At 39.1% G+C, this 72,089-nt stretch overlaps 4 protein-coding genes across 8 annotated transcripts in view; 1 reads left to right on the top strand and 3 right to left on the bottom strand.

The window, feature by feature from the left end:
* LOC111874359 (28S ribosomal protein S31, mitochondrial) overlaps positions 1–11,776 on the top strand; it is a 16,878-nt gene extending 5,102 nt beyond the window's left edge. Inside the window, exons 4-7 of the mRNA XM_023869803.2 lie at positions 1,675–1,828; positions 4,491–4,661; positions 5,931–6,160; positions 11,394–11,776. Coding sequence (XP_023725571.1) covers positions 1,675–1,828; positions 4,491–4,661; positions 5,931–6,160; positions 11,394–11,671 — 833 coding nt within the window. The 3' untranslated portion in view covers positions 11,672–11,776. The remainder of the gene's footprint in view (positions 1–1,674; positions 1,829–4,490; positions 4,662–5,930; positions 6,161–11,393) is intronic.
* A 2,017-nt stretch (positions 11,777–13,793) lies between these two features.
* On the bottom strand, positions 13,794–30,172 carry LOC111874352 (tRNA (cytosine(72)-C(5))-methyltransferase NSUN6). The gene is made up of 7 exons (XM_023869792.2): positions 28,700–30,172; positions 22,396–22,533; positions 22,002–22,203; positions 20,238–20,397; positions 19,348–19,555; positions 18,940–19,257; positions 13,794–15,002 (listed from the first exon to the last, which is right to left on the bottom strand). The coding sequence occupies exons 1-7, from the start codon at positions 28,784–28,786 to the stop codon at positions 14,709–14,711; spliced, it is 1,407 nt and encodes a 468-aa protein (XP_023725560.1). The 5' UTR covers positions 28,787–30,172; the 3' UTR covers positions 13,794–14,708.
* A 101-nt stretch (positions 30,173–30,273) lies between these two features.
* Positions 30,274–55,267, bottom strand: LOC111874358 (rab5 GDP/GTP exchange factor). 2 transcript variants are annotated; one of them, XM_023869801.2, is made up of 11 exons: positions 54,770–55,267; positions 54,374–54,568; positions 49,535–49,662; positions 47,976–48,230; positions 45,640–45,769; positions 45,433–45,530; positions 43,560–43,816; positions 40,814–40,945; positions 35,548–35,790; positions 30,682–31,215; positions 30,274–30,531 (listed from the first exon to the last, which is right to left on the bottom strand). In XM_023869801.2, the coding sequence occupies exons 2-11, from the start codon at positions 54,553–54,555 to the stop codon at positions 30,520–30,522; spliced, it is 1,971 nt and encodes a 656-aa protein (XP_023725569.1). In that variant the 5' UTR covers positions 54,556–54,568; positions 54,770–55,267; the 3' UTR covers positions 30,274–30,519. The 2 variants fall into 2 exon arrangements, with proteins under 2 accessions (XP_023725569.1, XP_023725570.1); XM_023869802.2 differs by having other exon boundaries at positions 54,374–54,563.
* Positions 55,268–60,565: 5,298 nt separating this feature from the next.
* Positions 60,566–70,141, bottom strand: LOC111874356 (DNA oxidative demethylase ALKBH2). 4 transcript variants are annotated; one of them, XM_033755424.1, is made up of 5 exons: positions 69,770–70,141; positions 63,482–63,695; positions 63,107–63,249; positions 62,846–63,009; positions 60,566–61,454 (listed from the first exon to the last, which is right to left on the bottom strand). In XM_033755424.1, the coding sequence occupies exons 1-5, from the start codon at positions 69,820–69,822 to the stop codon at positions 61,270–61,272; spliced, it is 759 nt and encodes a 252-aa protein (XP_033611315.1). In that variant the 5' UTR covers positions 69,823–70,141; the 3' UTR covers positions 60,566–61,269. The 4 variants fall into 4 exon arrangements, with proteins under 4 accessions (XP_033611315.1, XP_023725564.1, XP_033611316.1 ...); XM_023869796.2 differs by having other exon boundaries at positions 60,566–61,418; positions 69,770–70,137; XM_033755425.1 differs by having other exon boundaries at positions 69,686–69,772.
* Between the last annotated feature and the right edge of the window lie 1,948 nt (positions 70,142–72,089).

Below are 72,089 nucleotides of genomic sequence, written 5' to 3'. Positions count from 1 at the left end.
TCAGCATAGTGTTTTAGTATAATAAAATTGTTCTTGTTTGAAATCGCCTAGAAACTAGAATTCTGTCTGTTACATGCAATTTTGGTAGGCATGTCACTTGTATATTTAAAAGAAAGAAAGAAATTATGAATAACCATGACAGTTGTGTAATGCAAATAGAAGCAGCATTTGGATGTTAGGTGGGATGAATTAAACAAACAAACAAACAAACAAACAAACAGTCTCTGTGGTTTTATCCCGCAAGCAAACACTACCAACCGAGTGACTGCTGCTTGTCAGCGAAGCTAGTACTAACTTTGCTGATAAAGGGTGTCGCGTGATCAGTGCAATGAATCCCCACAGCCGTTAATTTCAGTTTTCTAGACCGGAGCTGCTATTTCCTTGATATAGCTCCTCAATTATCCTAACAAGACTGAGTGGACCCCATTCCAGACCCACTTCTTCTCAGAAAATCTAGTAGTATCGGGAATCAAACCCGGGACCTCTGGATCTGTAGCCAGGAACTCTGACCACTAGACCACAGAGGTGGTCATTGAAAATGAATCATATTATTAAAATTGTTTAAAACTTTAGAATTCAAAGTGGAACTTTCCTTATATATGTAAGTACAAAAATTTATCATATTGATACTGAATTTAATGTCACTTGACATCCCAGTATTGTTATAAGTTTTGCTTCATACCTGTCATTTATAGTGATTCAGGGGCCTTGTCTGAAGATGACTTCAAGTACATGTATGCACATTCAACGGTAAAGTCGGTGATTTCAGATGCATTCCGGCAACACAGTTTTTTCTTTAAATGTAATATTCATTAATATACAAAACATTGTAAATTATGTTTGTATATGGAAGTGTTGATTTGAGGTGCCTGAATTGGTTAGGTGACTTACTAGAATTACTCATTCCTTTCTTCATGCACTCACCATAATCTGGTGGTTGCAGAGGTTACAGAGAGGTTGTTCATGAGCAGACAAGCAATACAAAATGTATATGGATAGATTTTGTGTCATGAAGCTAAACAGGCTGGAAGTTAAAGGAAAGTATCAGGTTATAATATAAAACAGCTTTGCAGCTTTCAAAAGTTTGGAAGCTAATGTGGACATCAGTAGAGCTTGGAAATTATAGAGAATATCACAACTTTATCCAAAGAGATTATAAGTAATTACATGTTACACCAGTGTAAACCATGATTAGACAAAGATTGTTCATAATTATCAGATCAGAAGAAACAATCTACATTGATGGTTGCAGATGCCAAAATAATATGATTGATCTGTGGGCAGCAGAGGACAAGTGAGCCTATCAGTCCTGTCCCAAACTGGGTGTATCAAAATTATTTTAGTGCTAAGAGGAGTTAAGGTGGTAAGTCACAGGGAGCACAGTCCTTTATTTAAAATTTTCTTGTAAAAATAAAATTACATCGAAGTTGCAAAAAATGGTTACTATGAAACGAAATATGAACGTTTAAATAAGAACAGAGATCCCCCCCCCTTCTTTTTAATAAGGGAAATGTGGGAGAGGGATTAAATTTTATTCCATCCAGGCCCCACCTGCTTAAATGATCACAAACCACCAGTGCAGTTAGGTAATTAATATTTTGTGTTCATAGGTGATGTGCTTCATACAGTGTGACCACAGTTCGAAGTTTACTGTTTTTTTTTCTTTCTTTGCAGAAAAGTCCCTTACTGAAGCAACAAAGGAAGTTGCTGAAGCCCTAGGAGGAGACGTTAAACAGACAGAGTCAGAACTGTTAAACAAACTTTTGGCCCCCTCACAAGCTCTAAAAGAAAATGACACTGAAGCACAGAAACCGTTTGTAAGCTTGAGGTAACGACATCCATATGTATTTACAGGAAATACTGTGACGTGTCTAAATCAAGTGCTCATGTGTTGGATGGCCACTGAAGACAGCTTTGAAACTGTTTTTTTTTTTGTCAATGGGTTCCACAAAATATAAAGCAAATAAAAAAATAAATGCACAAATGTGTGTTATTAACATGGTAAGCTGTTAACATCATTCTTATATGGCACTATTGGTAATGTGAATAACAGAAAATTTATTGTGAGGTAACTGAGCAAAGACCATAAACATTTAGTACCAAATGAAAAAAAAAAAAACATTAAATTAAGAACAGTTGGTTGGTAATACCAACTTAGTTTGACTACGGTTGTGAGAGTGTCCAGCTTCTGTAAGATGATGTGTGGACTAAGTTTTTTTATAAACTAACTAAACTTCATGGAGCTGAGCCCTTCTTGAGAATCTGCCAATCAAGTAGCTACTCTAGAACTTCCCAACATTTTATGGCACCTGAAGGTTCATTGCCATGTTCACAGGAACCCTCCTCTGGTCCATATCCTGAGCCAGATTAATCCATCCCATACCACTCCATCCTATCTCTTGAAGATCCGTTTTAATATTATCCGCTTACCTACATCTTGGTCTTCCTAGTGGCCTCTTTCCTTTCCCACCAATATTCTATATGCATTCCTCTTTCCCCCCATTCATGCTACATACCCCTGTCCATCTCATCCTCCTTGATCACTCTAATTATATATGGCAAAGAGTACAAGTCATGAAGCTCGTCATTATGCAGATTTCTTCAACCTCCTGTCACTTCATCCCTGTTTGGACCAAATATTCTGCTCAGCACCCTGTTCTCAAACATCCCTAGTTTGTGTTTCTCCTTTAATGTTACAGACCAAGTTTCACACCCATACAGAACCACTGGCAAAATTGTAGTTTTGTATATTATAATTTTTACGTTTTTAGACAAAAGACTAGAAGACGTGGTTCTTGACTGAATGGTAGCAGGCATTACCTGAATTCTCTCTGCTCTTGATTTCCTCCTGAATCAAATTTTGACTTGTTAATGTTGTTTGCAGTTATTTGAACTGTTCCACATTTTCAAAGAATCTCTTAGTTCTCTACATGTCATGATTTTCATCAGCATAGAGAGCTAAGGATCTTGTAGCAGTGCTTGTTCATAGTCGCTCCTTCTGGTATGAATTTCATATGAACAATTCCAGATGAGTCAAAAAACAGTTCAGGCATTACCTTTCCTTTTTTCTGATGTGGTTTCTTCTTTCTTGGTGATCATGGTAATTTCCAGGTGGCTGATTGTCGCTTCAGTTGCAGATCTGATAAGAAACACCATATTTCATCTCCTGTTATGATCCAATTGAGAAATGTCCCATTTTTATTAGCACTGTCGATCAGGTCACCACAAATGCTCATGTGATCGTCAGTGTTCAGGTCATCAGACAGAATTCTGTGGCAAGTACCATGGCTAATCCCTGGTGCTGCTACTTAATTTTCATTTATTGTTTGGGAGCAGTTGGCATGCACCAACGTTGCTTGTATCTTTAGTTCAGTTCTGACTCTTCTTGGCTGACCAGTATGCTCATCATCTTTCAAACTGTCTCACCCCTGTGCAAACCTTTGTGCCACTTAAACACAGCACTATGGGCTAAGGCTTCTTCACTGCAAGCTTACTTGATCATCTGAAACGTTTTGCTAGTAGATTTGCCTAATTTTTGGCAGAACTTTATGTTCTTTAGCCCATATCTCATTTAATTTTTTGAGATTGAACCTCTCCATGTAAAATTTGTGCATTGTCAGTTTACTCACTGCCAGTCTGTCCCTAATGTTTGCCACCACCAGATAATGGTCAGTTTAATTGTGAATCTTTCCATCAGATGTCCAAGTATATTTATGACTGTTACAATGAGGGAATGCTGTAGTTTTACAATCAGATTTTCAGAGGTGGCACAGTTTACTACTCTGACTCCATTATCAATACTAATTTCACGTGAACTGTCATTCCCAGTTGTTAGTTTGAAAAAGTGGCATTGATATGTCTTTATAATTTAATAATTATCTGTGTTATGACACCATCCAGGGTCCAAGAGAGATATATGTGCATGATATATCTCTGTAAGTGAGGTAAAGTTGTGCTTAACTAAGCACTATGCCATGAAGATGTATGGGGGAGTGGATATATAGATCCACATTTTCTTGACCTTGGCACAAGCTGGAGGTAAGTGGTGAGCTTCACACCCCAGCCACTTTACCCCCAGGGAAAGAGCCCCCAGTACCCATTGAATAGGAGGTTGGGTGAACCCCAGTGCTGGTCTGGACAATATAGAGAAGAGAAAATTTGTGACCCCTTGGTCATTCATCATTGGAGTCACTATGAAACATTGTATGGAGAGAAATTACAAACAACTGTATTCCAAGTATTTCAGCAGCCTATAGGGTGTGAGGTTCCATCAACACAATTTCTGTATAAATAGAACAAGTTTATACTTTTGTTCTTTACAGCAGTGAGGTGAGGTAAGGTGAGTGAGTGAGCGGGAGGGAGGGAATTGGAAGGTTTCCCAAGAGGATTCAGTGTAGTAGAACAAGAAACATACACCACTCTGTTTTTGTATGACTGTTTTACATTATGTTTTGTTGTTAAGTTATTGCTGTTGATTCATTATATTTCAGAGATCTTATATCGGGAATGAAAATTGATCGGAATAAGGGGACTGGATATTTGAGTGAGGAGGGGCGAGCACAACGAGTTCATAGGATCCTTGAGGGCCGTAAGATAGCCACTGCAAAAGAAAGGGAACTCTCTATTAGAGAAGTTGTTAGGGAGCAACAACGAACTAAAATGTAAGTATCATATAGAATGAAGCAGCACTGCCATACGTACATAGTGTTCATATACGTAATTTTCAAGAACATTTCTAAATCTTCCTTCACAAAAGTAAAACGGATCTTGCCCCACAGGAGAGCTTGTTTTGTATTATGGGTGGACACCCTCCATTTTTACTTTCAAGCAAATGTAATTGTATGTGAGTGATATTTTCCTTTTTATTTGGAGTATTCTTAATTGTTGAGGTTCATCATATTGATAGGAATCATTTGACTAATATTTTGGATGCTATCCACCCCATTTACCCTCAACTATGGTGTTTAAGAAACAGCCTTCCCCCCCTCCCCGCCTTCATCAAGTGAAAAGGGATTCACTGGAGTAAGATTTCATACTTTATCCTGTTACCTAATGAAGGAAATAGAACTAATCGATAGTGTTGTATTTTTAAAAAACAGATGATGGGCATTGTCCAAAATATCAGTAAAGAAGATTGTTATACACCATTATCAGAAACTTCAGACATACTTGGGGAACTTTGTCATTATTACTCTAGCAAAGTACTTAGACAGCATTTTTGTATGAGGCCATGACTTGGCTTCCCTCTGAATTTGTTGTGCCCTCTCTCTCATTTTATTCATGACAGAATATGGAATACTACAGCAGACACTGTTTGCTATCAGCTGCTGAAGGATGGGTGTGTACATTGGCTGGCTACAGTTGATACTCAGCCAGCCAGCTGTGCATTGCACACTTCATATAAAATCTCCTCTGTGTCATCAGTACTTGCCAAGTTGGAAGGGCAGTTAGAAACATATATGATAAAAGCTCTGAATTATGGGTCCCTTTAGGACTTACCTAGGCTATGATAAAGGCATGATTATAATGAATTACCTCCCCATCTTGGTGAACTTATTTTTTCATGGATGGAAGTTTGAAGTTTTTTTGTTTTGTAGTGTTTATTAACAAACTGAGATGTGACTGAATAATTAAAGGTCTGAAAATAAGCTCATACTAACTCATATAAAGCATAAGAGATAACTTGGTCGATTTTTTGGACATTATTCACAATCTCAATTTTAAATGATACAATGTTTCAGAGACTGGATGCTGTCTTCATTCTTAAGATAAGAACATACTCTTTTGGGCCTAATCAGCGGAGTTAATTTCTGTCTCTAGAAAAACTTTTAGATCTAATAAGTGATACCTTTTCAAATTCTTTTACTTAAATCGATTGAAAGATCTTTCTCGCATGTAACATGCTCATTTGACATGCTTTGTCATTTCAGATATGATGACAAAATAGATATATTTGGTGGTGAACCTCTTGGTATCTTCAAAGTACCAGAATCACAAGCAGACACGTCTGATGTTCCACCAGAGCTCACCACGTGGCATCGCCTTGAAGCTCGTGAACTTCGTTTAGCTGTGACACATCCCCCATCCAATATATTTGAGGAAATGATTCAGTGGACTGAACAAGGGAAGTTGTGGCACTTTCCAGTTAACAATGAACAAGGTTTGTAAATAGTTGACTTACCTCAGCCTGATTTATCTGTTTGCTCTCCCCTCCCCCACGTTATTTTCTTAGAGAACTGTTTCAATCAGGATACCAGGCTGAGTTTTGACATAAGGACAATACTCAAAACGTGTAAACAGAAAAAAAAATTGTTGGATACAATAAAAATATTTGCATAACAAAGAGGCTGGTGAGAACACCTTGTTTCCTAACTATAATACTATGTTCATTTCATTGCTTATACAAAAAATTCAGAGTTGTAATTTTACATATTAGAAATTGCATCTTTTCTTGGGTCATAAGTTTTAATACATCGTATTTGATGTAATGATTTTAATGGCCTTAATTTTCTGATCACTAGTTAGAAGGAACTCCCTTATCACATATATCTTTTTATATTAAATTTTGTATTACAATTTGCCTCTTTAGACACAAGAAGCTGAAGAAGGTAAAAATGGAGGTGTTTCATTCTAGATGGTTCCAGAAAAAAAGAACGAGTGCTATCTTCTGAAACTCTGTAAGATAGTGGATGAGTATTGCATATTCATTCATTCATTCATTCATTCCCTTAATTTTCCATATATCCATACAGGTAACAAACCTAGGATGCAGAAATAGTCCCTTTAAGAATAATGTGTCCACATACATATACTCAGTTACGTGAGTTACATAATTAAAATCATTTACATTAATCAATTAACATAAATAATAACATAAAATAAAAAACATTAATCAATTAACATAAATAATAACATAAAATAAAAAACTTAAGATTTTAATTAATAAACATAATTTAAAAAGAACATTACTAAAACAAAAACAAACTCCGTGATTTCAGTCCGCAAGCAAACTATACCGACCGAGCGACTGCCGCTTCTTGGCGAAGTTTAGTGCCAACTTTTGTGGATATAGGGTGTTGTGTGGTCAGCGCAACGAATCCCCATGACCGTTAATTTCGGTTTTCTAGACCAGAGCCGCTATTTCCTTGAAATAGCTCCTCAGTTATCACGAGGAAGCTGAGTGGACCCCATTCCAGAACCACTACTTCTCTGAAAAAATCTTGTAGTGCCAGGAATGCTGACCACTAGACCACAACATTAGTATAAAACTTAAATTAATACAGTTTTGTTTAAATTACCTAAATTAAATGAATTAAATGCATTACAAAACTACACACTTATGACCAATTATATTGATAATATTCATTCATGGAATAAAAAGAATGATGATATAAAAACCTCTTCAGTGCAGATTTAAAACTTCTCTCATCAGTAGCCAACATTTTTATTGTTTGAGGAAGATGATTAAAAACTTTAATACCTCATATGTACACACCTTTATTGTGTTTTGTTAGGTTAACTGCATACCATAAGACTCCAGCCACTGTCATAAGTACTACGGTATTCCCAGTGTTGAATGAATGAATGTATGAGGAGCGTTCCATATATAATGCCTCCTATTTTTTTAATGAAAACTACAATAGATAACAGAAAGCATAAGAACGCAATTAAATAGAACAAGATTTCAGCTACTTACAGTTGTTTTTCCACATAATCACCACCATTCATTATGCACTTTTGCTGCGCCTGTAAAAGTCTGCGCTAGCAGAGGCTAGCCACTTCCTTACAGCTGCAATGACAGCATCGTTGTCTTGAAAATGTTGCCCACGTAGTCCATCTTTCATAGGCCCAAAGAGATGGAAGTCTGAAGGTGCTAAATACGGGCTATAAGGTGGATGTGGTAGGACAGTCCAGCCAAACTGGTATGGGGTCTAGTGTTATTGTGTTGCAAGCGAAAGGTTGTCTGCTTCTCTGGCCTGACTCGGGAAATGTGGGCTTTCAGCTTAGTCAGCGTAGTCTTGTAGCGTTCAGAATTGACAGTCTCACCAGGCTCCAGGAAATCCAAGAAAATCACACCCCGCCTATCCCAAAAGACCGTGCACATCACTTTCCCTGGTGATGGCTGCGTCTTGAACTTCTTTTTTCTTGGGGAATCCGCATGTCGCCACTCCATGGATTGTCTTTTGGATTCCAGCTCGTAGTGGTGACACCACATCTCATCTCCGGTGATGATGCTGTCCAGAAACTTGTCACCTTCAGCCTCAAATTGGTGCAGCAGGTCCTGACAGACTTCCATTCAATGAGTTTTGTGGTCCTCTGTAAGCATCCGCGGGACCCACCTGGAACAAACTTTGCGATAATCCAGCTTCCCCAACATCGTTTCCAAAGCATTACAGCTGATATTAAGCTGTGCACACAGTTCCCTGGTCATTATCTGCCAATCTGTACGGATGAGTTGATTGAGGCGCTGTTCATTGTGAGGAGTGGCAGCTGAGCAGACACGCCCAGGGCGTGGCTTGTTGTGCACTTCACTTTCGCCACTGTTGAAACACACTGCCCACCACCTCACTGTGCTGACATCCACTGTATCATCTCTGTACACCACTAGCAAGTGTCGATGGATGTCAGTGGGTGCAATTTGTTCAGCAGTGAGAAATTCAATAACACATCCCTGTTTCGTGCACACTTCTATGTCAGACGCCATTTTGGTAGACTGCTCTGCTGTTGCTATCTGTCGCATGACAACCAAACTAACAGTATAGTGGCGGGAAGGTTCAACCTTTACTACACCACCACCAACATCTAGCTCAGACGTTACATATTAACACAAAAAAATAGGAGGTATTATATACGGAACACCCTTCGCATAAGGGGTGGGCCTTCTTGGGCCTTGCACTGCGACCAGTGATCTATTGGGCCTCCCCTTCTGATTATCCTCTCAGCAATCCTGCGCTTCATTCGAAGTGCAGGATTTTGTACATGGGGACGTCGAAATAGTCACTTGGTTCCATAAAATATTGAACCAAGTGACGTAATCTTAAATAAGCTAAGACCTCACATTCACACAGGATATGTGGGCAGTTTCATTTTCTTCTTGACACCTCTCACAAGTTGGACTATTACTTAGTCCCAGTTTGAAGAGGTGTCCTTTAAGGTGACAGTGTCCTGTAAGTAGTCCTACCAGCCATTGTAGCTGGTTACTGTTTAACTTCAACAGTTCCTTGGCTCTTTTAGTAGAGGGTCCTCATATGAGTCCCTTTGCTTGCCTGAGTCCAGTCAAGGATCCCCAGTATTTCTTGTGATTCATATTTATCCAGTCCCTGATTGCTTTTCTGGCAACTCCTATAGAGATGTCACAGGCTGGTTCAGGTCCTATGAACGGATGTTCAGCTCCAATCTTGGCCAATTGGTCTGCTGTTTTGTTTCCAGCAATACCCTCCTGTCCCAGCCCCCATATCACTTGTACCCTGTTATGTTTGGCCAGTTCCATGAGTGTCTGGTGGCAATCGCAGACTAATTTTGAGTTGATCTGGTGTTTGTCAAGCGCTTTAAATGCAGCTTGGCTGTCAGATAGAATGTAGATGTTCGTATTTCTGTAGTTCCTATCTAGATTCTCCATAATACATGCCTTAATGGCATATACTTCTGCCTGGAATACTGTCGTGTACTGCCCAAGGCTGAAACTAAGTTTCCGCCTCATGCCATAGCAGTACAAACCAGCTCCAGTGCCCTTATTTATCTTGGAACCATCTGTATACCAGATCAGTCCCCCTTTTCTATCGGGCCAAAACCCGTTTTCCCAGTCACTCCTGTCAGGAAATCTGACTGTGAAGGGATTTTTGTATACATGTCTCGGTATCCCCATTTGTAATATGGGTTCTTTCCTCATGTCCTGAGTTATGTATGCATGTCCGAAACTATCGGATTTAGGTTTCCATTGATCGCTGCACTGGAGACAGTAGATTCCTGCCCTGGCCTCTGCCTCCAACTGTTTATGCAGTGGAGGGAGTCCAAGGAGTGTCTCCAGTGCAGCTGTTGGAGATGTTCGAATTGCTCCTGTGATACCCAAGCAAGCCAACCTTTGCAATTTGCTAAGTTCTGCCTTTTTTGTCTCGAGTTTAACTCTGGACCACCATACTGCAGTGCCGTATGTAATTATGGGTCTTACAACCGCAGTGTATATCCAATGCACTTGTGGCTACAGTCCCCAAGTTTTACCAAACATGCTTCTGCATGTCCAAAAAGTCTTATAGGCTTTATTGATGACCTTGTCCAGCTGCTTTTTCCATGTCAGTCCCTTGTCTAATACTAGTCCAAGGTCTAGGTCATCTTATTGAAGACGGTTCCTTAAGGCCCTTTATATTTCTCTTCCTGGTAAACGATATAATTACCGTCTTATTAGGATTGATGGAAAGGCTTGTTCTTTCACACCATCGTTGGACCGTGTACAGAGCTGTTTGAAGACGCTCTAATACTGTCGAAAAGAATTTTCTGTTTATGAGGATTGCTATGTCATCAGCATATCCTACTGTATAGTACCCATCATCAAGTCCCCATAGGAGATCGTCAATGACCACACTCCCCTGCGGACCCCCTAGACGCGGACACCCCCAGGATCTCTCCTGATAGTGTGGCAGCTATGGTTCTGCTTTCCAGCATAGCACTGATCCACCTGCACACTGCAGGCTCTATGCCATGCTTTCCAGCAGCGTGTTTGATTATATTAAATGAGGTTCTATCGAAAGCTCCCTCTATGTCAAGGAATGCTCCTAAGGCAATATCCTTGTGTTCAATCGCACTTTCTATGCGTTACCACATTATGTAGTGCGCTTTCAGTAGATTTACCTGTTTGGTAGGCATGCTGGTTTCGGTGTAGAGGATATGTCCTCAACGCTTCGTCCCTGAATATGCCTATCCACTATTTTCTCCATCATTTTCAAAAGGAAAGATGACAGGCTGATAGGACAATAAGCCTTAGGGATAAATGTCACCTTAACTTGCTTCCAGGCAATGCAGGCTCTATATATGCAGCATATTCCAAGTGTTTATTTTGCAATAAAAAAGCAGACACATTTGCCTCAATATTTGTAGTTCAGTACAGAAAACCCAATAATTTAATTTTCCCTTTATGTACCATAAAAAAGGTATACAGTTTCAAGTATCTTTTATCCAAGGCGTTTAGTTTTGGTATAAGATTCCATTCATATACTCTGGGCCAGGAATTTTCTTCAGACAAAAGGGTCTGGGAAAAAAACGCTGGTTTCTGAAGGTTGTATGAAGTACATAGTGAACGGTCATTCTGTACTGAATTTCAAAATAATGGAAAATTATTACAGTATTTTATGTTAAACCATTGGATTTCCTGATACAAAGAAGTTGTAACTGTGTTGCAGGTCAGGTCGAGGAGTCAAAAGTATATTTCACAGAACATGTTTTCTTGGAGCATCATTTGGAACCATGGTGCCCAAAGAAAGGGCCTGTCCGTCATTTTATGGAGTTGGTGTGTGTTGGACTTTCTAAGAACCCTTACATTACTGTGCAGATGAAGCTTGAGCACATTAACTGGTTTCATAATTATTTTGAAGAGAAAAAGCAAATTTTGCAGGATACAGGAGCAATCCCTGCCCTTTCAGACAAGAAGGAAACTATTCCTGGGGACATAACACCATAGTCATGCTTGCTGTATATTCCTGTTAGCAGTTTTAATGCAATGCAATAAGATATAAAATACACTATAAATGAAATGTCCAGAAAATTAAAATAATTTTGAAAGTACTCTGCTGTGTTGTCATGATTAACTCTTTCAGAAGATGGACCTTATTCCTTTGTCTAGCACAAGTACTTGAGTCTGTAACAGACCTAAAGTATATTTATCTATCTCTAGCCTCCTGTCTGTTTATAATGAAAGGTGATGTTTGTGGTATTACCTAATAAGGTTTCAACTGACTGATGAATTTTCATTAATATTGGTATGAACATGAAGCTACTAATTTTTGTTTATAAAAAAGGTAAAGTTGTCCCTGTGCTTAACCTTTAAGAGCCGAGCGACGCCATATGGTGTCATCAAAATAAAGTCAAGGGGACGAATGACGCCATATGTCGTTGCGCAGTCCACGCGTGCGGCCGGCTATTAAAATCTAATTTTAAGTTATAAATTCTTTTTCTACTTACATGATTTTTGGTCACCAGCTTTATAAGTTGTCTCTCTTCCCACCTGCGTCTTCTAACGGACTGTTGGCTTCGTGTGGAAATCTTGGAAACATCCGGAAATCCAGTGTCCGACGTTGCACTTCACGCACTTTGTCCGGACGGTTCTTCGTTTCCCACGTGAAAAGCACACACGACACCTCAATTTCGAAGTCGGCCAGTGATGTGGTTTGGCCCCTATAATTGAGATATCTCTGATAAAATGGCAGGGGTTCGACCTCTGGGCCGTTGATGGCGAGGTGGACCCCTTCCAGCATGTTCCGCACAAGAGCGAGACGAAATTCTCTTTGTGACAACAGGATCTAACTGTTCAGATCCAGGAGACGGAAAAATAGTTTATTTGTCCATTTCCAGGTTCGACGACAGATGCTATAACTGTTTGCCACAGTTTGCCCACAGCTCCACCTGAATAATTATTCACACTTCTCTTGCCATGCTGGTGTGGCGGTCCCCAGGTTGCCGACCAAGATGATGGTTCTTCGTCGAAATCAACCGCCAGTGATGTGATTTGAGCTCCTCTAATCGAGGTATCTCCAATGAAACGGCAGGGGTTCGACCCCTGGGCCGTTGAGGGCGAAGTGGACCCCTTCCAGCATGTTCCGCACAAGAGCGAGACGAAATTCTCTGTGTGACAACAGGATGTAACTGTTCAGATCCAGGAGATGGAAAAATAGTTTATTTGTCCATTTCCAGGTTCGACGACAGATGCTATAACTGTTTGCCACAGTTTGCCCACAGCTCCACCTGAATAATTATTCACAATCCTCTTGCCACGCTGGTGTGGTGGTCCCCAGGTTGCCGACGAAGATGATGGTTCTTCATCAACTTCAATTTCTGATTCACTTTCTTCCTCGCAACTCTCAGAGTCATCGGTACAAGCAGTCTGAATCGGTGTCATTTATAAGTTGATTTTCAATTTCAGCGTCTTCCACATACGAGGCCATGGTGGACAGCTAAACACAACGCTAGCCTTGAACGTTCTGACACTGCTCGGCTATATTTCAAAACAGACTACTTCTTGTTTGGCTATACGAGATAAAACAGTCGGTGTTTCTGCGAACGAGTAGACATCGCCCACACACGTTCATACCGTAAGGAACCTACGAACTGGAGCATGATGAACGAAGCGTAAACATCTGACTTTGTAGGAACACAAGCCATAGTTAGAGCATGATGTCACCAGCAGGCATTCAGACTGCAGAAATGTTTTGTGCAGGAACTGTATGCATTTTTGTGCACAGACGTTCGAAATTGAGGGGAAAAATTTTTGTTGGCATCAGTGTAAAAATTTTTTAGAGATTTTAAAATCGGTAAATTACAATCACTGATTCTATATTCTTTCTAGATAAAAGCAGTGTTTATTTCGTTTGTTTATCACAAAAATTGTAGAAATCACAGCATTTTGAGTAACATGATTACAATTTTTATTACTCTACAGTGGCGGACATTTAAATTAACTCCGTCCCGCTACCACTACCGGAATTTAAATGGCCGTCTCTTAAAGGTTAACTAAGCACTATGCCATGAAGATGTATGGGTGAGTGGATGTATAGATCCACAATTTCTTGACCTTGGCACTAGCTGGAGATAAGTGGTGAGCTTCACACCCCAGCCGCTTTACCCATAGGGAAAGAGCCCGTGGTACCCATTGGATTGGGTACGCACTGGTTGGGTGCCCCCAGAGCTTGTCTGGACAATGCGGAGAAAAGAAAATTTGTGAACCTACCTTGACTCAAACTCCGACCCCTTGGTCATCCATCATTGGAATCATTATGAAACATTGTATGGAGAGAAATTACAAACAATTGTATTCCAAGTATTTCAGCATCCTATAGGGTGGGAGGTTCCACCAACACAATTCCTGTATAAATAGAACAAGTTTATACTTTTGTTCTTTACATCAGTGAGGTGAGTGAGTAAGTAAGTAAAGTCCCTGTGCTTAACTAATTAAGCACTACGCCATGAATGCATATGGGGGAGTCAATGTATAAATCACACTATATATTAAACACAGAGAAATTTAAACATACAAAAATTGGCTCAAAATTATTAATTTAGAAACATAACACCTAAAAAAATTCATAGAAAAATAAAATGTATGTCTTACTCTGCAAAAGCCTTCCCAAATTCACCTGAATATTTATCAGACTTGTGAACCTGTTCCAGAAATACTTTTTCTTTCAATACTTTGGAAAATAACTCTGAACAAGAGATATATTTAAAGTCGGTCTTCACATTGGTTAAGGCGTTCACTGTTTCCATTTTAAGTCTTTCATTTTCATCTGACCATAATGCATTTATTATTGAGAAAAAACACTCAATCACTGCATTAGATCCTGGCAATGCCAAACAAAAACTAATTAGACATTTAATGTTAACAGCATTTATTACTAGTTAATAGTTGAAGTGCATATGACAAGTGTGTTTATGATTATTAAAAGTAAATACCATGTATTATGGAACACTATGGTACACCAATATACAAATACAAACAGATTAAATCATGTTACATCAACTGTAGATTTCTTGCGAAAACATGCAATAAAGAAGCCAATTGTATCAATGTCACAGTCACTACCCACTAGTGGAGGCCCAAACTTCTGCACACATTGCCTCTGTTCTTCTGTGAGGCCTGATCCTTTCAGCCCTGGTCCACCCAATACTGGTACTGCAGGCACCAAGTCTAAATTTGGAAAATGTTTCAGAGCCCAAAGCACCAGCCCCTCATTCTCTTCGTGTGTCACCGTACAAGTGCTGTATATGAGAGTACCTCCACACTTCAGTAGTGACACTGCCTGAAGGAGTAATAACACATGAGCTTCAGAGAACAGTTCTCTCAAGAGAGGCTAAATAGGTGGGGAACGGAAACTTCACAGTTGATACACCCCACCTAGTATTATTAATATAATATCTAGATGGTTACAAACAGTTGCATATGTATATCTTTATTTTTATTTATGGTTTATTCAGTGACATTGTCAGTAACTGAAGACTGTAAGGCAGCGAACGATGGAATGATAACAAATTGGAAGGGAACTGGAAAGAAGGGGTCATAACCTAATTTGAGATACTACCACAGAATTTGTCAGGGTATGCGGTAGCATAGTTGGTTGAAGCACTATGCTACAAGCTGGAAGGTCGCGGGTTTGAGTCCAGATGAGGTGTTTTTTTTTCAATTCACCTAATCCTTCCAGCCACACTATGGCCCTGGGGATGACTCAGCCTCTAACAGAAATGAGTACCAGGAATCTTCCTGGTGGGTAAAAGGCTGCTGGCATGTAAGACTGACAGCCTTACGATCATCTGTGAGCTGATTGTCTAGAAGATGTGGGAGCCTCAACGTCTCACAACTCTACTGGCCTTCTCGGCCTGTTACAAGGATAACTTTTATCTTTACGACAGAATTTGTCAGAATGGAATGAGGAAAACCATGAAAACCCTAACTGAGGTAATCTGTATCACAAATGAGATTGGAACCAGGCACACCCAAAGAAGTTGGAAGAATTACTGTTGAAACCAATTTCAACAGTCTGCATATGTACCTTGGAGGTAGGGACATGAAAAATACAGAGACTTCTGGGAAAGCAGTCATCTGGTAGACTGAGGAGACTGATTATATAGTCATGGATCTCAAGGAGATAGGTTATATGTGAATGGGAGTAAACTGTTTCAAGATCATGTCCAATGATATATATATTTTTTTGCCCTAGTGAAATTTAATCTTTGTGTTACACTACAAGAGTAGCTTAAAAAAAAAAAGGTATTTGAAAAGAAAATGTAACATGAGGTAAAAAGACCCATCTGGTCTCATGTATAATGGCAAGAGGTTTCTTTCTCTCACGATAAAGCAATGAGTGTGCAAAACTATCCATTTACTCCCATCTAGTCTTATTTATCAGCATTTATAGGACCTGTTTCCATATCTGTATCTTCAGTATGATAACTGTGCATATGGCCAACATATTTTCAGAGTCCACAACAAGAAGTTTTGGGAAGAACTAATTGTCTACTTTCATTTCACTACAAACTGAGCGCTGGCCTCGGCATGGAACACAAAGAAAACACTGTGTTCATTCAAAAGTTGTTGGGGGCAAAGTATACACATACATACAGACACACAGACAGCAAGGTGATCTCATAAGCCTACTTTCATTTCTCAAAATAAGGAAAGTAGGCTGAAAAAACTCATAGAACTGATACAATGAAGGATAATTTATCACCTGAAACAACCTTTACATAAGCACAGATATGCTTTGAGCTTATGCAAAGCACAGAGGTACAAGCAAAGTACCCATTCTTCGCTTGGGATATTATTACTTTCCTTGTCGGCATCACAATATACAGCAGCTTAAGATAATTAGATATGCAAATTCAAATTGCATCCATAAACTCTACCTCAGTATTCAAATGCCACTTAAATAGCCATGGCTGCAACACATACTAGCAAGAGTACAAAGTAAAAGGTACGGTTACCCCTGGGCTTAATTAATTAAGCACTATGCCAAGTAGATGTATGGAGGAGTGAAGGCATAACTTCACCTTGGCAGTAGATAGAAGTGGGTGGTCATTTCACACCTCTGCTGCTTTACCCTTGGGAAAACCACCCATGGTACCCACTGTATATAAGACAGGGTGGGCCCTAGAGCCAGTTGTGATATTATGAGAAGAGAAAAGTTATTTGTCTCAGCCAAGAATCAAACCCTGATTTCTCGGCTGTTCAGATTGTAGCCTAGACACAGTGCTGACTGAGTTATCCCAAATTTTCATAGTATATATTTGGATGCTCTCTACTAGGATCGTGGTAACACACACAAATCACTTATTGACAAATAGTTTAGATTGTAGATGTGGGTATGATTCAAGCTTATACGAGAGTTGTACTGAAAGTCATGAGCAACAACTTTTTGTAAAGTAACATGCTTTATTATTGACAAACCAAATACACCATCACAATTTACAGACCTTTCTTTATTTTTCCACATAATCGCCACTTCTTTGTACACATTTCTCCCACCATTCTGGGAGTTTGAAAATTCCGTTCCAGCCATCCGAAGATACTGACGCACTGCTTTCTGAATTGCCTCCTTTGTCCCAAAACATTTTCCACGCAGCTGATCCTTCACAAATCCGAAAAGATGGTAGTTGGAGGGTGCCAGATCAGGGCTATAGGAGGGGTGTGGAAGAACTTCCCACCCCATCTTTGCAATTGCGTCCAATGTGAGGCGAGCAGAGTGGGGGCAAGTATTGTCATGCAGGATGATGATGTTTCATCCTGGACGTTTATCGCGCAATGCACGATGGGGCTTGTGCAGTGTCTGGACATAACGAGCAGCATTGATGGTTTGCTCAGGTTCCAGGAATTTGGCCAGAATAAACCCCTCTGCATCCCAGAAGACTCTGCCCATCACCTTCGAAGCTGATGGCACTGTCTTTGCCTTCTTTTTTGATGGAGAATGCAAATGGTGCCATTCCATACTCCGCCGTTTCGTTTCAGGCTTGAAATGGTGAAACCAGCTCTCGTCACCTGTCACAATACAGAGCAAAAAATCATCGCCTTCGTGTCGATATCTCTGCAGCAGTTCTGAGGTGATGGCTTTTCGCTGACCTTTGTGGTCTTGGGTCAATAACCGCGGGACCCAACGAGCACAAACTTTCCTATAGCCCAAGCTTTCAATCATCTCCTGTACTGCACTGTGCCCTATTCCAAGTTTTCGGGCTATTGTGTCCACAGTCACACACCTGTCATCTTGAATGATCTCAGGTCCATGATTTATTTCACCGTCTTCTAGTGCATACAATGAAGTAGATAAGTGTATGCACTAGAAGACGGTGAAATAAATCATGGACTTGAATCAGTGCAACAGGACGCTAAAATATAACATTATTGAATGATCTCATCCAATCTTTCCTTGTTGCGTTCAGTTGAGGCTGTTCGAGGACGACCGCTCCAAGGCTCATCTTCGAACACTGCTCACACCCATGCACACACTTCCATAAGCACGCTGAAGTCTCTGGTGAATTTCTGCAGCAGGGATTTCCTCTTTCACAAGAAATTTGATGACAGCACACTGCCGAAACAACATATCACTGTCGGCCATTTTGTTAGGAGTGATACTGGTCACATGATGCAAGCTATTGACGTCACAAGACACTCAAGGTTAACACAACAGCTGGTTCCACCTACCACCATACTCTCTTTCGTCTGCTGTTCCTTCCCAGGGTGCATGCAAAAAAAGTTGCTCATGACTTTCGGTACGACCTACGTATAATGTGAGTAGCCTCCGTAGTCTAGGGGTAATGTTCCCACCTCATGACTCAAGGTACGTGGGTTCAAACCCGGCGGAGGTCGTGGAATTTTTAAGGGCAGAAAAATTCAGGGAACAAGTCCTCCGGGAGGGACTTTAAACTGTATGTCCCGTGTCGTAGATTTACGGCACGTAAAAGATCCTCATGTCTCTAGGAGACCTCTGAGCAAAATTAGGCAAAAAGTTTCCCGCCCAAGTAGTTTCCAATTCCTCCGGTAGATGGGGAAGTATCGGGGACCACTGCCAGAGAGGGCCGACCTCGCTGGCAGAACGGGGCTGATAGCAAGCACCAGTACTGGAAGAGCATGGCGACTAGTAGAATAATTAAAGGGGGATGCACAGTAGATCAACAAATGGTCGCAGTGCATGGGGAAACCCACCCCCTCCAAAATAATAATAATAATACGTATAATGTGAAGTCACTTACCGAATGAAACAACTTGCGTTGCAGAAGAGGGTATGATTTAAGCTGATTAACTGTGATTCTGTTTGCTAGTTGGGGTCTTTGTCCTAATGCACTGCATGGTGCATCAAGCAGAATTCTATCAAATGATTCCTGTATAAATGGCGGTCCTTGAAGTACCAATTTTTGTTGTTCTTCAGAATCACATGGCTGTGAGATTTTCTTAACACTTCTGGTGGAATCACATACAAAAGTGTGCACACTGTGGAGTGAGAATTGTTGACAACGTTTTACAATGTTCTTCACCTTGGATTCTGTCTTGTCTAGTGCTATGATGACACCCTACAACATATTAATTTAAAGAATATATATAGACAAATTACAACTCAAAAATATGTTAATGCCTATAGCAGCACATGTACAAACACTTACCTGATCCCCCATAAGCATTGCTAGATGTGAAGTTTTGTTCCCTGGGGCAGCACACATGTCAAGGATGATCTCATTCTGCAGAGGATTCAGCACATGGCCACAGAGAATAGAGGGCAGATTCTGCAGCAAGGCTAAGTTAGAAGACAAACAATCTGGCCCTATCACTGGGCAGCCAGATACTGTTGCTGTCATTTCAATTGCAACTCCACTGTAATAACAAAAATTAGTTTCAATGTTTCACTGTTTTATACACATAACATGTCACTAATTCCATATAAGGTCTTCCTTGAGCAGATGATAATATCCAACCAGTTGAGATACATGCTATTATGAAACCACATCACTGTCATCAGAAAACTCTACCACTGGATCCTATGCAAAGACAAAACCAATTTACATATCCACCACAAATTTCTGTTTTAATATTAACCTCTCCTCTATGCACCGAAGTCCCAAGTAATTCATTTAAGTTTTTACAATCAATATTTTGTTTCTCCATGCATGCCAAATGTCCATCTTTCTCACAGTTCTCGATTTAATCATTTGAACAATATAAAGTGAAAAGTACAAGCAAAGAAGCTCCTGTGTTACTTAATTTTTGTTAGGTTCGAACATTCTCCTCAGTAGCTTGCTCTCCAATGCCTCTACCTTGCATCAGGGGACAGACCATATCTCATATCCAAGAAAACTATGCTGAAAAACTAAAACCCTTTTTATTACACTCCATGCTGTGCCATTTAAATTCATTGTATGTTAATGTGCCCAAATAGTGAATTTAAATATCCTTTTTATGCCACATTTTAAAGCTGCAGGAATATTTAATATTACTATGTTCTATTGCACTGGGTGTGGAAAAGGATTAAGTCCAATGATGATGAACATTAACTCACACTGGTTTTAAGTTTTTGGCATATAAATGCTTGCGCTCCATACGCACAATGCCATTCCCAAGGAAGATCTTACAACCTTGTACATAGGGTTTCTGATAGCCCTTCTTGCACTGCCCTACAGTGTCTGCAAAAACACTTACAATATCTCCACAGTGAACACCTGAAATTATGATTGAATCATTACAGTACATTACCACACATGTAACAGATGAGTGTCCGATAATGATGAACTATATGAATTGGATACTATACTATGTTCACTGTTAAACATTTTCTTAAGTAGAGGAATCATGCCTAATACAAATCGTTTTAATTTGTCAGGGTCTGACAAATACCTGGAGTGGCCAATTATTAGTGACTATGGTCATTTTAAAAGTACTTGCTTTCTGACTTCATATTCACACTCCCGTGCCTCTGCGTTATCTAAAAACACAGTGAAAAATTAATTTCTTCAAAGTCTTTTCTGTATTGTCACACTGTCTGATTCCAGACGAAACTCATTCAAAATTTCTACTTTTGTGAATACATAAGTATGACCAAGTACGGCGTGTACAGTAGATGTTTCAACATTGGTACACTTTTTGGCCAAAAATCATTGCTGTGTGAGAAGGCACATTGTGACGATATAAAATCCACTTGTCTGGCAATACTCTTCGTTTCTTCAATGAATGCACTGCAACAAGAGTTCCAGTATTTGAAGGCTGAATGCCTGGATGATTGATTGGTATCAAATTTGTAATTGGCAATTCCTGTATTGTTGGGGGAGGGGGGAGGAGCAGGTTGATTTTTATCTTCTATTCGGATATTCAATCTTTCTTCAGTCTCAGACACTCTGGTGTTTTGATTCTGCATCATACTGGAAGGCCCAATTCTCACTCTGTGCAATAAAATTACTTTTAATGAAATGTGGACTCCATTATTTTTTGAACTGGGCTCTTCATTTGTACTGAAGGTGCCAGAGGAGAACCTCATACAGATAGAACAAGTGAAGGTCATATGTTTTGAGGCCATGAGGAATATTCCATGTTAGTTTAGATAAGATCTAAAAGTTTGTGACGATATTACATCAATAAAAGTACTGTTTTTGGACATTATCCATCATCCTGTTTTTTCTTTAACATACAGTTTCAGAGACTATATTCTGTCTCTGTCTACCTGCATACGGAGACAGTATCCAGTCTCCAAAATGTTGTGTTTAGAATAAATGAACAGGACATTGGATAGTGTCCAAAAACACAGTAATTTCATGTTGGTTTGTATTTAAGTTACAAAATGTTGCATCAACTAGAAACATTATTTAACACCAAATAATATCAGATAACTGGGTTTTATGGTGAAGCAAAATGGAATTCCTCTTTTCATTTCTTGGTTCATTTAATATATTATGAGGCACATAGGGAGAAAAAGCATTAATACAGGATTCACATGGAGGGGCAATTAAATATGAAATCTATTCAAAGTATCCCATTCATACAACATGTTCTTTATGAGCATAGACTTAGGTGATGAGTCTGAGATTCCCATTAAATTGGGCTGTCCCATTATGTTATTTTATTTCATAGTTGCAATGTCTACAAAACTAACTACAAATGTGCACGTGGGTGCGTGCATGCATGCACGAGCACACACAGATGTTTTTCAGCAAGTATGCACATAGGCAACCAACTGATGTAAGTGGTAAACTTGTCAAAAGTTGCATATCTGTCAGTGCATTGCAACTTTTTACAATTCAACAGTAGAGAAAAACAGAAAAGTAGATAGCACCTGTTGGCATGCCCATGATCCCTGGAGCAAACACATGTGCACCTCTTAATACAGCAGCACCACAGGTAGCATCAACGATAACTTCTCTTTCTTGTATTCTTAAATCAGCCTCATTGAAACTCGATATTACAACAGTATCTGGTAACTTCGGATGAACTGCCACATTATATACTGCCAGAGAGTTTCCATGAGTAGCTGCTTGCTGTCAATACATGCAAATTGCATTCATGAAGAGATATTAAATATCAATATAAACAACATAAATGTAATTCATTAAAATTTGTACATCTGACTGCTTAAAAAGTAGATGAAATTGAGGAAGACACAAATTTAAATGTGACAAAGATATAAAAGCAATTCAGTACTATGAGTTCTGTAAATAAACATATCGAACCTTATGAAGATCACGTGCAATTACTTCACAAACTTCATTTGCTGCGGACACAAGAGTGTTCACCCGGAAAGTTGTGAACTTTGGTGCTGTACCTAACCATGATAGAAGATTCTCTATTCCAGACTCATTGCACTCTCCCTAAGAAAAGTATATTTACATAAGGTTACTTTTAAAATGTGTAATCTGTGCCTAAAAGAGAACATTCTGCTTTCACGTATAAATATCTCCATTTATATACACATACTGATTACCCTGAAGCCTGCCATAAATCATTGAGCAAGTCCAACATGAGGCACATCCTACTGGCATCATCTCCCATGGCCTGTGTTCACACCTGTGGCACAGTCAATAGGCCAATGGCCTATATACATTACAATTTCTATTAAATACTTGCCAATTAAATCTTATAACTGCTAGTACAATGTGAGTTTATGTGTTACATACCTGCCAACCATATTCCCAAAACACTGCTATGGTATGCGGTGTTCAAGACCATTACTTTTGTGTCAAAATACCAAGCGAAAGTTACACATTAAAAGAACTATTAATGTAGGATCATCATCATCACTGGCATGACAGACCTTTGTGAGCCCTGGCCTTCCTCAGGATTGCTCGCCATTCTTCTCCATTCGATGCTACATTCCTCCAGTTCTTTACACCCAAAATTCTTATGTCCTGCCATACACACATTCATCCCATCTTAATCTTGGTCTTCCCACTCACCCTTCCTTCTGGTTTAGTATTAAGTATTTTCTTAATCGTTCTATTCTCGCTGGCACGTATTATGTGTCCAGCCCATTCAAGCCTTTTCACCTTTATAAATCCAATATTGTCTGGTTCATTAAATAGTTTGTATAGCTCATGGTTATACCTCTTCCTCCATATTCCATTTTCTTCCACTGGTCCAAAGATATATCTCAAGATCCTCCTTTCAAATATACTTAACAGTCTTTCATCCGATCTTGACAGTGGCCAGGTCTCAAAGGCATAAGATAGCACTGATCTTATAAGTACTTTATACATCACACTTTTGGTTTTCCTGGGTATTAATTGGGATTTCAGGTGTTTCCTAAGGCCATGGAGACATTTATTTGCCGCAAGTACATGCTTTTTTATTCCATCGCTGATATTATTTTTACAGTTAACTTCAGATCCAAGGTATATGAAACTACATATAGCCTCAAATTTAAAAGAGCCAATTTCAATATATGCAGGTCCATTTACAGTCTTTCTTGGTTACCGGCATGTACTTTGTTTTATTTTGGTTAATTTGTAGATTCATCTTCTTTGCTGCTCTTTCCAAATTAAGAAAAGCTTCTTTCGTAGATTTTTGTGTTCTACCAATTATATCAATATCTGCAAATGCCAAAATTTGAACTGACTTATAGAATATAGTTCCCCTTGTGTTGATGCCTGCATCTCTACCTTCTCTAATGCTATACTGAACAAAAGACAAGCTATGGAATCCCCCATTTCTAGTTATTATAGGGCTGGACAACATATTCTGAATCTTAATTTGGCATTGGGTCTTTCTCATAGTGGCTCTGACTAAGGCGATTAACTTCCGTGGAATGGGCATGTCTTCCATTGTCAGAAAAAGACTACGAGGGGGGACCCAAAAATAACCAGAAATGACCTGTTGCGCGCGCATGCTTTGTAGTTACGAGTTGTGCTGCTAGGTGGTGTTAGCTGGGGGTCTCCTGCGACTGTTAGTGAGCTGGCGTCAGTCTGTCAGTCAGGGAAAACTGCAGCCGAGACTGTTGGGATGCTTCGGCAAGCCTTTAATGATGATGCTTTGGGGAAATCACAGGTCTACGAGTGGTTTTCCCGTTTCAAATCTGGCAACATGTCAACAGAAGACATGCCACGCCCCGGGCGTCCTTCGACAGGAAGAAATGACGAAAACATTGCCAAAATCAAACGTGCAATTGATGAAGATCGTCGAAAGACCACTGACCAACTTTCTGAGGAAACGAACATCTCATGGAGCACGGTCCAGCGAATTTTAACCGAAGGTTTGCACATGAGACGGGTGTCTGCAAAATTTGTCCCTTGCTTGCTCGGAGATGACCAAAGAGAAAACCGCGTGAATGTTTGCCGCGACTTGAAGAGTGAAGTGCAGTTTTCCCTAACAGAAAGCAAAATTTCACGCACACTCTTTGTTCCTTCTGGTCGGCCATCTCACTAATCGCCAAAGGGTTGAAACAGGAACGCACACAACANATGAAAATCTGATCGTCAGTTGATCTTCCTTGACGAAACCCACATTGGTAATCCCCAATTATGCCTTCCACAAAGGGAGAGAGGCTGTTAAATACAATGTTGGAAAATATTTTATATGCTATGCACAACAGACTAATTCCTCTATAGTTAGAGCATAACATGACATCGTCTTTCTTATTCTGGGATTATTTCAGTTATCCATATCTTAGCTATTAGCTGATGTAAGTGTTTAGCATATTTTGAGCCTGCAAATTTAACTAATTCTGCCGTGATGAGATCCATTCCTGGAGCTTTATTATTTTTCAATTTCTTGATAGCTTGTTCTACTTCTTTTATGGTCAGCGCTGGCTCTTCAGCCTCAAAAATTCCTTGATTCTGGTCTATGGTCATACCTTCCACTTGTTCAGAGGTGTTACCATTTAATAATTCCTCAAAATATTGCACCAATCTTTCCAATACTGCTTCATCGCTACTCAATATCGTGCCTTCTTTATCTCTACATAAGGTTGTTCTAGGCTGAAAGTCCTTTCGACTCTTGTTTAGTTTTTGATAAAACGCTCTAATTTCGTTTGAACTTCTTAAATGCTCCAGTTCAATCAGTTCTTGTTTATCATATTCCCTTTTCTTCTTTTTATGCAATCTTTTTTCTTTTTTCTCGCTTCACGGTATTCTTCCACGGCCCCTTGAGTATGGTTCCTTGCTGCATTCTCTTATATGCCTGGTTTTTTTTTTATTTGTCACTTGCTTACACTCTCCATCAAACCAATTCTTATACTGTATCCTTTCCATTCTTCCTAAGACTGCACCAGCAGCATTTATAATGTGATGTGGAGTCGACCCCCTCCGAAACAGAAAAGAAAACAACAGATAGAGGAGGAACCGGTAATGTAGAAACACCGGCCTCCCCGGCATGAATGAGGGCAGACTGAATGTGAGGAGTGTATGTGATACAACTGGATCTTCAGGCTCGTTAGCAGGAAACCGCTCAAGATGAGCCGGTCTTAGAGAAGGAGCAGATGTAATGGTTGGAGAGCACAGCAACGGTAAGAAAAAGAACGGGATTGTACCGTTAGGCTGTTCGGGACAAACAACCTTTAGAAGGGAGCAGTGTGATGTGGATGATGCAACACTCATTAAACACCCCCTCCCCCATGGTGATGTAACAGGGGAAACTGTAGTTGCTATGCGGTAATAAACAATTCTCGCCAGCGTTGCCCAACAACGCCTTTGTTAACACAGCATCACGCAACAGGGGAGCCCGTGAAGCGACTGTTGCTAAGCAATCGGTAAACATGATGTCACACAACAGTGAAAGCTATCATGTAACTGTTTTCTGTGTTGTCTGTGCCGAGGCTAAATAAGGAGCAGCGAACACTATTCAGTAGTGAGTACTGAGCCAGTTACGAGTTACGAGCAGTTGAAATATAGCAGCCGCCTAAGACAGTTGAATTGTAACAGTCGCCGAGTTCAGTTGTAGCGAGCGAATCGTGAACACGGATAGAAGAATGTGAGAACATGTGATTAGAAGTGATAGTGTGAGAAGGTATTGGGAGTGTGAAATACAGTGACCCTGGTACAGCTCTGTATTGTACTGTGAATGAGTGAAGACTAGTGAAGATAGAGTGAACAGATTATTGTGTAGGGTTTATAAATTGCGTAAACCCACAACTGTGTTATAATTGACTGTAGTTACGATTTGTAGGTTGTTAAATAAACCAATTAACCCATTAACGGCGTCTTTAGAGGTAAAAAAACGTTACAATAATAACATCTCTAAGGCCCCTCCAAGCTTCACTGACATCCTCACTATCAGAGAGACCTGCCAGGCATTCATTAATTAATCCAGTACATCTGGTTGCAACTCCTTGTTCCACCAATTTTCCACCATTCAATTTCTTAGCCTGGGATCCATGTATCTTCCTTGCATTAGATATTCGACTTCTAATCTTTGATATTATTAAGTAATGATCAGAGTCAATGTTGGCCCCCCTGTAGCTCCTGACATCCATCAAATCTGAACAATGTCTTACATTAGGATGTGATCAATTTGATTAAACACATTTCCATCAGGGGATTTCCAGGTTCGTTTATTTATGTCCTTGTGATTAAACTTTGTACTACCTATTACCATGTTTCTTGAGGAAGCAAAATTTATTTATCTCATTCCATTATTGTTTGGCTCGTTATGTAGGCTATGTTTTCCAATAACCGATCTATATACATCCTCATTCCCCACTTTAGCATTCATGTCCCCTATGATTATTTTACAATTCCTTTTTGGACATTCGCCATACATTTCATCCATTTCATCATAAAAGGAGTCTTTCTCCTCATCATTTTTATCTTCAGTTGGGACATGTGCACAAATAAGGCTGTAGTTAAAAAACTTTCCCTTAATTCATAGCCTACATGTTCTGTTCGATTTTGCCTGGAAGTCTAAAATAAGATGCTTCCTTTTTTCATTAACAATAAAACCTGTTCCAAACATGTGACTCTTCTTCTGACAACTATAGAATACAACATGATCCCTCTTTTCCATGACTCCTTTACCCAACCACCTCAGTTCTTGTATAGCAGTGATATCTAGTTTATAGCTATTTAGTTGTTCAAGTAGCATTTTTAGTACTCCTGCTCTGTAAAGAGATAATACATTCCAAGATCCAGTTCTCAAATCCTTTAAACATTTTCTAGGTCGTCTTGAATAGGTCCGTCCAGCTACTCTTTCCTCGGATTTCTGAACAATTTAGTTTTTACAGTGCAAGGTTCTTAGCCTCACACCCAACCGCCAACCTGGAGGACCTGGGTATCCCTCTCTGTCTGGCTCCTACCCCTTGACCTGTCCAGCATGGGTGGCTCTACCAGTAGCTACACTACCGCCGGCACAGCTCTCAGGGTCTCAGGAGCTCTCAAACCCCACCACCATGATAAGGTGGAGATACCACTGGTGGGGATTAATGTAGGATACCCATACAAAAAGTTGGAAGATTCTGTCAGTTTCCAGGTGCTATGGTTCAAAACACACAAACAAAACTATTCATACAACTATAAATAAAACGTCTATGTATTCACAGTTCATCAATAATGCAACAATTGCTTATTCACCATGTAACACTTACCACAACATGTTTTGGTCACAGATGGCCATCTTCAGGTATTTTAATATGTCCAACTGTTGCAATGTTCTGAAGTGCACTAAAATCGCGCGTTGCAGTTCACTTAAAATAACATAAATAATTACTTAAAATCCATTAAAATTTATCGTAAAATCCTATTCCATCTCATAAGGGGTGTTTAGAGTTGTGTTTATTTCAGCACGTAAACACATAACTCTTAAACAAGCGGACAACACCCCTTATGAGGTGGAATAGGATTTCACGAAAAATTTTAATGGATTTTTAAGTAATTGTTTATATTATTTTAAATGAACTGCAACACACAATTTTAGTGCACCTCAGAACAGTGTAACAGTTGGACGCATTAAACCACCTGAAGATGACCATCTATGGTCGAAACATGTGTTAAGTGTTAAATGGTGAATAAACCATTCTTGTATTATTGACGNAGAGACATACTCTAATTAAAACTACAATACAGAATACAAGTACACAAATTTTGGATTATTTTAAATATAAATAAGTTAATTTCAAGTTTATTTGCCTTTATGCTTAATCGACCAACTTTAAAAATACTACTTTAAAATCAAGTTACTAAAGTAACCATCACAACCATACTCATCAAGGATAAAAACACATCATCATAAACACATTCATTGACACAAGGCGTAAAGATTCAGGTCTCATGTTGATGTATTTCCATAAAGGAACTCAAAATTCGTAAATGTGAATACTTTATAGTGCGTGTGTGAAGGAACAGCTACAATTTCCTAGACCTTTTGTAATCTTGGTGGATTTATTTACGGTGTAAACCAATAGGCTTCTATATTGTGCTATAGGTCAAACAGACATGGACAGACTTACAGTAAAGTGCTTCTATCTCTTCAGCAGGACTGGCAAACGATTTGCGGCAGGCTCTCAATAACTGCATTGTATACATCTATACTTAACCTATATGGTATTCATACCGTACTTCCAGGTATTTCGCTTTTTAAATATAATTCAACTTCCAACTTATTCGCAAAGGGTGTCACTGATGTTTGTTTTTCAAACATAATTTTCACATCTTACGTATTCATATACTTATGCAGACTACCACCCCTTAACTCTTTTTACCGTCAAACTGAACACAATAACTTAAACCCATTCAACGATAAAAACTCTTCTTATTCTTCATTCCCCGACACTATTTATCACGGATCATACTACGGTAGCGTCATGTAAGAATTTACGTGAGTAGTTTTGTGCACTCATGAAAATAATCAAGAAGTTTTAGGATTTTTTTATTCAAACAGAGGTGATTATGACGTATGCGATTCAACACCGGGAAACGGAAAAGGAAAGCGAAAGCGTGTTCGGAGGAGCATCAAAGAGAAGAAAAGGTTTCACAGGCAAAAAGACTGAACACAGAATGTTAAATATATCATGAAAAAAATTATGAGAAATAATGTGTTCAGTTCAATGTAATAAAATTAGTGATTTTTTCATCACTGTTTATGATTTTTTATTGTAAACCCCTATTATTTTCCAAAAAACCGTACGTGATAGGGGGAAATTGAGGTCATTTTTGGATTCAGCATTCTAGAAAACAGTTTACCAAAAATATTCCACGCATCTGAAAAAAAAAATATCTTTGTAGACCTGTGTTATGACAACAAGAACTACTGCAAAAGGGTGGCTTACTCACCTTAACACAGCTCTGAAGTCAAACACAATTCCAAAACCAAACGACAAAATAAAAATTGGAACCCAGAAAAGAAGCAAATCCGTCTACTGGTGGGATGTGATTGTCCTGGATGAGAGCAGCAAGTGGCCTGATAAAGAGAGGATGGGAAGGAACATGGGGTGGGCAGAGGGAGAAACAGCAAAGAGAGGAAGGTAGTACAGAGTAGGAAATACATTACATTGGCACCCATCAGATCTCTATTGTGCCTTCCCCTTACTCTTCTGATCACTAACAATACAGTTGCCACCATGCAAGTGGTATGTTTCTCCGGTGGCTTCGATTTGTGCTGCACTATTTTCTGATCCAGATTCTTGGCTTCAGACACCTCTCTCATGCTGTTATGCCCATAATATATCTGGTCATCCTTATAGTTGAGGTGCACAACAATCATCCTTTGCTCCTGAATACTTGTCCTTTCTTCCTAAGTTCGATTATCACACCAGGTAGGAACCCGCTGTTGTATTCTCTTCTGCAGGACTCTCCCCTGGTCATCTGCCATCCAGATGATGCATTCCTCTCTACCAAAGTCCAAGTACCAGCACCACAGGAAAAGGTTGGCATCACGCCCCTTCTTGCAAAGTTCATCAATCGGTTCCAAAACAGCCAGTCTCTAAACTCTCTCAGGGGTTTATAAGCATGTTTCCTTATGTCACAGTCTCCATGGTAACTGCCTTCCTGGCCTTTTTCTGTTGTTTAGAGAGTTCCACAAAAACTGACATGGAATTCTGGATAAATTTTAAAAGAAAAATATATGATATAAAATGCTAAAATTATAAGATCAATAAATGATATCCAGACAAAAATGAGATCAAGAAATCACTGAATTAGGTATTATATATTACATATGGTTAACTTTAATTACATCATCACTTCGTACATTTGACAATACGTCATGACAGGCTGGTGAGTAACAGATAATGACAATGAGGAGACCTATTACAGCCTGTGTATTTAACAATTCTTTTACTTAAAGCGACATCATATATTATAGGATGGTCTTCATCAAAGGTACTTTCCCACAGTACAGGTGGAGCTCTTGATCTGTTTGTATTCAGCAGCAATTCATGTCTGAAACTATAAAGAATTAAGTACATGAACAATGCTGCTTTAGAATATTGTATCAAATGTCATAAGTCCACTTAAAACCCTGACTAATGTTTCTCCCATTTTATTTACACTATGATCACTCGCTGCTGTATCTACAGTCTTCCCAGCAACACTCACCTGACTGGAAGCTGAATCAACATTCCCACAAGCGTCAGAGTTTAAGGACGGTGTGTCCCCTGTCTCACAGGGGATGCTATGAATCTGCCAACCCTGTGCTGCAAAACCTTGGTATTCTCCTGTACAAAGAGGTTTGATGGGTGAAGGAAGTAGATCTCCTGTTGGTGATTCGGTGTTATCTAGCAATGATGGTGTGAGCTCCTCTGCAGGCTTCACTTCCAGTGAAAGCATAGCACTGCTCTTATGTCCATCTGCTGCAGGAACATCTTCAGCATAGCTATTGTCTGCACTCAAGTCAGAGAGGTCAATGTCATAGTTAATTGATGTAAGTCCCTGAACAAAACTTAAAGCCTGAGCCCCAAATATGTCATCAGGAGTGGTAAGCTCATCGAGACTATGGCTAAAAACTAATGGTGAAGACAGTGACAAGTAGTCATGTGGAAGAGCAGCAGCTGTGATGTTTGGTTGTGAATCCTCTGCAGATTCAGTTTTCTTTACACTGTCGGGCTCCAAACCAATCTGTGGTGCCACAATCTGAAATACAGAATATATACTGTAAATACAGTGATGAGAATATGTTTGAAGGTCAACTGGGTACAAAATGCAATAAACGCCATTTCAGATCTTTCAATATCATCTGTTTTGAGGTGGTACACTACAGTACTGCACACTTCTATCAAAGTGATGACTCCAGATCTGGGAACAATACCAGATAGAAGTGCTGGACTTTGACAGAAAGTGTCTGATATACAAATACTATGAATAATGTAAAGTAAAAAATGGCCTGTAACAGGCCATGAAGGCCCATAAGGTTGTAAGAAGTCTAGGGTCCCACATTATCTAGACAATCGGCTCAAAAATGGTGGTAGGGTTGTCAGCCTTACGCGCCGGCCGCGCTTTACTTCCCAGGAAAATTATTTAATTAATTCCTGGTACTCATTTCTGTTAGAGGCTTGAGTCAACCCCAGAGCAATAGTGCGGCTGGAATGATTAGGTCAATTGAAAAAAATCCAATGACCTCATCGGGACTTGAACCCACGACCTTCCAGCTTGTAGCACAGTGCCTCAACCAACTATGCTACCGCGTGCCCACTATGAATAATGCTGCATCACAAAACAGAATTAGCAGTGAAACTGCAGTATAATGATTATTGCTTATAACAAGGACCTAATTATAATAACAAAACTACTGGAGCAGTCACTTTCTTAGTGCTTAAAGTTACTCATATAAAAAACCGTCACATAAAATGAGGGCTTTTTTAGTGCACTTTCATCATAATCAGAAATTTGTAACTAGCTACCACCATTTACCCTCAGTTTCTTGCACTAAATGAACTTGCAGTTTGCTTCTTAATTTTCTTATGGCTAGCAGCTGTAAAGGTGTTCTTAAACCACCCTCTGCCCTGCTCTTGATTAGGAGTAGTTCACATTCCAGATTATGGTAGCAGCTCACCCCTTCCAAGTTTCAACCAGTGAGAAATATATATAACATTACAGCTCTGAACTTCCTCATCAGTCCAGTAGCTTGTATCACTGTGTGCTGTGTCACTTGGCTTGCTTACAGAGGCACCATGCAATATCCTCCCTTCTTGCCACCCAAGATTCCTCTTCTCCTGCGCTTCCACTGACTTCAGATGAAGTCATAGAATACAACTGAACAAGTGCAGGTGCAATATTTCACCCCTTATCAAACTCAGTTTGATTTCTGGTGTCACCTGTCATGGCTTTCCCATTCACAAAACATTACACATTATTGTAACTTCAAATGTCACAATTATAAATACAATGTGAAAACTTACCTCAACAGTATTCCTTTGTTTCATGAGTACACATTGGTGAAATTACTTTCATATTCTTTGTTTGTGACTGTGTGATGGACATAATGAGATAAATCATGTGCTAGTACCATAATGTCATGTGCGCAGGAACTACCCTATCCACGTAATTTACAGAGTAATTTTCAATGTTAGTGTGATAACTTACTTAAAATTAATTTAATTAGCTTACAAAACTAAAGAGTAGTGGGCTCATGTACAGTTTACATGCCACTATCATAACATGCATTTTATGGGCCCCACACACAGTCCGTCTTAGCGTCTGTTTTGCCTGTGGAGTTCTGAGATGTCAGGTAAGACAGTCCGTGTGTGGTAGAATTTTCGTCCCTGTACCGTCTTAGGCTTGGCTTCAAGTAAATCTGTCAGTGACTGATTTTTCTGTGCATGTATAAGCATGTTTGCGAGCAAGTTGGAGCATGTGTGGGGCCTACAGTTTTAGCATAATTTTTTTAAACTAATCGTTCCAACTGTGCATTTCGATATGTCAGACTTGAGAATCGTATCCCAAGCATTTTTTAGCGAATTCATTCAGCTGTATTGTAGTAATCCGTCATTGTGGAACAGCAAAAGTAAAGAGTACTCTGATAAAAAAAAATGTTGCCTATGAACAGTTATGAGTCAAGTTATCGGAAATTGATGCCAAAGCAACAAAGGAAGCAGTGGTAAAGAAATAAATTCACTATGCAGTTGTTTTTGGAAAGAACTCAATAAAGTCAAGGATTCTCAGAAGTCTGGCAATTTTGTGCCAAGAACATCCCAGACAGAGTGTTAGCAATTTGGATTGCATTGCATTATCATTCTTTCTGATATGTGGCACTACCAAATGAAGGTGTAAATAAATCTCATTGTCCATCCTTAAATAACTGTACCAATCACCCAGTTCTAGAGTTAAATCTTTCAGTAAATTTATATGCAAGAGGTTATTTTGTTTAAGTAACCAAACCTTTGCCCATTTTAACCTAGTCCTTTTCTTTTTAGTTTCTGATCTCAAAGCTCATGTTAGAGCGGTGTAAATTAAATGTTCCTCCAACATGTTGCTCTGTGCACAATCCATGAAAACTGAGAGCAAAGACATAACAAAATGGAATGTCTGTGCCCTCTTCAGCGTTCTGTCTTACCTGACAGCTTAGAACTGCACAGGCAAAATGGACGCTAAGATGGACCATCTGTGGGGCCCATTACATTTATGCAGTCAGGTATAATGTCTGTTTCACAATCATTTCTTACATATGTAACATATAAAAGTTGTGTGTATTCCAATTGTGGCATTAAAAACAACCCCTAATGTAACGCATAGTTATACCACCATAAAACAACTCAACAAGTTTGTCTTCTGATCACTGATTCCGTCCATGACGTGAAGAAGTTGCAAGTATTGCAACTGTAGCAGTTAGGGCAACCCACAGCATAATGCATGTATGTCAAGTTTTAATGAGATTTTAAACTGCATCCTGTGTAGGCCTGTTACTCCAGTTTGAAACAAATCAACTAGTTTATTCTTACACACAGTGACTTGCGAGTGTGCAGCAAAGACTTTCACTTGTAAAGCATGGCATCTAATTAGCAGTCGGTTGCCGGTACAGGAGGTTATGTATGTTTATGAAAATCTTTAACTGTTTGGTTCAGATAGTACTAATGAGAGTGAAAATGTTGCGTTATTATTATCGTTATCATACCTCCATAATAACGATGCCATAGAAGAAGAAATACTGCTGCACAACCACATTTTCATTCAAATCTTAGTACCATACCATATTACACATAATAGCACATTATGGGACAGGCTTGCCCTAAAGTGTTTCAACCATTTCTGGATATTATTGGTAGTCATATTTTTTTACGTTCCATATGTCCTGCATTTACCTGCATACAAATATAAGCTGCACTGACAAATTTGTATGGTCTTAAAATAGGGGGAAATGAACTTACAGCATTATGTACAATATTAAAAACACTAAGGGTATGTAAGTTTTATGCCACTCTGTGTAGTTACAGACATTACGTAGAACATGCCCATTTAATTTCTTTGGATTATAAAAAGACTCCAGTGACATAAAAAAAATCAGGTATGACAGTTCCAGCATGACTCCATTGGCTGGTAACAATGGTCTGAAAAATATGGTGATAAAATAATTTAATTACTTACAGTTAATACTGCAGGAAGTAGGGTGCAGCCACCCAGGATAGAAATTTGGAGACAACAGAATAAAACTGTTATTTAACCTCAAATCTGGATCCCCAACCATACATTCCACAAAGAAATACAACTAAAATTAAGCACTATTTCCAAAATAGTGTTAACTTCAGGTGGTATGCATCTAACTAAAAATATATGAAAAGCTGAAATTCATGTTCAAACCTTTAATGCCAGATTCTTAGGCAACTGTCATCTATTCAGATATATGTATGACACTGCCTAAAGCAGTCCAATAAAAACAAACACACTCTGTTGTTGAATTTAACTGATCAACAAATGCACATACTCATAGCTTGAAGGGCCAGCAGCACAATGGATTCATAGTTCGTAAATATGAAAATCTAGGGTCTACAGACTATGGACACACCAGCAATAAGACTGTTCTTCACTAATAACATTCACTGTGTGGTGTTTAGTTCAGATGTCTGTGATGACCCCTTTAAGTGCAGTATCAATACAACATTTCTCCATTTTTAATATTGTAAGGTGCAACGCTGAACACAGTAAATTCTAAAAGCAGGAAATCATATGCTACAGAGAAGTAACAAGTAAGTACTGCATTCTGTCTGACCATATTTTATAGACTAACTAAAAACAAACAAAAAAAAAACTCCATGATTTTAGTCTGCTTGCGAACTACACCGACCAAGCGACCACTGCTTGTCGGCAAAGTTTAGTGCCAGATTTACTAAAACTGCCATAGAAAATTATTTCCAGGCCCTCTTTCTGTCTGTTTCCATAAAAACTGAAGAAACCCATTAATCTGGAGCATTACAGTTCCTGACCTATAACCCTATACCACAAAATCTGTGGAGAACATGAGCAGTGCTATACCTGTGGAACAATTGGGGGAGGCAGTGACTCACAGGTTGGATTTTCTGAATCAATATCTGTTGGTGTTTTCCTTGGCTGGATGGTCAGAGGTGTACGTGCCAGCACTGCAGCAACTTCATCTGCAATGTCAATCTTAAACTTCTGCATTTCTTCCTTCAATGCTAAAGCACCCTCCCCAAAGCGTGTGTATCGATTATGCAAATCATCCAGTGTTGCTAACTGCTCATACATGAGATGCATCCCCTGTAACATAAAGGTTAGTATGGACACCAATGAAGTAGAACTCAGCCACTGCTTCAAAACTTGCATACCCCAGGTGCGATTCAAGTAGTATTTATGTCAAAATGATGGATACTCTTTTCAAATATATGATTATATTACACAAAGGTAAAAACAACAGGTCAAATAAAGAACTTTCAAATCATGGCTGATATCTTGAATCGCTCCCCCTTATCTCCCTCTCGCAGTACACTGACCACTAATCGTACTAGCCTCTACTAGCACATCAGAAGATAGAATTCGGGAGGAGCAGCCATTGTCTCTGGCTCTGTTGTTGCGTTCACAAGCTCCCCAGGGTGTTCATGGGGTATCCAAGCATTTATGGAGGAGATAATATATATGCATGCTTTCAAAACAAGCAATAACAATACTTAATAGCCAACACAACAAGGAAATNCAGATTTTCCAAGTTTTGTGAGGAATTTGATGTTAGCACGTTGTTCTGCATTAGCACTCAGCATTATTCCGACGGAGCTCAGAAACACGATCCGCTTCTAACAATGGTCGCGGCCAGACTAACCGATGCACGTGAATGAAACTTTGTGTGACGGTAGAGGGAAGTCCAAGGGTCAATGCCCTACCCTCCTCTTCGTCAATGACGTGGCCGGAAATGAGTCATAAAAGTAATCCGGGTTCTTTATTGCCACACCTTGTATATGCATGCTTTCAAAACAAGCAATAACAATACTTAATAGCCAACACAACAAGGAAATTGACACCCAATATACAGAAATAAATAAAACAAGGCATAAACGCAAAAGGGCGAGGCACCACAACCAAAAGTAGCGATTGCCCAAGTAACCACGTTTTATGGACAGTCATAGCAAGCAGAAACCCAAAACTGCCTCACTTGCCCCAGCCTCATTAGGCCATCGAACAGGTTACACCAACATTTGGCAAAAACAAAAACAACAACAACAACAACAATAATAATAATAATAATACAAAAAAACAGTCGCAACTGCACTGTAATCAAGCATATTCCATTGCGACCTTGGGCAGCCTTACCCTTACCAGCCAGACTGAAGACTCCCTAGGTGGTTCAAATATGACCGGGACTGATTTTTCTGTAAACAAGCCGCACTGCGCAGCAGCTGTGCGACCTTGAGAGAGTGAAGCCACAACCTCCACCCTCCCTCCTGTTAGGGTTAGAACCTGTTCAGTCCTGTCTGGAAGTTGCTAGAATGATGAGTGAACAGAAGGTACCGCGGAGTGTGGAATAACGCATTGTGATGATCAAATTCCTCATTGGAGAAAACGTCCCGTCCGCTGAAATTCACCACAGGCTCCAACAACAGTATGGGAAAGAGTGTCTCTCACGGACCTGCATGTTTGAGTAGTGTAAGTGCTTCAGAGAGGGCAGAGAGTGCATGGAGAATGAACTGCATGATCGTCGCCGCAAACATCCGTCACCAAGCCAAACATTGATCGTGCAGACGCACTTATTCGTGAGAATAGGCGCATCACTATCAAGGAACCTGGAGCAATGCTGTCCATCAGTGTTGGTAGTGTAGATGACATCATGAAATACCACCTGCACTATCACAAGGTGAATGCATGGTGGGTACCACGCACTTTGACGGACGTGAACAAAATGGTGCGCATGCAAGTTGCCAGTCGTCTCCTACAGCAGTTTCAAGATGAAGGTGATGCATTTTTGAAGTCTATAGTGACCACCGATGAAACGTGGGTGCACTACTTCATTCCTGAGTCCCAGCAATCATCACACTAGTGGCGGCATACCAGTTCTCCCAAACCCAAGAGAGCGCGGAGGAGCCGTTCAGCAGGAAAAGTGATGGCAACATTCTTCTGGGACTGGCAGGGGGTTATCCATGTAGACTTTCTGACAGATGCCAGAACAGTCAATGCAGCTTATTACTCAGACCTCCTGGCAACAGATGTGAAGGAAAAGATCCGATCCAAGCGGAATAGAGGTGGAAAGTGGGTAGCCTTCCTTCAAGACAATGCACGCCCACATACGGCCAAAACAATGAAAACCCTCCGGAAATTGAAATGGAACCTTCTGACACATCCACTGTACAGTCCCGATTTTGCACCAAGTGATTTCTACCTGTTCGGAAGGCTCAAATCAGACTTGCAAGGCATGCAGTTTGTGGACGAAGCCGTCATCCAGAATGTTCGGGAATGGATACGCCACCAACCACAAAACTTTTTTGAAAAGGGCATCAGGATGCTTCCAGAACGTTGGAAAAAATGTGTTGACTCCGGAGGGGAGTACGTTGAAGACTGACATGTACAAGTAAGTGTTTGGCAATTTTGGTTTAAAAAAAATCAGTCCCGGTCATATTTGAACCACCTTGTAATTTAGAATTACAAAGTCCGAAACAGAATTTCCATTCAAAGTCCTCCGGCTGCCAGTAAGCAACCATTCGCGAGTAGGTCTACCTTCAGACTGCTTACACACCTACTCCCTTCTGAAACAATCGTGGAGAGGGAAGGAAGGTCACATGGTCAAGATAGAAATAACGGTAAAGACGTCAGCAAAATGACGGTGGGGATGGGGGTTATGGAATGGCAGGATGCCAGGATGCAACAAGTCAGCTGAGTACAGCACGGATCAAGATGTTTGCATTATCTCCTGTACAATTATGTCAAAAATGCAAAAATGCATGATTTGTTTCTGAAATACATGTATACGTAATATTAGGCATTTGCAAGAATGACTATCATATCCAATAAGAATTCTGAAGAATTTCAAGAAATCAAATAAGTACAAGAATTTCCTCTAGCAGACCAATTTTTTTTTTCAGTTTACTCATTTATACATAACATTAGCCACTTTTCAAGTTTACTACTGTATGTACCCAAATGGAAGATGATTTTAGCGTAAGATGACGTTGCACAAGGACAGAAGTCTGAACTAATTCCATACTCTTACTATTAACAAACTTCATGGAGCTCAGCCCTTCTTGAGATGCAGCTACTCAAGAACCTGGCAACATTTTATGGAACCCAGAGTTTCAGTACCATGTTCACAAGAGCCCTCCACTGGTCCTGAGCCAGATCAGTCCAGTCTATACTACCTCGTCCTGTCTCTCTAAGATCACTTTCAATATTATTCACTCACCTACGTCTTAGTCTTCCTAGTAGTCTCTTTCCTTCTGGATTTCCCACCAATCTCCTATATGCATTCCTCTTAAACCCCATTCATGCTACATTCCCTGCCCATCTCATCCTCCTTGGTGGAATCATTCTAATTAAACTTGGCAAAATGCATAAGTTATGAAGCTGCTCCTCTTACTATTAACATGTGAAAGAAAATAGATGTTAGAAAACATATACATGAAATTTACTGAATTAGTTGCCTTCTTGAAGTCACCAGTTTTTATTCAACTTCACCAGTCAGTCTTGCTGTTCTCGCCATTCCTATGATCTGTCTCACCTTCAGTATCTTCACAATTCCTGTGTTGTGTCTCACATTCACTGCTCACTGCAAACATTCTCAACGTCCCACTAAGCTTACATTTTACGAATTTCATCAGACATACAGTATTTCTGGAGAGATCTCTTCCCACTGTCTCAACCCACTGGCACAGAAGTTACACACCGGACATTTATACTGTTCCAGTGGTGTCAAAAAATGGTCCCATGCCAAGAGCCATTCAGAATACAATAGATTTAAAGGCTTATTCACTAGAATATTTAGTTATGAATCCATTCCACCAGGTATGACCACAAGGTCAGGAATTATAGTATGGATCACAGATGTGACATACAGTGTCAAATGACCTCTAAAAGCAACCAGCATAAGCATTTCTTGTTTTTTTCAACAATATTCTTGGTCCCAGTTCCAGACAACTTGCAACCAGTCCCCATCAATTCATCTAGTCATCCACCTCTTATGGTAGTCAGATCCCTGATCATCAGTCCCATAAGCACCTATGCGTTACAAACACTTTTTCACTTCAATATTACATATGGTTGTGATCATATGCTGTCTCCCAACAATGCAAAATATTAGTCACTTGCCTCTTCTCTTTTCCTGGTTTAGTGCGCCCACTTGGTCTACTACTGAGGTTACCAGACAAAGTGGTCTAGCAGTAGTGCTGTAGTCTTGTGTTCAGGATGTGCTTGGTTCAAATCCTGGCCAGAATCCAAGATATCCAGAGTGAAGTTTCTTGTTATTTCTCCCTGTCTCACCAGCCAAATGCTGGGATAGTATCCTGATTAGATCATGATTGCTTCCATCCAAATCCTTTCCAACTAATCACTTATTATTCATGTTATCATCTAATGGAGGGTGGACAATATTAAAATGGATCTTAGAGAGATAGGATGGGATTGTATGGATTGGGCTGATCTGGTTCAAGATAGGGACCAGTGGAGGGCTCTTGTGAACACAGTAATTCAACCTTTGGGTTCCATAAAATGCTGGGAAATTCTTGAGTAGCTCCAGATTTGACTTCTCCTCTAGAAGGGCTCAGCTCCATAAGTAAGTAAGTAATGTAGATTGGATTGAGCTAACCCAGGATCAGGCATAATAATCGGCTTTTATGTAGCCTGTGCTGAACTTTCACTTTCATCATCTAATGGTATACAATCTCATTAGTGACAACATCGTTAAACACGTAAAGTTGTCCCTGTGCTTAACTAATTAAGCACCATGCCATGAATGCATATGTATAGGTATATTTATTCTTGACCACAGCACTAGTTGGAGGTTAGTGGTCAGCTTCATGCCCTGGTCAATTTACCCTAGATGAAGAAGCCTCCAGTGTCTACTGAATAAGAAATTGCGTGAGCCCCAGAACCAGTCTGGACAATATGGAGAGGAGAAAAATCTTGCCCCTACTGGTACTTGCACTCCAACCCCTCGGCTGTCTAGCCCATAGCCAATTGCTATACCGACTGCTATCCTGGCTCACAACATTAACTAAACTACTACACAATAATTTAAAAAAAAATGCTTATATTATATAGTCTAGATACTCACAGCATCAAAAAATACATACATTGTATAACATACCTCACACATCATTAAAGCTGATTCCCAAGTACTGGTGGGAATCACTTCCCCTGACATGTACTGTTCAAACTCTTCAACCGGCATGTTGAGTGATTCTGCTGTCAAGTTTTCTATGAATGAAACTGCACAACACTGCACACAACAGAATAAGAACATGTGAGACTTTACCCGAAACTGACTATGTGAAGTCCCTTTGGGCAAACAAGAGGACAGGAAAGGGCCACTTCAAGGAATTACATACAGTTCCCAAATGTATGATTTGCTATTCTGTATACCCCACTTATCTTCATATGCAGATGCATTAACAATGTTAACATAGTTAACGTACAGGGTGAAAAATGATTACATCTCATAAACTAATCTAAACTCCGTGGCTTTTAGTCCGCAAGCGAACTATACTGACTGAGTAACCGCCGCATGTCAGCGAACTTAGTGCCAACTTTTGTGGATAGAGGGTGTTGCATGGTCAGCATAATGGATTCTTAAGGCCATTAATCTCCGTTTTCTAGACCGGAGCCGCTATTTTTCCATTCAAGTACCTCCTCAATTATCCTCACAAGGCTGAGTGGACCCCATCCCAGACCCACTACTTCTCAGAAAATCTGGTAGCGCCGGTAATCGAACCCGGGACCTCTGGATCTGTAGCCAGGGACTCTGTTGACTAGACCACAGAGGTGGCCATTTCTTCTCATATTTCATTAGATATTCCCATCAAAAGTGGTTACAAACAGAAGTCATAGCTCTTAATGAGACCTGTCTTCTGGAATAGTAGTCTGGTAGACGTTCAATGACATTCCTCCTAGACATCAGCAACAATCTACCAGACTACACAGTAAGACAGTATTCTTCATAGTTACTGCCATGACAACCTCAAATCTGATACATTTTACATAATTTTGTATTCAAAGAAATTTATGCAGCTCAATTTGGATCTGACATAAAGTGGAAGCTGCAATTGATCAGTGGATATAAAAATCAAATTTCCCTGCTGAAAAGATTTAGTGTAGAATCCAAATACAAAATTTCATCAGAGTTTAAAAACAGAAATTTGGGATGGGCAGAAAAACATAACCTCCCAACTATATACTCATTTTATGCAATTTATACAGAGACTCCAAAACAAGTTACCACAGCAGCAAAGTAGGTTCCTTTATTTAAAGTAAGTGTTCTGTGTACTTGTGTGACCAGCAGGAGGAAACCTGGCATGATGAAAGACAATGTGGATATCCATTATTACAAATTCTTCAATGCACAGTGAAATTTTAACATGGTCTTACCACTTAAGTGTGATGGTCTTCAGGAATGTGACATCATGCAGTCTAGTACGCAGATACCATTTCAAAGGAATATACTCGAGGCACACTACCAGACTGCATGGCATTACATCTCAGAGAAGAGACCTACAATCTTAACATTCATTGCCATGAGAGCCTAAAATCTTACTTACAACGCTACTTATGCCCCGCCAAAGGAAAAAAAAAAAAGAAAAAAAACCTGATCTTAACAGAAGTGCATATTTCTTTAAAATTCCCACATAAAATTGCAATGGGTTATGTGGTAGCTTAGCTGGTTGAGGCAATATGCTACAATCTAGGTCGTGGCTTCGATTCCCAATGAGGTCACTGGATTATTTATTCAATTGACCTAATCACTACAGCCCTGGGGTTGACTCAGCCCATAACTCGAAGGAGTACCAGAAATTTTCTTGGGGATAAAGGACAGCCAGTGCATAAGGCTCACAACCTCACTGCCACATGTCAGTCGATTGTCTAGAAAATGAGTGAGCCTCAACGTCTCACAACCCTGTTGACCTCCATGGCCTGTTACAGGAATAGCTTTACACAAAATTTCAACACCTGCCATTAAAAACATTCATGAATATTACCACAGCCTCCACAGTAATATAAGAGAGAGTAGAGAACTGATATTTATAAAGGTAAAGCAAGTGTCTCCAACAACATGATGTGCATATAGTGTATCATAAAAATCCCCCGTTTTAAAGTTATTAAGTGAGCACAAACACGATACCATAAGCTGCAATAAGGAAAATAATTCAATAAGGTAAGTTACTCCTGTCTTTAAGCAACACATCACACACATACTGGGGGTATGGAGGAAAGTTACACACCCAACAGCAAATGGAGATGAGTTCAGCTTCATGATCCAGCCAATTTTTACCCCAGATAAAAAGACCACTGGACTCAGCTGACAGGAAACAAAGAGGTACCTTTATCCATTTTAAATGCAGTAATAAAGAGGTGATTTCTAAAGCCATTGGCTGGAACTGAACCCTAACCAACCAGTCTACAACCATATTGTCACTTCTTCACAGATAACTGTAAAGGTATACTAGGATAATAAGAGGTTAAGTGTGTGCGTGTATTTATTTATTTATTTATGTGACACATACCCAGAACAACAAAAATGCGGTTTAGTTTGCTTCTATTTTTATTTGTGGGGTGGGGTGAGACTGAGTCTACTTGGTACATACACTATTATGCCAGTGGGCTTACAGTACGAGCCCTGGATGATGTCAATGATTTTGAGTGTGGAGCAACTGACAGAATGAACTGCATGGAAAACTTAAGAAATCAGAATTCCTGCCCCGGTACCATGTTATCCACCACAAATCCCCACAGTCTGCCCTGGGACCGCATTCAGGCTGCTGGCAACTAACTACCATGTTATGGCATGGCCTAGTTAGCTTACTAAACCAGTCTCTTAATACAAGTATATATGATCTCACCAGATTAGTGAAATAGTAGCCTCCCTCGCCTGACATAAGACGGCTTGCATTGCAGAAACGAGTAATATAGTTGATATTACTTTTAAGTCTAGCTGGGTTAGCTTTCAATACAATGAAGATAAGAGCTGGCAGAAATTCATCAGCAGAAGCCGGTCCGCCCACAGACTGTTGCAGTAGCAGGAAAATGTTTCTACAGCACCGCACAATACAGCTCAACTTATCCTGTGGAGCCTTCGCTGAGTCCATACCTATTATATCTGGAAGAAAATTATGCAACAGTACCACCCACATGCTATGTACGTGACCTGACAATAAAGTTCATGAACTCAACACGGTAAAACTGCTACACACTTCATTGCTGAATATCACTATGGTTGCCTTCAAAGTACCCCCCTTGGGAAGCTATGCACCGATGCCAATGCCTAGTCCACCCTTCAAAACAATTTTGGAACTGGTTTTATGGAATGGCCTTCAGAGCTGCTGTGTATTACTCCTGATGTCATCAATCTCATCAAAATACCTTCCTCTCAATACCTCCTTTATCTTAGGGAAAAGAAAAAAGTTATTGAAGGCTAGATCTGGTGAATAGGGTGGGTATTCCAGCACAGCTATTTGTTTCCTACCTAAAAACTCTCTCACACAGTGCTCTTTGGTGAGCTCCTTTGGGACCATTTTTGCACACACCTTCCTCATGTCAAGATCTTAGTTAAGATTTTCCTAACTGTTTCTCTGTCGATGTTTGCTTGCTCTGCTATGGTTCTGACAGTCAGCTGACAATTTTCATGCACAATGTGGCTAATTTTGCAACGTTTTCTTCAGTTCTACTCGTTGTCGGCCGTCTTAATGTCTCTTTGTCAGTGACACTTTCTCTTCTCTCAGACAAACATATTACCCAATTGTAAACTGCTGTTTCACACACGGCATTATCTCCGTAAACTTGCACGAATATCTCTCTGATTTCACTTCCACTCTTGCCAAGTTTAACAAGCTCTGGCATTCTTGTAATAGCACAACAAAACACATTCAGACAATAATAGATGCCATTCAGGAAGAGAGTGCCATAGATCAACAAAAACACAGCTGTGAAACACTGATATGCCAACATCAAACCATACTGTCTACTGCTGCCAAGATGAGCACATGGTGGTGAGTTCACGAACTTTATTATCAGACCACATATGCACGTAAAGGCAGGATGAAGATATAGTTATCCCTGTGCCAGATGAAGGATGAAGAAGGTAAACAGCATCACCCTGACACACTGTAACCTCAAGAAAGTGTGGGAAAGACTGAATTGCCAGAGCTTGTAACCCACTGCAATTAATCAACTTTGGTTCTGACTGAAAACTAGATAACACAAGAACATGGTTTAAATTTGAAGGGGATGATTTGGAGGTCCACTGAGATGTCAACCTTCCTGCCATCGGTCACTGTATGGGATAAAACTGTCACTGATAATTCTGAGCATTTGGCAGTTAGTACATTTGAAATATCTTTAGTTCTGTTTCCTGAAGCACAGAAGTTCAATGCAAGCCTCTTTCACCTTCACCTCCCACAAGCAACAGTATCCTCAGAAAAAGTAGCAGTTGCTACCAAAGGATGCATATTAAAGCTTAAAATATGAGAATTGAATATAAGAGGCAGGGAGGAAAGGTCCATGCACATGCAAATATATTATATCTTGCATCCTCTCTCTGTATGTTCATCCTACCATATTCTCCACAACAATGTAAGATTTATAGAAAAGCAGGCATATTCTTACCCTGAACTGTTTAAATTCTGAATTTGTAGATTAAGGTTATGGGCTAAAAGCTTTGGGTTCAGAATTGAAGGACACATACAGTTCTTACCAGGCAAGAAATAAACGGCGTACCTGCAATTGCTGTATATACCAAGTCACAGACTTCTGACTGTGTCTCATTAATGCTACAGTCTAAATGCTGTGCATTCACCCAATTCAACTGTCGAATCCTATAAAAGGAATGGGAAATGATAAATTAAAAATATAACTCTAAACTGATGACTGTTCCTAAATTTAAGAATTAAAGCATGGTTGTTTCATGGATAGGTACAAACTTACCTATTTTGTAAAGACAGATCTTTGTCTTCATCTGTTGTTGAGGGGGGACAGAACAGAATTCTATACAGACCAGTCATCACATATTTCTCAACAAAGTCTAGCAGCATTTCCTTTTTCTCCTGACTTAAGTCTGGAAAATAAATAAATATACCGTATGAATGAAAATGCAACCATGGTTTAATGTTCGTAGACACACTTTCAGGTTCATATTACCTGCAATGCAAGATACCCTACATACTGGATACAAGAAAAATGTTACCTTTAAATGTGAAATAAGATGTAGTGAAGGTATCATTTGCTGCGTTACTGCAACACTTCATTGTAGAGTGTACTCACATCGGCAGACCAATTGACTTAAAACCCTATGCTTTGCCAATACTCTGCTGCATTATGCCACTGCACATTTTACATTCTGATGTGCAAAATGTATCTGAATTTTAACCTAATTAAAATTTTACATAGACAAAACGTAACACTGAAATAGCATAAGAAGTTCACCTACAAAGGAAATGATCTCACACCAATAAATTTAAAACTGCGAGAGGAAGCATGTTTCAAAACCAGAACTAAAGACAGAAGCATTTGCTCATATATTGTAATAGTGCTAAGAATTTAAATATATTTTTGAAAGTTTACTTTTGCTACGTAGCACAAATCACGTTATTTCACAATGCTGCTACATCACCACACCCATTCAGGCAAAAAAAGAAAAGAAAAAAATCCTTCCCTGTTAGGCCTATACAATGTTTACCACGCTCACTTCCACTTACTTTATCCCCAAAACTTTTCTCGCTTGTAAATGATGATAAGGTTCATTTCTGTGTTTATAGGACCCTACCACTGGACCACATTCAAACTCAGATGAATCCTCTCCACACCCTAAATAAGGTCAATTCTCCTGTCTGTAGAGTACTATCATCTGGGATGTTACCCCATCTAGTCTGGTATATGTTTATTAATATTTCAGAGGAAAGCATTACCTCAATCTTCAAGGTCAAAGAGTAAGCCAAATACTAGTGCTCTGCTTGCCACCTGCTTCTTGCTGATTACTTGCTTAGCTTATTCTTCAAGCCATGAAGATAGACACTGCACATTTGTCTGAAACATCTACCAGACTACACAGCATAACATCCCAGAAGACTTTGGTCTTCACAGTCACTTCCATGAAAACCTCAAACCTCACACACTCTTCCATTCTACACACTCAGTCCGGTAAGTGGTGTTTTCTTTTCGGGGTTAGACTAAAATTTGACATGAAACCCTCGCCTCTTCAATGAATGGTACATATCCTGCCCATCTCATCTTCTTTGATATGATCACCCTAACAATATTTCGTTCTGAGTACATATTATAAGACTCCTTGTTATAGATAAAACAATGGTATAAAAGTATTAATTGCACAATGTATTTAAAATTCTGGCTATATATATTGTGCTTAGGCATATGCAACCTTTCTCAGAGATGTAACAATGTGCTGGAGGGGGAGGGGGTCTTTGTACTATTTCATGCTTGTTATCGTGCAGTTCTTATATAGTAACTTATTGTGTAAAATTTGACTGTGATTTCTTGCTGCTTCTCACTGCTTTCCTGGATTAGCATGGAAGCATGGATGTTTCTGAAGTGCAGGTCACAATGTTGCTCCTTGTTGATATTTATGTGGTTGCATAAGTTACGTTTACATTAAACAGGTAAGACATATACCAACATCTATTGCCTTTATTGAAGATATCCGCACACTGTTTGTTGTGTTGACGGTTGTAATGTTAGAAATTAAATACTATATACACACACAAGGATGCAATTTATCAAGTGACATGACAGCCAAAACAGACAGCTTGCTAAGCAACAGCAACCAAAACATGTTTCTGCAGCAACGCGTCACCATGCAACAATATAGGAACTGTCAGAGAGTCAACATATAAAGAGAGGGGAGCTGTGGAAAATGGTGTTTCCTATGCAGTCCATGTCGAGGATATATAAGGAAGAAAACTGGACATGCCAGTAAGAAAACAGGTCAAAAATTTTAGCCAGGGGTTAGCTGTGAGCAAGAATGTGAGAATGGAGGAAGAGGAATACCTAACGTTGGGATCCACTACCCAGCAATGCCTGGTGAAGTCATAGAAGCCTTAGTGTTTGGAATAAGTGTTCAGTAAATCCAATTACCTATCAAACCCTGTGTCTAGTCACTAACAAGTGATAATAGTTCAGACTTGCTTCTCTTTGCTAATTACAGTAATTTCTGGTTTGTAGTCTCCTTATTACATCTTATAATTAATGAACAGGAACAAAATCAGAAATACACCACACATATATTAATCAATAATTCACAACTTTACCAGTATAAATAATGCTGGCTTCCATTCGCTTTGCAAAGACCTGATATAAATTTTGTACCACTTCAGATAATTCGTCTATAGTACCAATATCTGCATTTTTTAAGACATTAACATTAAATGAATTGATGGATTTGAGGACATCACGTTCAACAGACTGGCTGACAGATGAAAATAAATCTTGGTAATCTTGTTTCAACTTTTCCAATTCAGGAGTTGCACTGTAGAGTTCTTGAAACTGCTCAGATCGGATTAAATCTGAAATTTTAAAATTTTAACAAAATTATGCTGTTTAAAAGTCACAATTTTTTATGCATCTAAAAAGAAGACACAATTTTCAGATTAGTATTTATTTATAATTATATATGAGTAACTATTTCCACCTGCTGGTTAGATGTAAGCGGTACTGTATCCTATATCAATTCTAAATTGAAACCATTTATTGTGAGAATGGATTATCTGCCGGACACTGCTTCAGTGGTTCAATGCTTTCTCTCCCAACTCAGGAGAGTTTCTAATCACCGAAGTAAAGTCATGTACACACTTCCTTGAGAAGAAATTTTCTAGAAAGGGGAGAACCTTGCCACAGTTGATACTACGTAGTCTGGTATAAGAATATCAACATTTCAGGGGTGTCTGTTGCCCCTATCTTTAGGGCACTCTTTTATCCTCAAGACAGAGGTAGCAAATTCCACTGGGATGCTGGTACCTTTCTACCAGACAACACAGTGTCACATCCCAGAATGCAGTAATCCTCATATTCACCTCCACAAACATCTCTGATCTCATTGGTCACATTTACTTGCACAGTTCTTCTCTCCCACACATTTGTTTCCACAGAATTTTCCTTAAAAGAATAAAAAAAAAAGCTATGAAAGACCTCAGTGAGGACAGCTCTTCCTGACACAGGACTTAATTAGGTACTTTCCAGATGCAAGTCAGACATGCCATCACTGAGCTTTCTGATACATGTACATATATTATAACTAATTTTAGTGCAGCAGAGATGGTCCAAATTTGAAAAAGAAAAACATGCTCTTCACAGAGAACAGAATGTGCTTTGCTTTTCAGCTGTACACATTTCTGTCACTACTGCCATAAAATGTAACAGTAGAAGACATGAAGAGAAGTAATGTTCTTCAAAGAATATTCTATTCTATGGAGTGTGTACTGGGGGCACACGGTAGCGTAGTTGGTTGAGGGGCTATGCTACAAGCCAAAAGGTCGTGGGTTCAAGTCCCAATGAGGTCACTGGATTTTTTCAATTGACCTAATTCTTCCAGCCACACTGTGGCCCTGGAGTTGACTCAGCCTCTAACAGAAATGAGTACCAGGAATTAATTAAATAATTTTCCTGGGGAGTAAAGCGAGGCCAGTGCGTAAGACTGACAACCTTACCACCATCTTTGAACCGATTGTCTAGATAATGTGGGGACCCTCAACGCCTCACAACCCTATGGGCCTTCATGGCCTCTTACAGGGATACCTTTACTTGCTTTATGGAGTGTGTACTGCAAATCACTATAAAAATTGCAAAAGTGTGACTTCACAAAACTAAGTACCTTTTGAATTTGAAGATTTTCTAAATACAGACAATTTCAGTAGTTTTGTCTTCTTCTCAGCTTGCTGCCGCTTTTTCTCTTCAAATTTGGAAAACCCAACAGCAGACTTTGTGTGTTTATCTCCATCACTATAAACATAACATATCAGAGTTATTATTAACTGTTATTAAAAAAAGACTTAGAACAGACACAACAGTTTTTATTCAAAGAATACGTGCAAAAAGAATCCCCCTTATAGCTGTTAACCCCTTAAGTCTTCTGGTGGTAAGCTAAACAAATGACAGTACAAATATGACCTCTGACCACAAAGTTAAAACTGATCTTTTTCAATATATTGTAGGTCAGCATTTCACGAGCCATGGATCATTAAGCATGGTTTTAACCCTTAAATGGTATGCAGAATAACCTGTTGGCAAATGACAATGCTGTTGACGTGTGTAACTAAATGTAAGAAAGACTTGATTCTTACATTTTAGCACTTGGGAATCACTCACTGGTGGCTGGAAGCACATCTGTTAACTGTTTGTCACAAGGTTCATAAGGCAGTGGAAGGGAAGGAGCAGCTTATGAACCCAGGCTGGTGTGGTGGCAAACAAGTCACTAACCACCTGAGCTATGGTACGGCCTTTACATATGCAGAGAGTATAGGATTTGTCAGCAATAGGCAGCAGTTATCCACTCTGTTATCAGCTCCATTAGCCATTTGTTCTCAGTTACAATTAGTGAGCGGCACATTCCGTCATGGTGTGGTATACTTTAGAGTAGCACGTATTTTTGTATGACAGCTACATGAAATATGGATCTGCTAGAAAGTGTCGGAGAAAATTTTAATGTAAATTTCATGATGAAAGAGTTCCCAGCATACAAACAATTCATAATTTGCTGAATATACTTGGAACAATGGGACTCTTAATGGATAAGAAACAAAAACATAAGCATTGAGTGCTTACTGAGGGGAAGGTAGATGATATAGGGGCCAGACTTGAACATACACCTAGAAAAATCACTGAAATGTCTAGTTCAAGAGACTGGGGTGTCAAAGCCTAGTGCAAGAACTGCAACACAACCGCTGAAGCAATCCAGTGACAGTTGGTGTTTGGTGTGCTGTAAGTGCAAGAAAGATTGTTGTGTCTGTGTTTTTAATGAAACAGTTAATTGCGAAAAATATCTACATGTAGAAAGGACAGCATTTTCAACACCTCCCATGATCTATGAATTGTAACTTCTTCACTCCAAACATTACTGGCCGTCAGGCATGCCGATTCATCAGCAAAATTTGCACACATCTCGCAGCAAGCAGTGCACCAGTTGTTGTGAAGCACAGATCCATGAACTCATCAAGTTACTACAAATATTCCCTGTACTTTGTTAATTAGAACTAACACTGAATTCAGATGGTATTCCTGCATTCCATAAACAAAATAATGAATAACTTTTTAAAAGCTATTTCAACAAATTCCACATTAATGCACACATTAGGTAAATCTTTGTCTGGTTGCCTATAGTAATGGCTATAAAACAGGCAAACATGCAATTAAAATGCATGAAGCCAATGGCTACTAAAGATCTATACCCCAAAATTCATGTGACAACAAATCAATGCGTCAACATACCAAGTACATTTCAACTTATGGTTGCCATACCAAAAAGGATGAGATCCACTTCTAAAGGTCATATACCGATTTCACGTACACATTAGGATTGAACATTACACTTTGATTTAAGCTGAATAAAAGTGCTATTGGGCATATATGTTACTGCAAGCAAGGGCTGTAAAATTTGACTGCCTGGTCATTGGCAATTAATTGCCCAGCTCAAATCTGGAAGTTGTGGAAATCTCACCTGTGGCAAAGAGAAATGTTAGCCACATCCAAAGAATTAGATCAACATTATTAGCTGGCCATACCAATCTGTTCTTACATTCACTGTTCCCCCCAGTACATTATGCCTTGCCTGTGACTATTTAGGACAAATAATACAACAGAAACAAATTAATCTTCATACTGATTGGAGTTGAAAGTGACAGCAAGGCATCAAAGTGTCTATTTGGTTACTAGATTCTCAAACCATCTTCAAGTCTCACTGCAAGCATATGATGATGTCACATTCATACATATTATAGTAGAGTCAATTTAAGAGATTGAGACAGTTTGAGAATAGTGCCAGTTCAGGTGAGCTGTCTGCCTTATATGCTGCTCAAAGTGCTGACTGGGTCTGGCAACATTTACAAGAAAATCATAACATCACTGTCAGATGCTGATAAATAAGTCTAATATAAGCAAACACTCTATCATGAAATTTTGACTTGAGGTCTTTCCAAAAGGAAAGCAAATGCAAACGTGGAATGCAGAAGCTAACACAAGGGCAGAAACGGCCTGTTTGAAACTGCAAGCAAATGAAGACACAGTGAATTCCTCAACTTTTACAAAAAAAGAAACTGTGTCTGCAATGTGAAGCTCAAACAAAATGGCACAATGCAGAGTGAAAGAGAAAAAAAAAAAAAGAAATTCATACCCACCCATCTAAAACAAAGGCAATATAGATTCTGTATTTCAATTGTATGGCTCTCAAGGAATTTGTTCCTCATGGACATGGTGTTAACAAACACAATTTTTTTTTATTATTATTATTATTTCTTGCAATTTACAATCTACTCTACAAGGGAACATTAAGTAACTATGTTGTAAGAAATCACTTGTGCGGAGTGATCATCCAGTGATGATTCTCCTATGTAAGTATACTATGCATTATGTCGTTGAGTATGGCTACCCATCTTCAACACTGTGTTCTTTTAAGTCTGAGGGCCATTGTCATTTTAGTCTTTGTCTGATGTTTAATGGGTTGCTTAGTTCAGTTACGCAGCTGTTTTCGTGTCCTATTAGTCGGTTGTGGTATATGATAGAATATCTTTTGATTTCTTTGTGACGAATGGGATTTGAAGATCATTGTGTAATGTGAACAATATTATATTTAAGCATCCTGTTGCACTCCATACGATAAATGGAGCACACATAGCACGTGAGCACACATAGTAAAGAATAGCAGCAGCACGCACACAGAAAGACTACACCAGATAACACCTATACAGTGTGGAAACAAGAACTAGCCGCTGCAGCACTTCAAACACAGGGCGAATAACCCTAACAATTTTAAAATTTTGAAATTTGGACAAGAATTTAAAGGTTTAAAATTAGAACTAAAGATTTTATTATGGTGCTATTACAATAAACTCAAAATTAACGTGTGTGAAGTAATCTACGGGTGGACAGCTATCAACGAAGTAGAGGTTGATAATGACAGGGAGAGTGTTGTAGATGTTAAATTTTGAACTGGGTGCAGTGTGACAGCGACGTGAGTGTTATACACCTGATGATGGCCGTCTGAGGCCGAAACATGTAGTGTAGGGAGCAAGATCAAAGACACAAAATATACTGTTTGCACTTGAGACGGAGTTTATATCATTTATCGTGTAATGTGAAGTTCGAGACATACCATGGGGCATTGGTTATGGAGCGCAGTACATTTGATTGGAGTCTTTGAATTATTTTGGTGTTCAAAGGCTTAGCACACCCCCACAGTTGAGCTCCGTATGTCCAAATCGGTTTCGATACGCGTTTGTAAATTAGAGTCTTGTTTTCTAGGCTGAGTTTGGATTTTTGTCCTAAGAGCCATGACATTTGTGATACTTTTAGGTTTAGATGTTGGCGTTTTGTCTTGATGTGCTTCTGCCAAGTTAGCTTCTGGTCTAGGTATAGGCCGAGGTATTTTACTTCTGTCTGTATTGGGATTTGTAAATTATTGATTGTAACTGGTGGACAGTGTGTGCGCTTTGTAACACAAAAAATAGACAGAATTGCTTGGATTTGGGATTTTTTCCATCGTACAGTATTCCAGAATATAGAAAACACATTGTCCAGGTCCAGTTTAAAAAAACGTCGCGTTTTCTATTCTTTAGAATACACAGCAATGGAAAAAAACCCCCAAACCCAGTAATTCTGTGTATTATACACCATTGTCAGAACCCTTTAGAATCTAGCAACACAAATACATGTTCCATAGTATTTACATTAGAACATTCCTTGCTGTCATCCTGAACTGGCATCAGTAAAGTGGTTTCTCCAGCACAATGTGAGGCTGCACATTGTTTATATAAGATTTCTGCTAAAAAAATCAAGTAACTAGACTGACACATGCATATTTCCCAAGTCTCTTTCCATGTAACTTCTGTTCATTCAAAAATATAAAGAAGCACTGAAATGCCACCTTACTCTAAAAATGAAACCACTGTAACAGGCTAATAGCTCAATTGTAGTGTTCCAGAAAACGACTTCTGACACTACTTCAATGATCTTCAGAAACACTACGAATAATGTAGCAATGCAGGGAAGAATATTGTGAAGACAGGGTACAGCAATAATGAACAAGTATATTGTATTGGCTTGTATACCATCATTCCTGTAACTTTATGGACATAGGTTGCAACCAAGCTGTAACACTGATGTGCAGAGCATTCAGTGACTACGCTTAAGTAATGATTTACTCTGTACAGCTCTTGCACCAGTTGAGTCTTACATGTGCAACATCTCTACTAAACCGAAATATGGCAACAAAGCTTTCCAGAACACTGCCAATGGTTTTATTACCACAAAACAATTACATTTTCCTTTCCAGGTAATGGGGATAATGACCTTAAGGGCAACTGTTCTAAGACACTTCGCAACCGTCCGCAATTCATACCCAGCAGCAAACTTAACACGACAATTTTATTATTACACTGGGTATACTTCATCTGTACAGCTGTCCAGTTTTTTGAAAGAATATTTGTATTCTTTAGCTCACCGTTCTCCATGATGAAGTCCAGAATGCCCACCAGTTTTCTTCAGTCTTTCACGTTGAAGATGTTCATGATGACACTTTGAACACAATCCTTCCCACTCTTCATTCCCATAATAGCCACAGCCGTTTTTACATTTTAGATCCGCCTCGTTGATTCTAAGGCTGGGATTTTTTTTTGAATACATGTTTCTGTCTATACTAAAAGCAACGTTAATTGTTTATTTAATCACTCATAATACAACATGCACGCATGATCATTTAGGTCTAAACACTTAATCCATGTCAGCAATCACTGAACCTGCATATTGAAACCATTGCTGACAGTACAGCCGGTACAGCCCATAACCTATCCACATCCTTAAATACCCTTTTCACTGTAAAAGATTACACATATATTACCTTGAACATGTGAAGGTTATTAATAGCCGGTATACGACATATATAACCTACGGCAGATGCGTCGATTTAATTAATATTAATAATAAGAATCATAAGCTGACATCTGGCTCATTCTGGCGTAACGGTACAGAAATGTAGCTACTTTTAACTCCGTCGCTATTGTCGCTATGCTGACCGAAGCTGTCATACAACTGCGTAATGTAGTTGGGTGAACAAAAAGTGATCGGACCATGGACGGTGATGATCGTGATGATGGAATATACAGCAATATACGTTGTCAGATATATTCAATAGGTTGTTTGGCTCATGTCATTACTTAAAATCCATTCTGTCCTTTCAAGTTTCCTTATGCATGCATATAGTCTATAAACCCATTCAAACCATGCAGATGGCAAAGCAAACACCACCAACAATTTATTTCGACGAACAGTGAATATCGAAATATATTTTTCACATGTCTACTTTTACAGGATTTTCCGAAACCAGTGCTTCAGAACCTGCTATTGGCCTCCTTCATGGATCCCACCAGGATCTTTTCCGACGGGAAGCTGCCGGAAATCTGTCTATTAAGTTACGATCAGACCGTTCAATAATACTTTTTTTTTTACTGATCGCTTTAAAGCATACGGGAAAGAATAATAATTTTAAACAGTAATTTAAATCTTGGCATCATTCTTTTTAAATTTAAATTTTTAACGCTGGGGCGACGCCTACCTTGCACGAACTACCCGCTTTAATTTGAATTACCACTATTATATGCGGGTTGATTATATATAAATTGATAAGTATGAATTTTGGTTTGATGTGATTGCGAAACGGGAGTAGACATTTACGCACGAAGTTACATCTCCATGTTAAACATATTGTCGCGTTTCTCTGGCAACCTACTTCTAAGCTTCTGAGAAACCAGTTATCACGTCTCTCCTACATAACGCCACGAATAACCTCCACGTAGGTCTTGGATTCAGTGAATAATTATCAATTTTACTGTTTCTGCGATTCCATTCACTCTATCCAACTAACTCGGCGAATACTAGACTTAACTGACTTCATCTGACAGTCTCATTTTACGACCAAAGGTCAGTCAGTCTGTCTTGGCATAATGCACCCATTTGGGGCTTGTGACCAGATCTTTATTATTGTTTGACAGTTACGGTCTTGTTTTTTGTGGGCGCCCTCTCTGATGAGAAGATGGGCCTGTCTTTTGTATATGCTGCTGGTCCTTGCCAGCGCAGTCTTTCTTGGGTCCGAGGCCCTTGGCAAACTGCTGGCAAACATGCAACTTTTGATGTCTGCCAGCGCACATACCAGCTACAAGGGAGCATGAGTTCCACATCAGTTTCCATGTATTTAGTAGAAATAAAATAGAGCATCCACTGTCCGGGTTGACATTTCTTTGTTTTCCTATGCAAATATCTATGCACACTGCAACTGCTTCCTCCCATATTCATTCCAGTTCTTAATACAACCTAATCTGAATGTGTCATGCAGATTATCTGAGGGCATGCAGCAAGCAGTTCAACCCATCTGGCAAAAGAGGCATGCTTCTTGTGTCAACTCTTTCCCCTTATGTTGGGACCCACAGTTCAATCAACAACCCCACACCCAGAGCATGGATGATGCTTGAAATACATACTGCTGTTACACATTCTTGGCACCTCCATAAAAACTTAACATTAATGCTTTTCAGTAACAGAGCACTCTTTAAACTTAGAACCCTGGTCTCTTGTGCAAGGTGTTGAGAGAAATTTCAAGGAAAATATTCAAGCCTAGCACCAGATTCTTGGCATTTTGATTTGGTTCTTTTTTTCCCCCTATAATGACCCTTCTGTCTGTTTATTTACAACTATATGAACAGGTTTTATAAATGGAACTGCCACATCTTTGAATTTGTGCCATACTTCTCACGTGTGGCATTTAGATGTAAGATGTAGCATGAATGATAGTGTTTAATACTGTAGAAGAGGCTCCAGATTATGCTCAACAGACATATACCATGTAACTTGTTTTACAGTATCTGTTCAGTGATGTATTCGAGCAATAGTGAAAAAAATTGTAATGTGGGGCTACCGGCATGTGCACCACACCACAAGTCAGCATGCAAACAGAAAGACCTGACATTGTATTAAGAATTATGTCACTTGATGTTTGAGAAGAAATATGGAGTTGCCGCAGTGCTGCCAATGTGTCTTTCTGCACATGGGTGTGCAGAAATAGAGTTAGCAAACTGATATTGGAATGGACCACGTATGAACAGAACTGGACTATTTTGTAACAATGAATGAATGAAATATGAACATAACCTTTATACACAATTTTTTTCCTAAGAGCAAGTGTTACATTTTTTTATAGTAGGGAATTCACCTTCATCATAACATCCGAAAACAGTTCTGATTAAAACATCTTTTCGGAATTCATCTAGGTTTGTCACTCTTTTTGGAATATTTGTGTGCTTTCTGAGTGACAGAAACAGCTTCCTAGTACTTTCTTCTTTTCCTCCCTGCAGATGCATGAAACTTTTGACTTGCTTACACAAAACACTTCAGCTGTCGGGTTCTGGTATTCAGAGAAATTCTGTCTCCTTTGTTTTCTTCGGGTACACTTTATAAAGAACTCATACACATTATGAGCTATTTTACAAACATTGTTACCTTAACCACTAGAACACCTAACACCACTCACATTCTGCTTACTAAGAGACATGTATTCAAACACTTTGAATCAGAAACTTTATACAAAATATATATTGTTATACATTTAAGTGTATTAAAAACAACTCATAGTAATTAGTAAATGCTGAAAAGAAAACTACAGAGCTTAACATGTCACCTGAATCACAGGGAACTTTCCTGGTCTTGGGCTCACTGTTCACATTATAGAGGAGGTGGTTTGATGGTGTGATGTTAAATAAGACATGATTCCATGAAGTCTGCACAAGATAAACAAAGACAAAAGAAGACGGGCAACACCTGCATTATCTGAGACAGTGTGGCTTATTTTAAAAAGACACAGACGGCTTACAAAGCTGGAAACAAATGACCAAGCCTTCTCAAAACTATGCTTTATCAAATATATAATCAGTTCTAGATTGTATTCTGAATGTATCATCCAAGAAATGGTATCAAAAATTGCAACTGTATATAAGCAATGACACAAGAACAATGTGAAAAGCCCTAAAATGCTAACTATTTGAGCTAGAAACCTGTGGTTTTTTCCTACACATTAAGTATGTGTGTTTCATCTGAGTTCTATGTCTGTCAGAGTGCACATGGTATTTGATTTTGAAACTTGCAGCTTCAGGAGCAGACTTGAGCTGGACAACACAAAATGTATATACTGCCTAGCAAGATACTATCAGCGGCCATGTCTCAAATGTCAAAGAGATAAGACTCCTACTACAGTATAACCACACACCCTCACATACTGGAGACATGAGTAAAACTAATACTAATTACAATTTACACAGCCACAAATGTCACACTCCACATTAAGGAGCTCAGTCATTATAGTGACTGCCAATGGCTGGATGGCCGGGGTTCAAACTCTGGCAGGAGCAAGGTTTTTCTCTTCTTCATAGCTCTATACTGGATCTGGGGCCCATTCAGCAAGTGTTATATTTTTTTATAGTAGGGAATTCACCTTCATCATAACATCCGAAAACAGTTCTGATTAAAACATCTTTTCGGAATTCATCTAGGTTTGTCACTCTTTTTGGAATATTTGTGTGCTTTCTGAGTGACAGAAACAGCTTCCTAGTACTTTCTTCTTTTCCTCCCTGTGTTGTGGGGCTACCGGCATGTGCACCACACCACAAGTCAGCATGCAAACAGAAAGACCTGACATTGTATTAAGAATTATGTCACTTGATGTTTGAGAAGAAATATGGAGTTGCCGCAGTGCTGCCAATGTGTCTTTCTGCACATGGGTGTGCAGAAATAGAGTTAGCAAACTGATATTGGAATGGTACCGGGGCGGACTTTCCTGGGACTAAAGCGGCCAGAGCATGAAGCGCACCACTCACGTCCATCTAATTCCGGGGTTAAGAATGGTAGAGCTATATCTCTACTCCCCCATGTCTTCATGGCACAGTGCTTAATTAATTAAGCACAGGGGCAACTTTACCTCTCTTTTTCCATTTTACAGCCCACATTATAATCAAACGAACACTCTGTCACAATAGATAACTAAAAGCAGGAAGACCATTACAAGTATTAAGCCATTAACAACACCCTCTGTCACCCAGCCACATCGATCCCACTGCTCAACGAAAAATTCCACATTAGAAACAAATGCACACATCCATCAAACCACACACGACACACACCACCATAGTATGCAAATATTATACACGCAGCAGCTGTAAAATAGCTGGACTAATGCTTTAAAATCTGTTATTAAATTAATAACACAATGGAAATGTTATCACCTTCAAAGTGGTCCCCTCTCCAATTCCTACACAGCTGCATGCGAATTTGCCACTGTCAGAAGCAATGCTGCAGGTCTTCATCTGACTGCTTCTTCATTACCATTGCCTTTGCCTTCACTTCATCTATGGACTCAAAATGGGTTCCTTTTAATGCAGTTCAATCTCTGGAAATTAAGAAAAGTCACATGGGGCTAGGTTAGGTGGGTAGGGTGGATGTTCCATCACGGGGATCTTGTGCTTCACCACAAGTCTTGACAAGATAGTGAGTGGTGTGCCAGGCACATTGTCATGGTGAAGAATCCATGAGCCTTTCTTCCACTTTCATGTCTTTTTCTTCTCATCCATTCATGAAGGATTGTCAAAACCTCTTTACACTACACTTGGTTAACACTCTGACCTTCAGGCACCCAAACAATGTGAACAATACCTTGAATATCAGAAATAAAAGATAATTGCTTTGAAATTTTACTTGCTCTTATGTGGTTTTCATTTCTAGGTGACCTGGGGCTCTTCCAGTGCATGGATTGGCACTTAGTTTCCGGGTCATACTGAAAAAACATGATTCATCACAAGTTATCACATTTCCTAAAAAATTTGGACCATTTTCAATGTTTTGAAGAATGTCAGCACAAATGTTCATCTGAGTTTCCTTTTGCTCAGGCACTGGCATTCTTGGAATGATCTTTGAGCACACTTTTTTCATGTTAAAATGTTCATGTAAAATCTGTCAAACACTTTCTTTATCAATGTTAGCTAATTCAGCAACTGCTCGAATGCTCAGGAAACAATTTTTTTGAACAATTTCACCAACTTCTTCAATGTTAGCATCTGTTTTTGACATGCAAGGCCAACCAGGACACAGATTGTCTTCGATTTCTCTCCTTCCCTCTTTAAATCTTTTGAACCACCCGAAAACTTGAGTACGAGATAGACATTCATCACCATAAACTTCCATCAACAAACTGTATGTATGTTTCTGCAGCTGATTTTCCAAGTTTTGCGGGGGAATTTCACATTGACACGTTGCTCTACTTCAACATGTAACATGATTCTGATGGAGCTCAGATAGATGGTCCACTTCAAACAAAGGCTGCTACCACACTGTTGGCCATATGGTCTTGGAAGGTGTAGGGTTGATGGAGAGGACAGGCTAATATGCCACTCCACTCACTGTTGTCAAGGTCACAGGGAGTCGGCAAAATATCAGTCCGTTTATTTTATAGCTGCTCCACATACACACAAAACCACACGTGCTCATCCTCAATGTATAGGATTTTTACACTTTACACTCACTACCATTATCACTACATCACATTATATTACTGCCATCTAATTTACCAGAATCAAATGAAAAATAATGGTACAATAAGAAACCACAAATACTTTATTTTTATTCACTAATATTAATCACTTACAAGTCTCTCCATTATGGTAAAATGTATGCACAAGTTACACGTTAGTTCCTATAGTGTGTAGTATATGGACTACTGAAGTACAAGTGTAAAATAACACATATCTTAGTTCATAAATGTTACAATAAAATTCACTTTTATTTTACAAGTCCATATATTCGTGGATCACATCAAAGGCAAGTTCAAGGGAATCACTAAAGACTTGAATTGAAAAGGCTATATCAGATACCATTACTGCTAATTACATAAATTTTATAGGTGAGAATATAAATCCTGTCTAAAAATAGCAAAAATTACTGTATAAGCTAACAAAGATGTCACCTTAATCAACAGGTTCTCACTTTTCCCATTTGTACTATACAGGTTTTCTTAATTTAGCTTCTAAAGGCTCACCTTAAACTTTTCCCTAATTTGTTTTCAATTCTTATTTCACCATTCATTTCACCATAACTTTATACAGTATTACCTACTACCACAGAGTAGGTCATTGTTTACAAAGTTTATGACTATTTCACTGTTTTATGTTTCTAGTTTTCAGCTCATTTATTATTACCCCATTCTGTACAACTTCAAGTGCCTATTCTTCCAGATTTGTAAACAGTTTATCCTAATATCACAGATGTTGCCTGTAACTTATACAATCTGACTACTACTGCAGCATTTTACTTCTCTGGGTTTCTCAACACCTTCCGAAATGTGAGATTGATCCTAACACCAGGACAGTTCTTTCTTCGTGGCAGCGAATGAAACCACAGTTTATTTGTTGGTGGATTCATCAACAGGAGGCTCCCATGTGCCAACAGTAACTTCACTGCAAACAGAAGAGAGGGGGGAAAAAACCACAATTCTGAAACAGTGTAAAATTGAAAAGAGAAGTTTTTGACCCTTGGAACAAATTAGGCAGTGAATCCTCCATTGTAATTAATGAGACTGATAAATCTCAACTGAAAGAGGTGTGATGGTCATACTACTATCAGAAGGTTCTGATTTTAATATTTTTATGTATGTATTTATAAATGAATCTACAGTGATTTATTAACCAAATAACTCGACGGAGCACAGCGCCTTTCTTTCATATTTTATTTTGTGGATTATTTTATGACACTGTCAGTAGCCAGAGTATATATCACTGACTGTTGGGATGGCTGAAGAATGAGGATCTGGAAGGAAGCAATTGTGTTATTAATTAAGACATTATTTTGACATCAGATTGGAGAGACCGAGGAAAAGCATGAAAAACTGGTCAGGATGGCTGGTGTCCTAGCAGAGATTCCAAAAGAGCACCTTCTGAAGAGCATTATCACTAATGCCATACTGTTTGGTGAATGCCCTTCACTCAGCCCCAGGGTTCATTACCATATTCATAATTGCTTGTAACCAGACCCTACCCTGAGCCAGACAACTCCTGTCCACATCTCACACTATTTCTTTAAGTTCCATTTTAATGTCTATACATTCTAAGCACTTCTTTTCATTCAGGTTGTCCTACCAAAACTTTAAATGCATGCTACATAACCTACCTATTTCATCTTCCTTGATAACATCTGGTGAGGAACACAGATTATTAAGCTCCTTATTATGCAAATCTTCTCCAGCCTCTAGTTACTCTCCCCTTCTCTCAGGTCCAAATATTCCTCTCAGCACCATGTTTTCAAACATCTTCAATCTATATTATTCCTTTAGGATAACAGACTAAGTTTGATAAGCGCAGTAAACGGATAAAATTACAGTTCCTTACAATCTGCATGGTTCAAAACAGGAAGACCAAAGATTCTGAAACCTAATGTTGTATTTTAGCATCCTGTTGCACTGATTCTCGTCCATGATATGTATGTATTGGCTGTGTTCTAGTGCACTCGATCTCACTTGTCACTTCACTCCATGTTTCGGCATCACTANTATATATTTTATTATAGTAAATGAAGAACACACATTTTAAATAATTTCATAAATGACACATGATGGCGAGCAGTGCAATAGTTTAATGTAAATAACACACCTGAGGATGGCACAGTGATGCCGAAACATGCGGTGAAGTGACAAGTGAAATTGAGTGCACTAGAACACAGCCAATACATACACCTTCTGAAACCTGTTTTTAAGTGCTTTTCTATAATTCTGATTTATTACTGCTGGCTCCAAATATTTGCACCTTGCCACAGTTATGAAAGACTTAAGGATGTTTGGTTATGTGTATGGAAGTAGAAGGGGTGGTATGTCTTAAAGAGACTTTTATACCTGGTAAAATCTCCTTCTTTTGTGGTCCACGCTTCCTTGCATCACGATGCTTGAACACAAAATCCCTAGCTTGTCCAAGTGACAGAGATGCTATGGGCACTGCTGGATCAAGTTCTCTCTCATCGTCTCTGTGTTCAGCAATATAATCCTTACCATCTCGATACCTATAATAGAGATATCTCTACATTTGCATGACTTGATCAGGTATTTTCACAAATTATTACGTGATTATGCTACAATTCATGAATCTATAGAACCAACCTGTTAACAAGTACAAAATTGAAGTAGTAACCAGTCACCTGGGTAAGCATGTCCCTCACATGAAGTAAGGAAGAAGGCCATGCCATGGCTGGTACAGTGTTTCCAGAGAACTTGTAGCTCAGACCAGAGTCCCCAAAAGCAACCTGAGTAACAGATCACATACTTCCCACCTTCATAAATTTGCTCCATCTTACAAACACAGTGCAGTTAACTGAGATGTAAACATGTTGCTTGCAAAACTACAGACGTGAAGTGTGCCTTCAATGCAATGACCTTGCCCTGAGCATATCCTGTGTCATTTTTGTGTAAACAATTACTTAACTTGGATAATAAAGGTATTAAGGCTACTTTATATTGTATATGAAATCATTATACCTGCTGACGTGGAATGGCATGCCACTTGCCATACACATGTACCCTAGCCAGATCACCATTAAAATACTCCAGCTCTGATTCCAGATGCTTGAGCAGCTGGCTGGCAACAGATCGAGGTAATAACACTGTGTAGTCGAGGTCCAGATCTTCAGCTGAAATCTTCTGCCATTTCAACTGTTGTGGTTCCATGTTAATCAATCTTGCTTCTAGACTCCTGATAAAGCAGATAAGTCAATAAATCTAAAACTTCTTTCCACAGAATGAAAGTATCAAAGACGCTGTTACTTATGAGCTTAACCAAACAGATTACATGTTGTACGTCCAAAGACTGGATAATGCTTGCTTATTTAATGGCTTTTACAACAAGTTACAAAGCATTTAATGTTTGGGTGATTGTAGGTGATAAACTGGAAAAGACACAAAAGAAAGCAGTTGTAGCTTTTTTTAAAGTACTGCGACAGCATGTGAATCAAGGGACTGGGAAAAAGGATGAGAATTTCAATTAGGGTAGCTGATCTCCATGCCGAAATGTGAACTTGGAATGTACTGAATATGAATTTATTATATATATTTGTAGTTTATTTAATGACTCTCAGAGGCTTGTATTGTACAGCATCAAATGATTGGATGATAATAAATAATGAAATGGAAAAGATTTTGAAAGAAGTGGCTGAGGTCCAATTTAAGGAACTCTTCTGGCATTCACCTGGAGAAAATGAGGAAGACAACTGAAAATCGGTCATGATACCTGGTGTCTTGGTCAAGATCGAAACTGAGCACTTTCCGAATATGAGTCAGAAGTTCTACTGCTTGAGCCAACTTGAGCAATCGGTCATGATACCTGGTGTCTTGGTCAAGATCGAAACTGAGCACTTTCCGAATATGAGTCAGAAGTTCTACTGCTTGAGCCAACTTGAGCAATCGGTCATGATACCTGGTGTCTTGGTCAAGATCGAAACTGAGCACTTTCTGAATATAAGTCAGAAGTTCTACTGCTTGAGCCAACTTGCTTGGTCTCAAATACAAATGTCATTATAACACTAGTTTTAGCATAACAAATACAAATATAAAATCCCCATGTGGGAAATATTTACTGAGATTCCCATTTCCTATTTATTTTCCTCAGCAAAATTAAAGAAAAATAAACCACATCAGTTAAGAACACTGAAGAGCTACCTCCTACCAACTAGGGTCATTCAAAAGAAATAAGATAAGAACAAAATAAATGAATGGCAGATTGCAGAATATGTAGGATGTGAAGAGTTCTATCATCTGGGATACAATGCTTTGTAGTCCACTGAACTTCAACTGCCTACACAGCGTTATATCCCAGAAGACAGAACTCTTCATGACCACTGCTGTAAGAACCTCAAATCCTGTATAGGATATGATATGGAGTAGCAGGAAGGTGCTCATACAATATGTTGCATACACACAAAGAATAATCTCAAGTGCAGAATAAAACATATAAGACAAGGCTAGATTTAAGTTTCACATTTTGAATAGTTTATAAACATTCATTCATCTACAGCATACTGTAGCATGTAGAGCCGTTACTATGTAACAACCACGAGATAAGCAAATATACCAGAGTCGTTTTCAGGCAATGGCTTCGTAAACATGTTCTTGCATCAATAGATACACATGCAACAACAGAGGTACTGCTGGAAATGGTGTTTCCTACTCAGTCCGTGAAAAGAGGTTCTAAGGAGAACTGAAGCAAGAAAAGTCCAATTGGAAGGGAGCTGCTGTTCAGAGAGGACATGAGAACGGAAGCAGAGGACTAGACATTGTTAGAAGCCATTACCAGGCAACTACTAGTGAACCAACTACAAGCTGGAAAAATTGCCATGATTGTGTAAAGTGCAGGAATAGCTAGTGTTATAGTTATGTGTAGTTATGACCTGTAAGTGGTCAATAAATCCATTCACCATTCCAAACCTATATGTGACAATATAGTACAGGACACATGAACTTCTCACTGGGCCTAAAGCACAACTCAATATAGATATAACATGTTTATAAGAAAAATATAATTCATGTGCTATTATCAGGAAATTAACAATGTTCACTGTACAAAAACCTGACCCTACCAGACCAGTCTTTAAATCAGTATACTTTGACAGTTATATAATCCTTCACCCACTGATATGAGCCTGAGAGTGTGGGAGAGTATGCCTTGGACAAACTTGTCATTCCTTTGAGACCAGAGTTAATGAACACAACTGTCTCATCTAATTTATGAAATGGATAAGTCGGCTGCAGCTGAATACAGGGCTGACTTGAATCACTGTATTCTACATCCTGGCCAAGAAATCCTAGAACAGGGAATTGTCCATACTGGAAGCACCAGAGATCAAGCTCCATCTTAACATGAAGAGGATGGAAAGATTCTCCCAAAGCACATTACAGAAGCCTCTTATTCCCTTCCTGCAGGAAAAGATGAAAAAGGTTCTCTCCAAGGTCAAGACTGTTACCTCCTCCAGTGACAAAATCTGAGCCCTCAATAAAAAAGAGGACTGATAACTTTCTTCTAATTTCCTATCTGCAAGGCCCAGAAACGGCTCCTTTCTTTTCTCAGTGTTCCAGTTTCCCTCCTGTGGGCAAAACAACAGTCCTGAAAAAGGCCCTCTTCCTGCCTACAGACCCCACTGCCCCAGATCAGGCTCCATTTCCTTACTCCATCCTGTGGGTTCACAAGATCACCCACCTTGCAACTGGCCTATATAACTGAGCCACTCCTCATAGTAGACATATAGATATTATCATTATTATTTGTGTTCCAGACCATATCAGAAGCCCTGTTCGAAAAATCTTTGACATATCAGACTAAACCATGGGAATGGATGTAACAGATTGTATACCACTCACCATCTAAACAGTCACAATCCTAGTCAAGTTATACTTGATGACAAATTATCACAAATATTCACATCGATTCCATTACTCGTTGTGGGAGGCCTGTTCTGTGACTTGACCAAAGCACCTGATTGTGTAAATCACACAATACTTATTGCTAAGCTAGAGTTCTATGGCTTTAATGCTATAGCAGGAAAGTTAATTAAAACTTATTTGACGGATAGACAGCAAAGAACAGTACTAAATAGCAATATTACAAGTGGAATTTTGGAGTGGCAAAGTGTAAAACAGGGCGTCCCTCAGGGCTCCGTTCTGGGGCCATTGCTCTTCTTGATATATATTAATGATTTGCCAAATATAGTAAATAAAGAATCAAAACAAACTTTATTTGCTGATGACACCAGCATACTGTGCTGCAAGTCAAATCTTAAAGAACCTGACATCGCCCTAAAATAAAGTTTTGAATCAATCAATAAATGGTTCCCTATAAACTCGCTAATTTTGAATTTAACTAGAACGAGTTGTGTCCAGTTATTAACAAAAACAAATGTAGTAATAAACTTAAATATTAAACATGGTGATATCCAAATTAATAATACAAATACTTTGAAATCCCTTGGACTGACAATTGATAGTACTTTAACACGGAAGGAACATATCAAACAAACAGCCAGCAAATTGAGCTTGGCTCGTTATGCTATAAGAGTTCTAGTCTCAATATTGTCCCTAGAGAGCTTACTGATGATGTATAATGCCTATGTTCATTCTATAATGTCCTATGGCATAATATTCTGGGGAAATTCAATGTATAGTACCCAAATATTTAAAACTCAAAAAAGAATAATTAGGGTAATAATGAAAGCAGGAAATAGTGACACTTGTCAGGCTCTATTTAAAAAATTAAACATTCTTCCATTTTATTCACAGTATATATTTTCAATATCGGTCCTCATAGTTAAAAACATGGACAAGTATGTAGCAAATTCAGATATTCATAACATTTATACAAGACAAAGATTCAAACTACATTATCCAACTTATAAATCAACCAGGGCTCAAAAGGGAGTATCTTACACTGGGATTAGAATATTTAATAAATTACCACATAGTACAAAAATTTATCGCAAGATTTAAATAAATTCAAATATTTCATTAAATTTTTTTGCAGGTGGGATCTTTTTATTCTTTAGATGAGTATTATAAATGGAAAACAAGGGATGATTGTGTTAATTACAGATAAATAAAACAAAACTAGTCATTTCTAAAACTTTTATTGTAGGATACCTATAATTCTTTAGATATGCTTTTACTCTATTATTGACAATGTTAATATGCATTTTATTATAAGTTGCAATGCAAGTGTTATATGCATGTTGTATTTAATTATAACATTGTATCAATCATTGTGCCGGTCACGGTAGCAGAGCGGTCTAAGGCATGCATTGTCTTCACTCGCTCAGAAGCCAGGATTGTGGGTTCGAATCCCCTCAGGGCATGGATGTTTCTGTGCGTTTTTCTGTGTTTGTGTACAGGTAGAGACCTTGCGACGAGCTGATCACCCGCCCAAGGAGTCCTACTATATGTCTAAGATATAGTAAAAAAACCGAAGTGAAACAGAGAGTTTCATGGCGGCAGGCCTAGGTCCACTGGGGCTGTAGTGTCAATGGGGGGGGGGGAACCCAATCATTGTATCAATAGTTATTGCAACAAAGGTTGTAAATATGTTGTAATATCTTTATGATGTCCTCTGGATTAATTTTATTGTAACTTGGGCTTTGATGTGTTCTATATCTGGAGGCGCCATCGCCAAATGTAGATCTAATGAACAAAAATAAATTGAATTGAATTACCTAATCAGGTTCAGTGTTACCACAGGAAACACAGATATACGATTTGTGAGCAAACAGCAAAGTTTTACTATAGAGACAGGGACACCTAAAAGGCAGAATTATGGAGTCTGAAAAGTGTTGCAGAGGCGTCTATTGCTAAGCAATGGCTCACTGAATATGTTCCCGTGGCAATAAACACAAACACAACAGAAGAGGAATTTTTGGAGGTGGTGTTCTCTATTTCATCTGCCTCAGAGTTATATAAAGAGAACCTGGCCACACCAGGCAGTAAGTTCCCACTCAAGTCACCCCCAGTAGAGAGGGAGTGACAGTAGTAGTCAGACCCCTCCTCTCATTGCAGAAGAGGCCAGGCCCTATTTCAAAACATGTAAAGTCTTGGAAGGAACAAAAATATGGTCATGGGTCCCAAAACTGAAATTTACTGTGCTGGCAAGGGCCAGAAGCAATTTAGACAACCAACTTAAATATTTCAATTTTGATGATAAGGGTAGAATGTTCACTTGAAATGTTGGTATCCTCCTGCAAGCCTACGTGGAGTCACAACTAAGACCACAATTTGAGAACACTTTTGCTGTGGGTTACATTATGCCTCTGGGTCTATGGCACAGTGATCTTTAAACATCAAAATAAATGGGAACTGAAAACTTTACCAAAATATCAGAAGGGTTCCACTCCGCCATACGCCTTCATGGTGTAGTGCTTATTTAGTTAAGCAGAGGGACTTTACTTTTTTCTTTACGAGTACGGTTACCAATCCTGAGGCCTTTTCTGACATTTATGTGCTCGATAAAGTTTGCGTGCACTATAAAATCGAAATTCTCCCATTTACTTAGTCACTGGATTGTAGTTTTTTTTTTTTATTATTTTCTAAATTGGTGAAAAATTTGGTACAATCTCCTGACAACATTAAGATCCCTCACTTTCGTTTCTGTACTTTGTAACTCTCCAATCTATGGGTACATAAAACAACTTTCATAACAAAACTAAATATTTTTGGGGGGCAACAATTCATTATCATAAAGTGTACTGCAAGGTGGATATGGAAACAGGGTCAGAAGAAAGTGTGGGGGTGTAATCACATGCATTTGCAGAAATCCAAGAAATAAACTGTGACAATGAATATGCATCCTAACGTTCATCTGTAAAAAGATTTGCAAGGTGTGTACATATTATAGAACAGAGATTAAACTGTCTTCAGTGAAACACAAAGTTAAAATGTCACTCCTATATAGTACAGAAACTAAAATATTTAGAATACATCTGTCACGGAAACTGCAGCTGCACGCAAAGATCGTTTATGGGTATAAGGCGACTTTCTCTAAAACTAGATATAACCTGGCATTTCTTAATATTTTTGATTACCCACTGAATTCATCGTGCTATTCTGAGATAGAAACAGATTTCCACAACCATTATAAACATTTCCCATTTTTCATAACCTGCAGATTAACTAAACATACACGTATATAAATTTATACGTAACTAAGTAATTTACCCGTCTCTGTGAATACATATTTACATATCACCCATTTCTTACTTATGGGGATGATCTGTCGCAGCACATTTATAACAAACGTACCCCTTACACACAGCGGACATCCCTTCTGATTCCTTCAGCTTCCACGTTTCCATCCTTAACAGTTGCCACCCCCTGTTCCGGACTGCCCAAAACGGGATATTTTGGCCACAACGATCATAGTCATCACTGGCTCGATCGCGGTACTTCCACTATTAAAGATTAATCACTTGAGACCAACCTAAAACAGCGCGAAATAAAAGGTTAGCGTTATCCATGGAGAAAAAACCTGAACACTCGAGACTATATATAACCTCATAGAAAGTCACTGAATGTCAGCCTAGCCTTCCTATCATGCATCTATTTAAGCACTTAAGCCGAAGCTAAATCGGCGTGAGTGAAGAAGAAAAAATGAAATAAAAACTAAGCGCCATCTGTGGAGTATAACCTAACACACTAAACTAAAACATCATGGAAAGCCACGAAGTGTCAGCCCAACCTTGATATCACGCAGCTACATATACCCGCGTGAGCACAAAACAGTTGATGTGACGTAACAAAACCGCATTTCAAAACTAGAACAAGAATACATAATTTTGCTAACGCTATGCAATATTGTTGCTGGAGAGAACTGCATAATGAGGAGCTTCATAACTTGTACTCTTCTCCAAGTATAATTAGTATGATCAAGTCAAGGAAGATGAGGTCGGCAGGTCATGTAGCACGAATGGGGGGCGACGAGGAATGCGTATAAGATATTGGTGGGAAAGCCAGGGGGAAAGAGACCACAAGGAAGACCAAGGCGTAGGTGGGTGGACAATATTAGAATGGATCTTAGAGAGAGAGGCTGGGATGGTATGGTTTGTATAGATCTGGCTCAGGATAGGTACCAGTGGAGGGCTCTTGTTAACACGAAAATGAACCTTTGAGTTCCATAAAATTCTGAGAAATTTTTGAGTAGCTGCAGAATTGGCTGCTCTTCCAGAAGGGTTCAGCTCCATGAGTGAGTAAGGGGGAGGTTCATTTATACATACGCTGTACAATGCGTGGCACTCCTTTTCTCCTGGCGCAAACGTTTTGACTTAGAACGAAACTCTAAATTTTCTCTCGGCAAAAATGTGCTAACAGGCTTGATTATACCAACGGAAATTTTAATTTGAATTGATACGCACTGTTGCATGGTCCCTGACCGCAGAGAAATCTCCACCGTGTGTTATAACCGCCTACCTGTACGTTTACGGCCACAAAATTCATTATTGTCTACAGGTACGAAATTCTACACTGATGACATACATCAGGACCAAGTTCATTGTGCTGACTCTCTACAAAGAGCTGCTCAGTGACCGAAGAAATTACCATTTCATGGCACCCGCGACCTCATTGCGTTCTTCTCACAGAATTCATTGTCCCTTATTCTGAACTACGCAAATCCTGTGTTAATTTCCCAGGCCTCATCACGTGGGATTTGTGGTGGAGGCTAGGGCAGATTTTTTCAAAGTACTTCTATTTCCCCTGCCAATCTTCATTCCACCAATTTCTCTACATTCACCATCATCTATGACTGGTACAATAAGCCACAAGTAGCCGAATGGTCTCTCACACGAAAAAAAAAATAATAAAAGAATGCTGCCCAGATCCCACCGCCTTGGCTCTATTTCTCCCAACATCCATCTTAATATTCCTCTCCTGTGACTGACATGTCCTTGGTTCTTTACTATTGTCCTCAATACACCTCACGAAATTCATCCCCTAAAAATTTTCTGATAACCCACAATGCAAACTAGTCCTTAGATTAATTCCATGTTCAGACCCTATTTGAGTTGTTACTTATAAGCCTCCTTACTCAGCCTGCATCACATAGATATGCAACATTTCCCAAACCCCACCTCCCTAAATACAAAATTAATATTCCCCATGGCTAAGTGCATCCACAGACAATATCACTGGCATTTAATTTGCAATTTCACCTCCCTCATATATTCATGCCATCTCATTTTCAGTTAACTTGGGACTTTCATACTTCTCATGAAATGTAATGAATGGAGCAAAATGTTTTGTGTTCATACACCATGGCCCAATCTGAATATCCAAATAATTTCTATTGCAGATCCACTACATTAAAATTGACTCTTCACAACCAAAATTGATAATCCTATTCTGATTCCTGTAGCCTCAGATGAAGTCTCCTCAAAGTATAATCTCAGTATATTCACTCAACTCTGCCTGACATTGCTATGCTGCTACAGCTGACAGCCCATTACAAATTTAAATGCTGCAAACTCAAAGTGCACACAAATATGAAGAGATGGTGAAATGATAAGCAAAGTCTGGGGGGAAGTAAACAGAACCACTTGAAAATGATTACGAGGACAGGATTCAACTT

The sequence above is a fragment of the Cryptotermes secundus genome, unplaced genomic scaffold (assembly GCF_002891405.2).
Source record: "Cryptotermes secundus unplaced genomic scaffold, Csec_1.0 scaffold49, whole genome shotgun sequence".
NCBI classification, from domain to species: domain Eukaryota; kingdom Metazoa; phylum Arthropoda; class Insecta; order Blattodea; family Kalotermitidae; genus Cryptotermes; species Cryptotermes secundus.
Note: the sequence above shows the minus strand (reverse complement) of the source record. Positions and strands in the feature narration are given on the sequence as shown.

Coding starts and splice junctions, on each gene's coding strand:
- LOC111874352 (XM_023869792.2), bottom strand. CDS start 28,786: ATGTTTGAAAAACAAACATCAGTGACACCCTTTGCGAATAAGTTGGAA. Junction 19,258..19,347: donor CAATGCTTATGGGGGATCAG/GTAAGTGTTTGT, acceptor AATATGTTGTAG/GGTGTCATCATAGCACTAGA. Junction 15,003..18,939: donor AACGCAAGTTGTTTCATTCG/GTAAGTGACTTC, acceptor TTACTCCTTCAG/GCAGTGTCACTACTGAAGTG.
- LOC111874358 (XM_023869801.2), bottom strand. CDS start 54,555: ATGTATTCAAAAAAAAATCCCAGCCTTAGAATCAACGAGGCGGATCTA. Junction 45,770..47,975: donor AGCCAGCATTATTTATACTG/GTAAAGTTGTGA, acceptor TTTATTTTCCAG/ACTTAAGTCAGGAGAAAAAG. Junction 35,791..40,813: donor CAGCTTTAATGATGTGTGAG/GTATGTTATACA, acceptor TTTATGTTACAG/GGGATGCATCTCATGTATGA.
- LOC111874356 (XM_033755424.1), bottom strand. CDS start 69,822: ATGGAAACGTGGAAGCTGAAGGAATCAGAAGGGATGTCCGCTGTGTGT. Junction 63,010..63,106: donor AATTTTGTACTTGTTAACAG/GTTGGTTCTATA, acceptor TCTCTATTATAG/GTATCGAGATGGTAAGGATT. Junction 61,455..62,845: donor AAAGAAGGAGATTTTACCAG/GTATAAAAGTCT, acceptor ACACTGTTTCAG/AATTGTGGTTTTTTCCCCCC.